The 58,103-nt window shown below is 38.0% G+C and overlaps 1 protein-coding gene across 1 annotated transcript; it reads right to left on the minus strand.

The window, feature by feature from the left end:
* Positions 1 to 731: 731 nt before the first annotated feature.
* BMX (BMX non-receptor tyrosine kinase) lies at positions 732 to 26,975 on the minus strand. Its single transcript, XM_048955647.1, is given in 17 exon segments — positions 732 to 999; positions 1,697 to 1,854; positions 3,826 to 3,944; positions 4,779 to 4,843; positions 6,449 to 6,665; positions 7,564 to 7,735; positions 8,272 to 8,346; positions 8,748 to 8,875; positions 9,480 to 9,559; positions 10,435 to 10,489; positions 11,381 to 11,440; positions 14,513 to 14,691; positions 19,908 to 19,969; positions 21,734 to 21,853; positions 23,610 to 23,691; positions 25,770 to 25,874; positions 26,838 to 26,975. Coding segments are annotated over 17 exon segments (1,890 nt in total). The 3' UTR covers positions 732 to 924.
* Between the last annotated feature and the right edge of the window lie 31,128 nt (positions 26,976 to 58,103).

Below are 58,103 nucleotides of genomic sequence, written 5' to 3' on the forward strand. Positions count from 1 at the left end.
TATTTGGTATATCCAGATGGAATGAAGTTGCCCTTAATTAGCATAGCGCTATGCATGTTTGGATGTTGGGTGTTCTTATTTAACAATTCATTATTAGTATCAGTAGAGAATGTTCTGCTGCTCAGCAGAAAAATATCTAGCTAAGCAACTATGGTGTTTTAAGTTTTGTTCAAATTTTTACTCTTGATGTTTTATACAGATCTGCCAAATTTAACATTATTGCAGTGACTACATAAAAAAAATGAAAAGAAAAAAAAAGTGTGGAAAGAAGCAATAGCTCTCTAAGGATCTTCCTGTATGTAGCATAGTTGCAAATATCTTAGATACATAGCTTAGAATAAATTCAAAATCAGACATACAACCCAAGGGCCAAAATTAAAATCAATACTACTAGTAAACAAACGGATGTAATATTTTACCAATAGCAATTTCTAAGTAATTGAAAGTGAAATGATAACTACTTATGTTGTTGTTACTTGCCACAGTTCTGCATTTGACCTGAAGCATCAGCTTCAGGGAATTACAAAGGAACAGTGCATTCAGATGAGTTGTGATAATCATAAAGCCTAACTAGCATGTATTTTCCTTGTTTACATTTCCAGATAAGGCCAAACAGTGACAGCTTGGAAACATGGAAGGAGTGTATACAGTTGCCATATATCTCAGTGTCTGAGGAGTCCTTTGAGACAAGGTGGACAGAATGAATTACATTCTTTCACAGCATCCTTCTAGGTGCTGTCACCTGCAGACTATCATAAAAGCTTTCCCCATATTCTTCTTGGTCAAATCCCTAACTAAATTAGAAACTAATATACTGTACAACAGAGGTGGCTCATGTCAGGAAGAGTTCAGATTTCACTCTCTCACAGAAGGCAGATGATATGGAACAAGTATGCACAGTCATCTGTATGTGAATCTTCTTTTTCAAGGCCTGCTATCTTCTCTCAGCACCTCAAAAAATGACAGGAGCTGATGAAAGGCAGGACGCTTTTCTGGCAGCTGGATGAGGCAAAGATGATGGATAAAGTTAATTAGTTACAAATGCATACAGAAATTTGGAGAGACAGTGGTGTTAAGGGACAAAGAAATTTTTTTTTTTTATATTTTTCTTCTGTTGCAATAATTTATTCTTCTTTCTTTACATTAATGTTTTTCTCAAATTTCTGCCAATAATACTTAAAAAGTCTGTAATCACTGTCATTTCACGGTATCACCAACAATATGCCAAATGGTTCTTTGCTGTGGGAGAGGGACAAGTCGTGGTCCACAGAAAACAGACTAAAATTTAGTTGAAGAGAAACAATAAATCAGGATAGTTCTTGGCACGGCAGACACATCTCTCAAGATAACATCAGCATGATCAGCATTTGACTCCTGGAAGACTCACAGATGGGATAACCTACTCCTTCCGTTCTAAGGGTGTTTTTTTTTTTCATGCAACTTCAGCTATCTAAAAAGGTAGAGGTCACCTCTAAATTAATTAAGATACTTATATATAAATAGAAATAACACATATTCTATGGTGGCTAAAATAGATGGGAAAAATGGTCATGGGGATGTACAACTAGTCATCCTGTAATCATAGGAATTTAACTCAGAATTCAAATTTTAAACCAATAAATTAGTGAGAAGAATCTTACCCCATGTCTTACATTGACATTGAAATGGATTTTAATGTACCTGCAGATGCACATACCTCATGCCAGCAGTTGTACATTATCTGGTAGGTGATGTCCGAAACCAGTTGCGGCCTATAAAGTCTGTATCCTTGAGAAACTTTCTCAATCACCTGCATGTTATCGTACAGCTCATAGGGCTGCTTTCCCAAAGTGAACACCTCCCACATTAAGATACCTGCAGAAGTATTCATAGCAATGGGAGGAAAGAAACAAAAGACAAGAAACGAAAACCAAGAAATGTAAGAGAATCCTTCTTTCCCAAAACAAGATGCACATGCAATACATAACTGACTCCATGGAGAGTAATGACCAAAAATACAAATATTCCCTTATGTAGGCGTGTACATATACACAGTGTTAGAGAAGGAAAAAGGAAATGACAGTTACAGTTATGCATTTTCTTTATAGAATAAATCATAATGAATATTTTAATGATTGTTTGAAGTGTGTGAGACATAAACTTCTTTGGCATCAGAAAGATTCCCAAATGCTTTGTGGTCTCTACCACACATACATATAACAAGTGGATTTTACTGAAGCAATTGAAACACTGTATGTATAATAATCATTCATTCATAAAGACTCCTTTTCTCGAAACTATTTTTCTTGAAACTAAACAGATTGATAAAGTTAAAAAAAAAAAGTGAAATGTTTATTTATTCACAACATAGAATCATAGAATAATTAAGGTTGGAAAAGATCACAAAGATCATCTAATCCAATCAGCAGCCCATCACACCATGCTGGCTAACCACGTCTCTCAGTGCCACATCCACACGGTTCTTGAAAACCTCCAGGGACAGTGACTCCACCACCTCCTTGGGCAGCCTGTGCTACTGCATTACCACTCTTTCCAAGTGGAAATTTTTTCTAACATCCAAATTTATTATTAATAGTGGAATTATTATTTTTTTCCAAGGAGAAATGTACTGGATCTTGAACTTCCCTCCAGCTTCAAGATCGGAGCTTTTCAGTGTCACAGTGAGATCAGAATAAAACAATACCTGAATCTCACCTTTCCCTGATGAGAACATGAAACACCCAAGATTATTTGTCCTCAGACATCTGCTTTTGGGATGTGAGTACCTTGGTTCAGTTCTGTAGCCCTTCAAAGACTCACTAATTTAAAGCAGTCAAACCAAGACTGACAGATCCAGCTCTCCCCTTGCTTCCACTGCATCAGTGGAGAGTGGTAAAATGAGAGAAGACCCTCTGAGGGAAGATAGTGTTTTCCATTGAAGTTAATGCTGATATTGAAGTTAATGACAATAATGCCTGGAGTCAGGATTTCACCCATAAGAACAAAAAGAAAATCCATCTTTTGATTTAATCGTATATATTATAAAAGCCTTGTGAAGGGCACAATTGAGCTGTTTATCCGCTAGGCACATTAACAATATTGGGAGACACAAAAGTTAAAGATAAAAAAGAAGTATCGCATTTTGGAGGCACTTTCATCTGCTTTATTCACCACTGATCAATGTCAAGAACAATGGGTTGCCAAACTTCCATCAAATCATCTGCTGCTAACATCATCCTACTGATGGAGCAAACCCATGTAAGTGGATTTAAGGCCGCTCACAAATGGCTTCCCTTTCTTTGCTGCTTTTTTCAGACTTTTAAAAACACTGGACAGACCCTGCAGATTTTTAAATCATAGCTTGAAAACCACTGAAATAGAACTTCAAATGTTTGAAATTCCGGCATAGAAAGTGATCTGCAAATGAAGATTTTTTTCCAAGATGCAGCAACCCAGATCCTCTGGCACATCTGGTCCATGCACAGCATCCATTCTGACCTCTTGGAGTAATAAAACAGCTCTTTGATTTGGCAGCTAAGGTTTATGTTCTACAAAGACATTGTTTGATCTCCAGTGCCAACATTTCCCATTAGTGCAGCATATAAAACACACACTCCTCCTGGGGAGGAGTGAACAAGGTTTCTGTATGCCTAGAAGAAAAAACATTGGGCTAAAAATTCCCAAAATTCCTATTTTGATTCATAAAAATATTAGATGAGAGCATAAGCTGTAATTGCTTTTTATATTATTTCAGCATGTGTCTAGTATTTTCATATACTAAGATAAAGAAATTCAAACGTGATAACATATACACATATGCATTTATATGGAAGATTCCATACATACCAAAGGCCCATACATCTGACTTGCTGCTAAATTTGGTGTAATGAAAAACTTCTGGTGCTGACCACTTCACTGGAAACTTGGTTCCTAGAGAACTTACATACAGATCATCCAGGATATACCTAAAATGGAAGAAATGAACTTGGTTGTGGGTAGTTGAAGGAAAATTCTGGCCAGGAAAATCCCAGATGGAATCCCAAACTTCAAAAGCATATGTGATACAGACATCAGCTGTAGTCAATAGATCACATAGTTGTTATCAACATATTAGAGAAATAATCATAGAACCATAGAATGGCTTGGGTTGGAAGGAACCTCAAAGATCATCTAGATCCAACCCCTCTGCTCTGGGGGTTTGTGCTTTGTTGCTTCCTGTTGCTTCCTGTTGCACTGTCACCTTGTGAAATACCTTATGTTCTTCAAGCTTGAACTTTCTGAACTGCAGAATGTGGCCATTTCCCATGGATATAACATCTGACACTGATGAGGTTTACAGCTTTGCAACTGCAAGCAGCCATAGTCAACCTTTAGGCATTTCTTATCCTCCTCATCTTCACCAGACTAAGCAGTGCTTGTCCCCTCAACCTTTCCTCAGAGGACTTGAGGCTGCTCATCCTCTCCCACTTCCTTCTACTGAGGCTGCTGATGCAGGTGTTTAGCCCATGGATCAAGCACATACCTTCTAGAAAAAGTAAACTGAGATTTCCTTAACAAATGTGAGTAGTGAAATCTCTCAGCTGTGCCTAGCCTTTAAGCACTGAGTTTTTGAGACAGAAAAGTGTCTTTATTGTAACTCCATAATAGTTTAGAGACTACTTTATGGATAGGAAACACAAAAAGATGTAGCACACTGTGACTTAACTTTATTAATTGCCTGTTTTTAGCTGATCACTACCAGTAAACTATAAGATATACTAAAACTGTAGCTCCACAAGGCTACCACTTCTCTTTCTTACCTTGTCATCCCAAAGTCAGATAGCTTCACAGTAAGATTGCTGTCAACCAAACAGTTCCTAGCAGCCTTTAGTAGAAAAATTAGAAAATAGATGAGTAGAAGAAGACTGAAGTGGAGGAAATAATGTCACGTCTTAATTTCTATCCACTAACATTTCAAAGAGTAATGAAATTCTTTAACTGAAGCAGCTAAGTTGGAAACTGTAAGGGATTAGTAACTCTCTTATTTTGCTTTCGACTACCAATTGAAAAACATTATTTATCATTACCTCAGCTTTACAAATGAGGATGATGAGAGATGAGTAAACAGAGGTGAGGAACCCACATTCACCTGGACAGACAGCAACAGATCTAGAAACTAAACTCTGTCTTTCAAATTGCATCCTACTACAGGGCCTCAGCATTTACCAAGGAATCAAAAACAAGAAGGAAAACATTGATTTGATTATCCACAATGCATTATAAGCAGAGTAAAACAATAAAAATTGATATAAACAGTCTGGCTTATGAAAGTTTCATTAAGAAAATAGTTCTACATATGGTCACCAGGGAACACTTATCTAAAGTTGTATTTTCTGTCTCTTCATGCTCATTAATTTTTGTGATACACTTTGAGTCTACAGCTTGAAATCAAACTCATATTTAATCTTTGTCTTCCCAGTGTGTACAAACATTTCTCAGAGACTTTGTATTTACTACTTGAACACTGCAACCCACGTTGTCTGTCATTCCTCATTTCTGAAGGGAAGTGTGAAAATTAGGGATGTATGGATTGAACGACTTTGTTTGCAAATAGAAACAAATTTTTGAAAGCATCATCAAGACAGAATTTAAAATAGTACCTGAGGAGATGAGATCCCTATTGGAAAATTAAGCAAGTCTATAACATAAATCATTACCAAATATTCCAATATATTTCTGCCTGGAGTTAGAAGGCAAAATACTGCTACTGACTCTGAGATTTGTGTTTGTTCACTTTTAAAAGGCTCAAAAATAACTGCTTATTTCCCCAAAGACTTATGCTACCATTTTTTATAACTATATTTTGCATAAACTTTGGGTCCAGGACCTTGAAATGACTGACCCTCACATTGAGAGCAACTTGAAGTACTTTCTTGAAAACAGGGACTTATAAATGCATTTAAAAGAGAAGGCAACTGCAAATTTTCAAGTTCTGTTCATGCTTGCAGTGTGCAAGAATAAACTCCCATTTATCCCAATAACATCTGTACTTGTTAAAAGACAAAAGGTTCCCAATTAGATAAATTAGAGATTTATTTAACAGTGCCCACCATTATTATTGCTGCACCTCTATCTTCTGGAGGACTGAACCATCAATTCAAATTGAACTTTTTGCTTTACTGATGCTACAGTTGTGCTGCAAAGTGTTCATAAATCCCTAAGCCTAGAGCCCATACATGCAGGCAGCACAGCATGCAGTGCTGGGGACCTGCTAGCCCAGCTCTGAAACAGAAAGGTTAGCTTGTGGGCAGTACTGTTTACATGTGGCTATAAAGCTCCTAGCCCAGAGGTGCCTTGTACTGATCCAACCAGGTGTCTCTGCTCTGTAGACCATGACACTTTTCAGGGGAGCACCAGTGCAGCTGTCCCTGGATTATGGGACAGAACTGTGTCTGTCTTTCTCATTTCATTTCTGCTGTGAGACACTTACCAAGTTTCTATGTATGAGCTGACAGCTCTCCAGAAAAGCCATAGCATCACAAACGTCATAGCAGATTTCCAGAAGCTGAAGGGGCTGCAATTCCTTCCCTTGAGTCTGTAGGTAGCTGAGCAAACTGCCATTTGGCATATATTCCATCACTAGGTAGATGGGATGCAATTCTGAGCATACTCCATACAGTCTAACAAGTTTGGGATGATTAAGTTTCCTGAAATAAATGCAAATAAAACTGTAAGAGAAAGAATAGGTATGACTGAGCATTTCTGTAAGTTTATTTCTTCAAATACTAATGCAGCATTCTCTGAGAAATTCTTGAGAATGAATGCAGTCTTATCTTAGACTTTAAAGCATTCATTTTCAAGAGGAACTGAGACTCCTGCTCATTACTGTGAAATTCAGTATTGATGACAACCAAAAGAAGTATTGATGAAATGTCAACTTCATAGTCAAAATCTCAAATAGAATTTAGTGGAGAAAATGTGCAGACTTATTTGTGGGAGAAAATGGAACTGAGTGGGTAGGGTAGTTCCTATACCTGTAAGATTTCTACTAAAACCATGTTGCCAAATTTTCGGATTCAGAATGGAGATTGTATCAGCTAGTTGACAGGAAGATAGCACATACCTTCAGGACATGAGATAACAAAAATGTTCTTGAATTCATGTGCTTAATATCATTTAATGGAATTTCACTGGACATTCTAATACAATTATCTCTTTAGATTCAGAAACTACAAATCACATCTTTATATTGTTGATATTTCCCAGTTGTTCACTGCATTCCTATCTGCAGGATGGCAAGAACAGCCTTCTAATCATTCCTGTATATGTGCTGAGGAAAGTAGTTTTAAGTGACATATGTGGAACATCTAATGTTTTGGAAGAGACGCTAGTTGAAACTTTTTGTAGGTTATCCCATCAGTTTGTGTGAAATTATTTTGTTAATACTCCAAATGTTCTACATGGCTACCTATTTAGTCCATGTCTAATGTACTCAACATTATTTAAAGCTATTTTTAAGAGGAAATTATTTTTCCGGTGTCTGCTTTGCATTACTGATTAATGTTTGGAGAAATCATTGTTTCCAAATACGTAAGCAAAGCTTACATCATGGTCTGAGCTTCTGCTGTGAATTCATCTTCTGACATTACTCCCTCTTTAATCATCTTTACAGCCACATCGTATTGTCCCTTCCACTTTCCCAGATGCACTGCTCCAAACTGACCAATTCCCAGCTCTCTCAACGGCACAATTTCCTCTCGCTTCAGCTCCCAGATTCCTAGCAGGACAAAGAAGTTCCCTTAAGCAAAAAAAAAACCAAACAAATGCAAGTATAATGTCTGTCACGTGCAATGCTGTTGTTTTCTCTGAAGGGCTACAAAATCATGGTGCACTGATGTAACATACCTGTCTCTCATCTCAGCTTTGTATTTGAAGGACACTAAACTTCCTACAAGTATTTTTTTGCTACTGCTTAGGTTTAAGCCTTATAAGCACTTTTGAGAAAGATTTATGCATCAAATAATAAATATTCCTGTAGGGGATTGGAAAACAAGCATGATTGTGCCAGTTAATATTGCAGAGGGGAAAAAATAAAAGGGAAACTCACATGACATTTTATGTTCAATATAACATTTGACATAGAGTGTCTTAAAAAGGCATAACATAAATGTTATGTGGGCAAATTAAAATGGCCACAAAATGATGAGTTCAAAGATTCTGCAACTTTCCACAAGCCTGAAAGAAATAAATCACGATTTTCTTGTTTCGATTTTATTGGTGGCCAAGACTGACAGTATAAAATTATTTTCCTACCATTTCCCAATGAAGCTGTGGCTGGGACTTTATTTATTTGTGTTGATACCACGTGACGGAGCCTTGGCACCATACCTACAAACAAAACCCATTAAAGCTCTCAATATATAAATAACTCCTCTGAATCAAGTAATATACAGGAAATTAATTCACAAACACAAACACACCATCCAGGTAAAGACAACAAATTTTAGCAGCTTCATCATTTCACAAGACTAGGCACTTCAGGGTTTTCTAAGCAGTTTTTAAACTTTGTTTTGTTTGTTTAAAAGAGTCAGTAAAATATCAAAACATTCAGTATAGAAAGTAAAGCAACTATTTCCATTATGAATATGATAGCTCAAGTCCCACCCAAATTCTCCCAAAAGATGCCTAAAAATTTGGAATATTCAGCATTGGAAGTTGTTTGTGTTAACTCTGAGAAGCGCAGAAGACAAAGCCAGAGCCAATCAAGTAGAAAGAACACATAGGATTACCTGCTGAGTTGTGCTGGTGGTGGTATATCAGTTTGGGAATTGTTTCAAAACAGTGATTTTCAGTAAGGTAATACTTATTCTCAGGGGTTTTGTGCACATGGTAATGTTTGACTGTTCCTTTTTTTCTTCTGAAAAACACAACAAAGTGCTGTGTGTTTTAGAGCCTTGCAAAGCGCCTTCCAGCCCATGCATTAATAGATTAGTTAGCTGCAGGACAAACTACAACATTCCAACCAAATAACTAAATAAATAGCAGATCTGATCAGGGAGACTGTTATATTTTCCTCCTTCATATTTATCCAGCCTTTACATCAGCTGGCTATTTAGGGCAGACTGAAGCACATTACAGAGTTTTGCTGCATACTACAATGTAGCCTATATTTGTCTCCCAACATTTACATTCAGAGCCAATAGCTTTCATGTACTGCCCTCACAATGGCTCTACATCCAGTTCTGGACACCTATGAACAAAAGGACCACAGTCAGAATTAGTTCTAGTCTGCCCCAGAAGTCAACATTTCCACCTCTTCTTCTGCTTTCCAACTTCTACCAATCGTTCCCTTCCCTCCCCTTCCCTTCCCTTCCCAGAGCCAGTTCGAATAACCAATATGACCTGAAAGTGCTTGGGGCTCAACTTCAACACAACTTAGAGATTTGGTTGGAGACAACTTACACCAATTATAATTTCCCTTGCATGCTCATAGAAAGGATACACATTCTTTGAATACTCACTCATGAAATTTGCTGAGTACAGACATAGTATAAATTCCTGCCTGGCTTGATTTCCTCACCACAAAAGCACCTTCTTTCCCCTAAATGAAAAAAAAAAAAGAAAGGAAAAAAAAAAGATGAAATTACAAGGATCTCTGAGGTTGGGATTCATCTCATTAAACTTCAGAATTTTACACTGGAATATCCATAGATGAGAAAAGATGTGACTCATATGATGTCCTTTAAGAGCTACTTTAAGACAAGACAAACTGTGCCTCAGAATTATTTATTTCTCCCCATAAAAGAGGTCTAGATAACTGGTTGTGGTACCCCAGTGTAGATGTTTAGAGTTAGGTGAGTTGTACTCCATCCCAGACATGAATCAAATAGTGTGCCATTTTGGTTTGATGCAGGCACAGATTTACTGCAAGGTACACAGAAAGTAGTTAAAGCTTCTCCTCCCTCTATCCCTTCCAGAGGCAGTATGTGACCAGACACTGCTCCATGCATTCCTTGTGAATAAGTTCTTTCTCTGCTATACTCAGTAGTCTTCACATAATTCATTAGACCAATGTCATTTTTTCTTGCCGAAGTATTTTTGAATGGTAGAATAACTAAAAAGATTTTCACTGCATATTAATATATTTGGAATATTTATTTATTTTTGGTGGTATTCCAGTCCAAACTTTCACTACCCACTTTTACTTCTTTTAACAGCTTACCACACTAGATTAGATATTCTGTTTTTCAGAGTTTGTTTTTGAATTGTATAATCTGTTCATCTGTACAAGAGAAACAATGCATCCAGACATTTTTTGGAGATCTGTTTATCAATAATAATGGCGTACAAGAGTTTCTAGCAATGTGTTATGCAACAGCTATTTGAAGAGCATCAGCATCCTCTAGCTACGTACTATGGCAAAGACAGAAACTTCTCCTTGGCTGTTCATATACAAGCAGTAAGGATATGTAATACCTTCTGATGGAGCAGCTGCTCAGATTGAGCACGGGAGATACCAGCAGCATACCAACTGCAAGAGAAGTATTAGGCTCGTTACTGACAGGCTGATTTCCAAGTAAGGCACAGCAGACTCATGAAAAATGCCATACATTGTAAATATTTTCAATAGTGCTTTTAAAAGCTAGAGTTGGGACTTGTCCTGCATGTGTAAATTTAGGCTGTGATAAGAGAGAAACCACTAGTTCCATCTGCTTCCAATGGACTTCTATACCTTGAGATATCGGGGCCCATGCTGTGACACTGTTTTTTTATAGTAAATCCTTACAGGAAGATCCTGCAGTCCTGGCGCTCTACCAGAAGTAGCTTGTTTGTCCTGGATCAGGACATGTCCATCTCTTTAAAGCTGTGAATTGCATAATTTCTCCTCTAATCTTCTGTTTTTCACAGTATTTGAGCAAAGTGAGAGGTCCCCCATGGAGGAAACAAGACAAACATACTATGTCAGATCATTCTGGGGAGCTCACGTAAAGCCTTTTTAACAAAAGTTCATTTTAAGAAGGATCCTTTTATTAGTGTAGGAGACTGATTTGTCCAAACGCTTGTCTTTTTCCTGTCCAAAACCAAATTCATTCCTATTGTTGGAAGCCTGTGACCAGCGATGCTACTGATGACCTCAAAGCTGATGGCCCAGAGAGGTGGTGGATGCCCTGTCCTTGGAGACATCCGAGGTCAGGATGACATGGCTCTGAGCACCCTGACCTGGCTATTGGTGTCCCTGTTCAATGCAGGGGAGTCGGACTATGTGATCTTTAATGATTCTACAATTTTATATATCTAATTGTTACTATGAATATAACATAAGTATATGGTATGCCATTATTCTTTGTACATGCAGAGTGGAAATAATACTTCTCTCTAAAGAATCTCTCAGTTCTCATGAAGATATATCCTACATACTCACTCATGCTGAGCCATGCTCTGTTCTTCTGCTGATGTGTGCTCACTGGCACTTGAGTTTTCCCTGCAAAGAAAACAATACACTGAAATGATGAAAAACTGGTAATGTAGATTGTTTTTCTCAGGTTAAATGCCACACTGCATGTATTTTTGAGTAATTGTTTCTATTGTGCCATGTTCCAAGGTGAATATTAAAAAAATTGAGATATATTTACCTCTCTAGATTTTTCTCTGACTTGCTAAACTCTTAAACAATCTTTCCCTACCACTGTACAATGTGTTGGAAAGAGAAATATGCTCTATCTGTGCTGTAGCAAGCAATGAAACTACACGTCTTTACTGAATTTACAAAGAGATTGCATCTACCACTTCAAAATTTACATGGAAGATTTCCAAAACTGTACAACCCTAAACTTTCCAAATAAATATTTTTAGCATGACAGACAATAGAAAGAATTCTAAAACAATTTATTGTGCAAAAATAACAGTGATTATGCTGCCTTTTACAGAATATTAATAAAATATTGGCTTTTTTTTTTTTTTTTTGGTTGGTTGGTTGGTTGGGTTTTTTGTTTGTTTGTTTGTTTTGTTGTTGTTTTTAAAGTCAGCCTCTGGATCCTATCTAGTGTGGTTTACTATAAGAAAATCTGTGAAGCCTCTATAAGGTTTTCATTCAAACACTTTGACATACATTTAATGAAATACCATGTCATCGCATATTGCCATTTTGCCATAAAGAAAATTCGAGACTGATTTATAATAGAGTTGAACTCACTTTGTACTGGAATGCTCACATACATACAAATGCATGAGAATGCTAGCAAGGCTGACATTTTAAAACTGAAATAAAAGTACAAAGACTGAAATCCTAGCATATTGAAGACAGTGGCAAAACCCTATTGATTTAAATGAAAATAGGTGATGGAGGAAAAACTGATGTTTTTTGCATTGATGTATGAGTCAAGAAGACAAATTGCATTTGATTCTACACCTTGCAGTAAATTATATGCTTAGTACTCAGAAGGTTACTTAAGAAGAAAAATATTCCAAAAAATTTGCCCAATCTTTTCTTGAGTGGCAAGGAGAACATTTAAGCAGTGGATGGCTGCATATTGATTCACCTTGGCTCATCCTCATTCAGAAATAACTTTCTCAACTAAGTGCTTGGTACAAAACCTTCATTCCTGAAAAATAAACAGTTCACAGTTCAGCTATCACGTATGATTGCATCTTAAAATTGGTCACTTAAAATAGGAAAAGGGATTAATCAGACAGACGCTTGTTAGAATGCCACTAACAGAAATGCTCATGGTTAAAACATTTCTGCTTTTTTTACATGACATGGAGAAAATGCAGAGGTAATTTGTTTTAGAAGACTATATTTCAACGAGTTACGCTTTTCAGTAGTCACTGAAATGGCTTATATCTCAGTGATTGGCATCATCATATGGGAGATTGGAGCAGCAGTTCAACGATATCATTACATGCCATCTCCATTGCTGTGATGAAGGATGCAAGTGACTAATAGATGCCAGCAAAGTATCCAAGATCAGACACAGAAAGTCAGCAGGTAGGTTCAGCACTCTTTCCCACACAGTGCCAGATGCAGTTGAGAAGCTAAGCTAAGTGAGTATGGGCAGCTGAGCTAGCATATGAAGCAGTTGGCAACATGGCATGTTGGACTAAGTTATGAGGACCCATAGTCAGCTATAGTGGTAAGGGAATGGACTGTATGCTGTGCCCACCAAAAAAAAACAACAGGGGAAGTAAGGTGTATATTTGCATATGAATGGAGACAGAAAGAAAGGGTTTCTTCACCACAGATCTCAGTAGAGCGAGAAGAAATCCAAGAATGCATGAAATCTTAAACAGGTAACTGCCAACTGTTTGTTCCTACTACATTCAAAACTCCAACATCTTTGAAATTTCCAAGCAGAACTTTAAGATTTTGCTATGCTATATATGGAGTTTGTCCTTGCAGAATCAATGCTGCAAAAGCCTCAGTTTCACAAGCCAGAGAAAAAAACTATAAATGATCCCCATTCTCTTGATTTCGTTTCGCTCCTTTATTCATCTCAGAGCCCTCTGTTCAGGCTCTGTTAGCAGAGCTGCCTATATCATATGGTTTTGCATAGCCATCAACTTTCCAGTGATGACATTTAGCAGCGAATCTCAGCTTACTGATTTATCATTGTCTTTGAATCGCTGGGGTTGTATGCTGCTTTCTTAATCCAAACAGCATGCCACTCCTGTCAGCTATAAAATACAGACACTTTAACTGAAGGTTGATTTATTTGTTTGCTCACTTGCAGATGTAAACTTAATCAATGAGTTATGAATGGATCAACTAATTCTATTCTGTTCCAAACCAGTTTGGATATCCCCTTGCTTAAAAATTCTTCCCTTCCACATTTCTGTCATGTACATGAAATCAAATTCAGAGAGTATCCATCATGAGACAGACAAGAAGTCGTATCTCTTCTAGGCAGCTCCTGTTTGTTGTGTTGCCTTTGTCTCCAGCATACTCTGAAAGCTGTTTCTTATTTAATGACTTGGGAAGCAATTTTCTTTTCTGCCCCAGCTGGATGTTAATGAAAAATTTTGTATTTTAAGCAGTCAAAGGGGATTCTTCCAGTTGTGAACCTCAAAGAGAATAATTCAGTGCTTCTGTTCAGTGCTGGATGGAACTGTTTCAACAGTTCTCACTGGTCTCCAGTACAATCACTGCTATTGCAATAGTGATGGTGTTGGTGCAAAGTCTGTGAGGAGAGATGTTCTCTTCTTATTCATGAAGACTAAATAGTTGGAAATAAATGGCCAGCTTCAGAGTGCACAAGCTCTTCCTCAGGCACATGACAGAATTAAAGCCACTGGATAGTATTTTAGCTGGCACACAGGCAATGACTACAGTAAATCTCACCCAGTCTGGCAGCCAAGAATAATAATGAAAGTGGAGTTGTGCAGAACACAACGAGGCTTCTTTAAAAAGGTTTAAAAGCTGCTAACATAGTTCCAAGCTAACGCTAGCCCTATAGATCCTGTAAGACACTGGGACTGCCTGCAATGCTGTCTACGAGGATGAGACACATAGAAGATCATGATCATGGAAAAGAAGTATAGTGCAGTGCATACTTACCCTTCCAAATCTCTTACTTTCCACCAGGCAAAATCTTCCTCTTGCAATACATGGTATTTATTGCTTTTGACAAGACGGATAGCTGAATTTCCTGAGGGTTCATAGTTGCATTGGGCCACTGCCATATTTAGAATTCCCTTGTTTGATGATACAACCTGAGGCAGGCTTCTACGTCTCAGCTTTTGAAGACAGAAGAAATAAAATTATAAAGAGATAGAACACAGAATAAAGTAAGAAAAGAAAAGCTACATACATGATCACATGTATCTTCAAAATGGATAACAATGTAAGAAAATCAATCAAAGCTAAGAATATGGGTACAGGAAAGCACCTTTTTTTCTCATTCATGTAGAAGGACATTACAGAAACTGTTGTCCGTATTTGTGAGATGGGTGAATACAGAGCCAAGTTTCATAATAATGACACCCAAAGCATTACATGGAGTGCAGGCTGACACAGCTGTCATAGTAAGCTCTCATTAACAAGATGACATAATAGACTGTACTCATACCAAAAGCCTGACATCATCTGAAGCTGATAGAGTTTACTGAGCAATTGCAATTCATGTGCATTAGACACCATGTGAGCAAACAATTTTACTGTAACTAAGTGCAATGACATCATATTGTATCAGAAAACTCTAACACAGCAGCACACTATTGTAACTTACGTATATATATTTTAATGACTGTTGAACAATACTAATAATTACCATAAAGCACAAGAGATATTCATCAGTCATTTCTACTAATCCCTGAAAGAACAAGCTACGTGGTTCTAAATTGTCCCCTTTCCTTATAATGTTTTATTGACCATGTTGGATGTTTCTTTGTTAAGCTTATTAGATATAAGGAACCCCACTTGGTTCCTTCTCTATGCAGATTTAAACACGTATAGGTATGAAACTATAGGATTCCTATTTAACCCACATCTTCAGGTGAAATGTGCCTTCCTACAAAATTTCTACCTATCACCACTGTTTGTTTAGGAGGTCTACAAAAATAGCTTGGGTGAGAAGCCCGATTTTTTAGTTAGTTTACATGAATCTAACCATAAGCAAAAAGGCATCTTAGATTTAGGCATTAAAATGTATTTAGAAATTGGTGAAATCTCGTAACTGAGAAAATCAAGGCATTCCAATTCTGTAATAGGGAAAACTACATGTGAAAAACACTGACAGCAAAAGATGGGGAGAAATAACAAAGACTTGAGATAAGAGGCTCCAAGTGCCAACTATTTATTTTATGTAATCATTTTATATTGAAAAGCACTGTAATGCAATACTGGGTAAGAATGCCAAGTGTTCTCAAGCAGGCTGTGATTCCTTTAAGTCAAATCTTAGCAACCACAGTATTGTGTGCTTGCTTGTTTCATCTTCATTGATATTTCTTTACTTAATTTAAGCAAAGAGAAACCAAGATGCCAATTGATTGACACCGTGGAGCCAGAAGACATGCAGGATCTTTTCCAGTAAACACAATGAGCCTCAATCTGATCTCACTGAGTTCCCATGGCAATGCTCGTCTGTAAAGATCAGAATTCTCACTTGCCTAGACTTTGACCTGTTATTCATCAAGCATTATTGCTTCAGCACATGAAGTCTATTTCCAGTTGGCCATGGCCGACTTCAATGGAAGGGAGTTTTAGCTTGTAGACCTTTGTTAAGCATGATCCAAGTCTTGGGCTGTCTGTTTTGTGAATAATGACAGAAATAGAGTGGCCTGAAGGTATCAGAAAGATGGAGAAAATTATAATGCATTTTCATAAAAGCATCCAGTAATATTAAAGCAAGTAAATCTTTAGTGAATGTATTTATGGGCTGATTTGTACCTCTGAGATATGGCTTTGGTAATTTTTTGAGATTGAACTGTTCTTTCTTAATCCCCTGTTTTGTTTATGGAATAATCAGTGTCATGCTTTGAGGAAGCTTTCATCTTTTTGTGAAACAGGAGAAAGTGCAAAGTGTTGGCCAAAGTAAATGGCAGAAATAATTATGATCAAATAAAGGAGTTTCCTTTTGTTAACCAGACAGGGGAAAGATCCAGCCAAAGATGAGCACATCAGATTTGCATCTCTTTGGGTTTTACTGCTGGATTTGTACTTGTCTTTTGCAATATTTCTGGATGGACTTCTGCGCAACCTGGTACAGATTAATGTTTTGGTTTGTGTCCTTACATAATGCTTTCCATATCCAGCACTGGTTGAAAGCCCTAAAGCCTATACTTTCCTAATAGTAATTGAATACACCTTGTTACTTCCCTTATGCTAGCAATGATATTATTGTGATTTCCACATTGATGACTTTACCACCACCATCTAGAAATGAGCTTTAGGTGACAAGCTGAGATTTAGGTGTGATGGGCAAATGTGGTATGCCTACTATCTGCAAAACCATGTTCCCATGGTACAACTGGAGGTATGTGTTGCTTCTTTTACTCTTTCAAAAAAACTTGTCAAAAAATTAGCACGAGGAGATATGTGTGTGTGCACTCAGTGGACTTCTACCTGACCTACAGACAGTATTTGATATTGCAAAGACAGTGCCTGACAGGCACCAGCAGAGATGAAGGTGTTTGTAAGACAGGAAGATCCTGCTTATCAAAGCACAGAGGAAATGCCTACTGGTCCCTCTGAAGGCATGGTTGTCACTTGTATTCTCTGTAATAGCATCACTCTTTAGGAACTAGCTCTTCGGTGGAAATGGTGTAATGTTCAACTGATGAAAGGGATGGAGACATCAAAGGTGTAAGCTGTAAAGAGAAGAACTAGTGCTTCTGGGGGAGGAAAAAAGAAACAAGACTTGCCAGGACTGGAGAGGTGAGGGATATGAAATGGGAGGTAGATGGAAGGAAGACTGGCAGTTCAGTTGTACCTTTGATGACCAGTCTGAGTAGTTGAAATGATAAAGTAGAATGTGCTGAAAGCTTCTAGAAGTAGCTCTAGAGCTAAATATAGATTGCTGACTGCTCCTCGCCATGAAAACTCAATATTAGCCTTATAAGTCTGATCTGTATGATACAGCTTGGGGAAATGAAGTCAAGTTGTTCTAACCAGATGTGGTACTTATTATATCTGCATTTGCTGAAACTGTTTTAGAAGTATCAACCTTAAAACTGTCACGCTCCTGCATTTTAAACTCCCCTTCCAAAATAACACCTTTGAAATCAAGCAGATAATGAAAATAAATCATAAAGACCTAGCAGAAGCCAGCATGTTCAGCAGAACATTTGCATGACTGATGATCTCTCCAGATAGACAAAGCATCTCCTGACGGAAGCCAGGCAAGCAGACCGCAGAATTCAAAACAAGTTATGCTGCTGCATGTTCACAATGCCATTACTTTCAAGTATTATTAACAGAAAAAAAATATCAAAAGCTTCTTTGATCATAGCCTGTTTTCAAAGCTTTATTATTATTTTTGGAGCTCCATTTTATACCTCACGGTTTTGTCTTGTTTCTTGATATTCTGTGCAGTTCTTAAATCCTTAGTTGTTATGTCAATTGTATACATAAGAATTCAAGCTTTTCTTCTTCTTTTTTTTTTTAGTTTCTTTCTGATCAACAGAAAGAAGCAAGGAAATGGGCCCAGAATGCATTCTAAAGATATAAACCACAAACCAGAAGACAAATGAAAAGAAGGCAGGAGACATAATTTTAAAAAAAATCTCACGATTTTAAACCCAATCTAGTTTACTTTTGGAGGAGGCTAGACTAGTGATCTGAGAATACACAGACCATTCTGCTAGCCATTTTTTAAATACATGAAGATCAAACAACACTGTTCTCTTCTATTTCCTTGTCAGTTTTACCTTCACCTCACAAAACTTAGTAACTTGGCTGGGCAGTGAAATTAAGGTAAAAAATAGTAAAATAGCCCTTACTTTTGTATAGAAGGAGAAACATAGGTTATTCTGAAAGTAATACCTCCTATTTATTGTCATGGAAACTACAACAGTTACAAAGAACACAATAACACTGTTTGATAGTGATACTTCCGCGCCATTTTGTCAGACTGCCCCTCTGCTGCCATCTGTCATAGAATATTGGCAAGAAGGTTCAACCTCTACTGCCATACCACCCACAACTGCCTCTAACATCATGAGTCAACATAATAAAACAGGAGGCATAATTTTCAGTACATCACTCATAGAAGAGGAAATAAACATAGAAACAGATCCTCCAGTCTCTGCTTTATTCTTATTCCTTCCAGCTTTTCCCTTTTTCATCAAGCACCTTGCTAAACTGCAGCATGCAGTGTCTGTTTGTTTGTCTGTTTTTTGGCATTCTGGTGTCTTGTTTGCCTTCTGAGTCTGTTTGCTTAGTTTTCACAGATGGACAGAGAGCACTTCTGTCATACGTCAGAGGGCATACACTTCTGGTTTACTGTCTGGTATAAAGTCAAGACATAGGTAGGAGTACATATATCTCTTAGAAGCACTTCTCAATTCATGAACTTACAGTATGTTTCTGTTAAGTTGAGCTAAACAGATGTTCCTAAAGTGGCACTTGTACTCCTGACCCAGCCTGCTGGAGCAGTGTAACTTGGGAATTGCCTGAGAAAGTGCTGTTTATCCACCATTTCTCATTAAAATTAAGTCATAGAATCGTAAAATCACTAAGGTTGGAGTCCAGCCATTGACCCATCACCATCATGGCCACAAATCTCAATATAATCGTCCACTTCAGTTACTATGTTTTCTCCAAGTACTAGAAACACCATTTTCACTGGGAAGTGTGGGAGAGTGGAGTTTGGGACATGTGTAAGAATGGGGACTTCCTATTCTCTAGAGAACTAATTTTGATGGCATTCACTAAAAGATGTCACTATAAAGGCTGTAGTGTCTACTACCACCAGCTTGTTAAGTGAACTGGAAGTGGCTGAGGCTTCCTCAGTTTGCCTTTTTCAGCACACTGAAGACAGACTTGTGTCCCTCCTCCTGATATGCTGTTGGACATCAGATTGCAGTACCTTGATCAACAACTGCTTGCATATGTTGATAATGATATGAGGAGGGGAATGGTTTTAAACTGAGACAGGGGAGGTTTAGGTTAGATGTTAGGAGGAAGTTTTTCACACAGAGGGTGGCAACGCACTGGAACAGGTTGCCCAAGGAGGTTGTGGATGCCCCATCCTTGGAAGCATTCAAGGCCAGGCTGGATGTGGCTCTGGGCAGCCTGGTCTGGTGGTTGGCGACCCTGCACATAGCAGGGGGTTGAAATTCGATGATCTTTGAAGTTCTTTTCAACCCAGGCCATTCTATGATTCTATGATGACCATATATTAGAGATTGAGACCAACTTCCAGGGATAGCCTGCAATTCTCCCATCTTATTCGACCCCCTGTCATCAGTACCAAGTCTTTCTGTACAGGATGATACTCAGAAGTTTGACCTACCAGTGTTTGAGGGACTGGAGGCAATGGTTTCACAGACCAGGTTGTGCAACATAGAGTCACATCTGAAAGACAGGGATTAAAAAGCATACTGTGAATTTCAGCAAGAATTTATCACTTGATGCTTTCTCACTTGTAGAACTACATAGTGGCAGCAACAACACTGACATTTCTTTTCCCTGTGATATAGAACTGCTTTAATTCTGTACTTTCCAACTTTCTCTTAATTCATCTCAGTATCTTTTAGAAGTCCATTAGCCTTTGTTCTCACCTATGCCAAGTTTCTGAAAAAGGCCCTTATATAATAATAAATAGGCTATGAAGGGGTGATTAAGAATACTGCTTTCCATTACCCAGCAGCCAGAAGACTCAGGCTGTCTGGAGTTTCCCCTACACAGGCAATCTTTCCCTGTGCTCTGCATGTCTCCAACAACCTCAGGAACTCATTTAGGAACAAATATAAAGTAGACACAGCATAATATCTTGCACGCATTATTATCTCTGGCAGAAATGAAGCGTTCAATGTACCAAAACGCTCTTTGTAATTCTTCTCATGGATAAGTCATCCATGGCTGACAGTGAGGTATTTCCTTGTCCTTACAACAGACTGGGGGTTTCACGGCCCTCTTGGCTCATGTAACAAATGGTTTGGAAGCTATATGAAGCTATTCAAATTACTGTTACAAAACAGCTGACAACTCTTTACATTAGCCAATGTTCCATAAACTGTATTAAGAGCAGATAAGACTATGTTTTCAAAAGCAAATGCTTCAGTGTTACTGGGAGTATAACAGATACAAATCAGGTTGCAAACTATGCACACCTACAGTTTTTAATTTGTCTTTTAATTTTGGGTACATACATTTTTGATTGTAACATTAAATGCTCAAGACCAAGTTTTGATAATGATTGAAATTAGTAAATCTATTAGTGCTCTAAATTCCAAATAATCCAGCTTTACAAAGCTGAAACCTAAATATTCATAATTCACCATTGGGTTTTCATAACATGAGTTGGATTTCCATTAAGCATGTATATAAGCACAAGGGAATTCCCTTTTGACAATGTGAAATCTGGGAGTGTACTATTCTATAGATTATCCTATCTCAGTATTCATAGATAAAACATAGAAAAACTCAATAATAACAACTGTGTTTAATGAGAATACTTTACAAAAGGATATTAAAAGAAAATACATATATATACATATACATATATATATATTGCAAGTTAAATCACATTGTTTCTACCTGTCTGGTTGTGGGAACCTCATCAACTGAGGAGTCTTTGAGCATAATGCTACAATTTACCTAGAGATTTTAAGCATAAAGGAGAAAATATTTCCATTTTGACTATTTTGTGGGTAAAAATGTCACCATCTTCTTAGATCAAACAAAACAGATATCATTTTCGTAGAATCATAGAATATTTGAGTTGGAAGGCCATCTAGTCCAATTCTTCTGCAATGAACAGGAACACCTACAGCTTGATAAGGGTACTCAGAGCCCTGTCCAGCTTCACCTTGAATGGCTCCAGGGACGGGGTACCAAACACCTTACTGAGCAAACTGTTCCTTAACACCCTTATTATAAAAATCTTCTTCCTTATATCCAATCTAAATCTCCTCTTTTTTAGTTTGAAACCATTTCCCCTTGTCCTATCACAACAGACACTGCTGAAGAGTCTGACCTCTTCTTTCTTGTAGCCCCTTTTCAGAAAGAAGGGGAGAAACTCTTTAGCAGGGTCAGCATTAGTGTTCCCATTTGGATTTGGCATACAGTGAAAAGCATCACTGAGACTAGATAAATAGAAACAAAAGAAGACATTACATTTCTCCCAAGTTGTACATCCAGGGGCCGTTTTACAAGTCTGATTGCAACAGAGAAACCTCCCATTGGTGAAGAATCTTTTATGATATTTGCTTAGTAAATTGGTATTTTCTTTAATTTCTGGAAAACATAAAGAGAACACAGTAAACACAAAAAGCTGCAACACTGAAATCTTCCTTTTGCTTAATAGAACCTGCTGCACTCAACTGTGGGACCTCCTAATGCTTATTAACTCCTAGCTCTAGACACACATCCTCATATTTCATTTTCCATCCTATTTTGTTCTCTATTCTATATTTCTTCATATATGCACAAGTCTGAATTCCACACCCACCAGCTACCTCCTTTTTTGACATCTGGGTGTCAAGACGCAGTGCAGTCCTATGAAACAATCAATAGACAAAGTAGGACCCAACAGCTATGATTCCAAATCATGTATCTTACAAATATTTCACAATCAATAATAAAAATAATATATTTTTAAATATCAAAATATACTGAATATTTTCCTGGAACTATCTACTGTAAGAAAACGATACTCCGTGATACTCAGTATCAGATACCCAGTACCTGAAATGGCAAATCCAATCTGTTTATCTGCTAAAATATATCTAACATTTAAGCATACCAAAGGGAAATGCTATCAAAGAAACATTTAATTTACAATCCAAACATTGCTTTACCCTACAAAACTAGCCCCGGTGAAATTACTGTGCTGGTGATATATTAGTTCTGCAAGTCATAACAGCATTTTTGGCTTCAGAAGACAGCTAAAAGAAATGTAGGATGTGAGACTTTAAAAAGTGATTGCTTCTGGACAGGGTTTCAAAGCTCCTAAGATGACCTATTTTTAACCCTAAATTTTTGAACATGCAATAGAGGACAGAAAGGATCAGCACATCTTTGGTGACCAGTATTTTCATACACTTATTAAAAGGCTTGTAGGCAGCTGAAATGCTTTTGCTATTATTTGCCTTACGATCATTACAAATGTAACACTCACACAATCTTATACTTTGCAAATTTTATCTTAAAAGATTTTACTTCAGAACCATAGAATCATAGAACCATAGAATCGCAAGGTTAGAAATGACCTACAAGATCATCTAGTCCAACCGTCTCCTCATCACCACTGCCACCACAAGCACTAAACCATATCACGCAGCACGTCATCCAGACGCCTCTTGAACACTGCCAGGGACGGCGACTCCACCATCTCTCTGGGCAGCCATTCCAGTGCCTGACCACTCCCTGAGAGAAAAAGTTCTTCCTTATGTCTAATTTAAACCTCCTCTGATACAACTTGCGGCCATTACCCCATGTCCTGCTCATTGCATGGGAGAAGAGGCCAAATCCCTCATCACCACAACCTCCCTTCAGGAAGTTGTACAGTGCAATGAGGTCTCTCCTGAGCCTCCTCTTCTCCAGACTGAACAATCCCAGCTCCCTCAGCTGATCCTCATAAGACTTGTGCTCCAGACCCCTCACCAGTTTCGTTGCCCTTCTCTGGACACGCTCCAGGACCTCAACATCTTTCCTGTAGTGAGGAGCCCAAAACTGAACACAGTAAGTATACCAAAACTGGTATACTGAAACAGTTTCAGTATAACAAAACTCTCTATTAACTTGCATTGGTTGGAAGATATGACAAAAATTGGGAAATTTTAAAATGTTCAAAAATAATACCAAAATAAGCTTTCATCTTTTAAAATTTCTAACTCATTCTTGAAAATACCAATGCATTTCAACCAAGTATGAGTAAGACTTAAAAAAGGTGAGAATGAGTGGCATAAAATGATAGAGCAGAGTATTTTCCTATCTCCCCTAAGTTATTTGGTTATTTGGATACAGTGGCATACAAAGGGCTAGTGTTTACCTCTATGCAAAGCTGCGAGCCACTTGTTCCGTCTCTCTTCATCAGGTGCATAGACATAGAGCAGGCCATCTTTGTACACGATCTGGAAGAGGTTGCCAGCATGGTGAGAGCGTGCGACCCAAAATCCAAAATGCCAGAACTTGGAAACCAAAATTAGGCTTTGAAGATTCGTTGATAGCAAACTTCTATAACTTAGCAATGTTTTTTGGAGGTCATATATAGTACTGTCATCACATAAGCCTTGCGTATACTGCCTTAACCACCATGGATCATATCCAAAAGAACCACTGAAGAAAAAAGGGGTATCATAGAATATTTATAGATAGACCTGTCTTCTATGTATAAAAGACCTTACAATTCACAACGAAACTCATTTTTTCCACTTCAATTTTTCCAGACTCCTCTTCAAGCTTCTGGCTGTTGTTACACAGGCCAGCACCTGTCTTCAAGTACTCAGAAATAAACACTGAGGCAGAGCAAAAGCTTGAGGCAGTTTTGGATCAGGGAATTCTAATCCAAAGGTTATGCATTCATACTCTCTTGCCTTGGATATATGTTTTTCTTCTGCAAATTAGCTCAACTGCCTTTGAAAGCAAGTAGCTAGTATCTACAACCTCCCATAGTAAGTAGTCCAGTAATTTAGCTATACAATATGAAAAATCAGCTTATTTTTCTTGTGTTCAGCGTACTTTCTGCTAGCCTCATTTGATGCCTATCTAATAATTACTAACATCTGCTTTGCTGTTTGGGTGATGCTTAGTATAGGCAGTGTGTATGTGTTAAGTCCAGGGCTTCCTTTCCCTTGTATACATTGCTTTTCAGTCATCTGCAATGAATTTCAAGTATCGCTTTATTGCTTTGTTCCTACACTGGAGAGCACTTGTTATTAAATGTGTACTCCCTCTCGTAAGCATACCAGACTGATCAATCTATTTTCTGTCTCTTTATTTAGTTAAATGGTGGATCTCTGTGAGCTTTTCTTTTTAAGGCATGTTAGCCAATCCATTAGACACTCTCCTCTGACCTCCCTTCAGTTTACAACATCTTTCTTGAATTAGAGTCACCAGAACTAGATTCAATATTCTCCTGCAGATCACTGTAGTGTCAAAACAAAGGCAGTATAGCCTTCCTGCTTTTATTCAGTGTGTGCCTCTGTCAATGTCCAAAGATGCCATTAGCTCCTTTGGCCACAGCATCACACCGGAACTGATGAGAATCAGCTATCAGGATCCTAACCCCCCTCTTCAGTGATACATTTTCCCAGAATGGAGTCCCCCATCCTGTGACTGTAGCGTGTATTCTTCTTCCCACTTATCTGAGTAGTGAATTCCAGAGATATACACAGTAATTTAACACCAGTGCACCATTTGCTGCACAAAAGTAGTGAGGGAAAAGGGAAAGGAAGAAAGGAATGACACTTAGGAGCAAGTAGGAAGTGAAAAACTAAGCATTTCTCAAGAGGATGCCCTTGGCCATGGCAATTTTTGCAGGGTCATGGATTAAGACGCTATCAAGCAGCCTGCTGTTGGTGGTTGTGCTGCTCCAGGTGGCACTCCAAGGGGATCTACTGCCTGCCTGTGCTCACAGAACTGATACTGATGGAGGCTCTGGGGAGAACGTGCTGGGGAAAGAGATAAAAAGCAGCAAATCTGAAGTTACAGTTTCCTTATTTAATTCTTGAACAGTGCTTTGTGCAGCTACATCTTCTGGTACATGCACAAAGCATAGCCTTGAATTTGCTGACTGAGGTCTAATAAAAGAATAGTAATCAGGCAGTCTTGAGTCAAAACCTCTACTTGGCATTGGGCAAAAAGATGGGAGTGGAGATAGTGGGAATTAAAATGAGATTTTTTAAGTCCCTAATTATGCTTTACAGATATCATAATCACATAAGTGTATTGATCTTTGTATTAAAGCAAATATGATAGAAATTTGAACATAAGAGAAAAAATTCTAGACCCAAATTTTGTCCCAGTCAAGTAAGAACATTTTAACAAGGTCACAACTTCAGTAACAAGGACAGATTTTCTATTTTTTGGAAATATCTATGGCACTCAGCTGTAGCAGGTATCGGCAATTGGGACAGGAGTGATCAGTGTAATCCTAGGATGATTTGAATATTTCACATGGAATGAACATGAAACAAATTTCATGACTAACCTGAAAAGGATATTGTCTCACAGGAGGTGTTGATTCCTCAAGATTCACTGTCTCAACACATCGGATTTTCTCAATCTCAATGGACCCCTTCTTTCTTCCTCTTTTCTAAGGGAAAATAAAGCAGACTGTAAACTAATGTTAACTCAGTATGGAGTATTCTAGATTTACTGTTCTGTGCAATTTCATGTCTCAAGCTGGATAAGCCATGGCTTCATGGTTGTTAAATTTTAAAAGTAATAAAAAACATTTTTGGTGACCTAACCACATTTATATATCAATCAAATTCCTTTTAAAGTCAATTACAAATTATAGGACATGGCTTTACATCTGAGAAAACATCTGCTGCAACTGTAAGAGTACAGCTGTGAAAGGGGAATGAGGGGAGAAAGAAGGAAGAAAGAAATGAAAGACACCTTAACTGCAAACCAGAAGCCTAGTTGTGGCATTTGTATTTTTTTGCTAAGGTGCAGGAGCATATTCTCAACGGGCTTCCATGCAGGATCCCAATGAATTATAACTCACTGGAGGGACCCAAATGTACTAAGAAAGCAAAAACTTTGAAATAAGTTGCCAGGGTAATGTATTTGCATTCCCAACAGGAGATTTGCTGAGTGAAATCTACCCTCGTGTGATGCACAGTCAGTCTCTAAAAATCGATAGCTTAACCATCTGCTTTATACGAATGAGGGATAAGATTGGGAACCAATTATACCTCACACAAGTAATTTCTGAAGCCACTTATTTATATCACTTCAGAGGGAGGCCTGCATGAGGAAAACATCCCAATTCAAGACAATATGTAAACATATGCCACTGTTAATTACTTGCTTAAGTTTTGTTGTCTTGCAAAGGATGCAAACAGATGCTCAATGGCAAACATAGCTGTAAGCAGCCAAGTGATTTCCTGAACTGAAAATAGAATATGTTGCCCTCTAGTTTTTCAATTTTACTCAAGACAAAGTACACCTGCTATTCTAATGCATCGCTCCTAATCAATTTTTGCACCAGAAGAATGAGGTGATGGTAGGAATGTCTTTGAATAGTTTACTTAAGAAAATGACTTTTTACCTCTTTGCCATATTCGTAATAAGCAAGGCTTGTTTTTGTCAGAACAAACAACCTTTTCTTGTAATTAGCTGGTGACATTTTTCTCTTCTGTTGCGACTTCTTTAAAAGAAGTTCTTATAGAATTGTCTTTTTCTCCATTTTACTTCCCTAAAAGAATATCATAGAAATTTTTATTATCGCTATTAATAAATATGACAACACCAACTGTAGAAACAGCAATAAAGAATATATTGAGTCATTGTCTTCTATATGTGTTTTCAAATTCAATGGTAATACATGATTACAAAGCATGTGTTTAAAGCTGCATAAACAAACGAAGTTGATTTACTTATTCTTCAAGGGATTCAATCACATAGGAAAATGAAGATAAATATATACTGTATTTCTAAATAAGGCACTTCTGTTACTTCATTGTCTGAGCATCTCTCCTTCTACAGCCATGCACGCTTTCTGGCAAAGAGCACAGTCTACTTTATGCACAAATGTATTACATCTGCAGCATATTACAGAAGTCATTACAGCAGCAAAGAGAACAACAACAACAAAGAATACCCTTCTATTTACAGACTAGAAAAACAGACCTAGTGCTGACAAGTTTGTTCCCTGAACTGGAAATTTCCCATTTCTTTCTTTCAACTGTAACAAATGCACGTTTATGGAATGGTGACAGGTAGAAAAGATCAGGAAGCAAAAATCTTGCACCACATGTAAGTACATGCATGAGTGTATTTTTCTTAACCTAAATAATCACACAATAGCAAATACTAGGAAGGATGAAATCTATATTATTTCTATAAGCTTAGTACGGTTTCAGGTTATCTTACCCAAGTATAAAGGCCAAATGTCCTTTGCCACGTATGCTCTGGTGCTCCAAAGGAAAGTGTTCTACTAAGCTATGCACTTCATTATGCCCTTGTTCACCTTGTTCACAGAGAACACAGCAGAAAGAGAATATTTGCATGACGTTCATCACACCCACATGATTTATCCACTGAAACCTAACTAAGCCCAACAATCAGCAATTATCTACCAGGAACAGTCTGAAGAGGAAAACTGGGGCTTTATGAGGTGTCCCTCCGTGTGGACAGAATGCCTACAAACACTTACTATCAACTCCCTTTTGGATAGGCAATGCATATTAGTGCTCCTGGTGGGTCAGTATAAAGTCAGTCTGACAGATGGCATCAGAAGGAGCTATGAGGTTGGGGTAGATTAAAAGGCATTGGAAAAGGAGAGGAGTACCCACCCTCACTTTGGGAATTTTTGCAGTATTCGGGGGAGGGATTTGCTCTGACTGCAGAAGTAGTAAAAAGCTACATGCTAGATCAGAGTAGCTTAGGGAAACTGTCTTTGCAATGAAAATATTAGGTTGGATAGAAGGCATAAAATCATTGTCATTTCTACAGTAAGAACTGCTTTTTTAACTTCATGCCATCTTGTTTCCTTATTCTGGGAAGCATCTAGTTTTGAGCTCCAACCCACTGAAGTTCATGGATCTCACAAAAATACTTAAGGCCAGAAAAAAAAACGGATGAGTTAGATGGAATTTTAGATCATTTATTTAAAAGCATTATTTACAGATCATTTTTTGTGGAATTGTCAACGTACGATCTTTATAAAATTTCTTAATTGCTACTGCTTGAATTAATCTGAACAATTTCCTGAACTCCCAGGACTCAAAACATTGTTTATGTGGGATAAGTCTAATTCACTTAGTTACAACACTTGGTTACAACACTGTGACCTTTGGAAGCCCCAAGAATGTCACACAAAGCCATATGAAGAATGTCACTACAGCCACATGAAGCAAGTTGGTGTGGCTTAGCAAAAAGGTCAAACACTTCCTTTGCTACTTGTAGAAGTGCTAACAAAACTACCTCTGGTTTTGAAAAATCTGTGCCATGACTGCACACCAAGAAATGAGTAGAGACAAAAGGATTTATCACAACATGTAATTCTGCTGCAATAGTAGAATTTTGGATTCTGTAAACTGTACTTTGCTATACCTATTTGAAAGTAAACAGTACTAAAAATACAATAATATTAAATATATGTAATATAGTGTGTATACACATTAATATATAAATATATGTATATATATAACTAGTGTGATGTTAAATATATATAAAATACAAACTATTAAATAGTAAAAGTTTGTTAATGATTCAGTAAACACAAATATTTATAATAGCAACAGTTTTGTTTTCTTGTTATGGAAAAAAAAAGAGCAACTTTTTTCTAGACTTATCAGCTGAAATTAACAATCTGTTAAATTCAGGAACTCAAAGGCCTTGGACATTTCCAGCAAGATAAGTAGGACTTTCATCTTCTTGTCTGCAGATGTGTAGCAAGCTGATGACGTAGTTCTAAGAATGCAATTAAAAGTAAAAAGTGTAGTTGAAGAAAAACAGTTATAAGACCTGAAAAATCCTACAGAAATTGTTACATTCTTTGGTTTCTTTAACCTGGAATATTGAGTAATCAATTTTTGAGGAGACAGCTGCTTATATTAAAATATTTACAAATCATTTCCTTACCAGAGTGCTTTGGCTGTACTTAAAAAAAAAAATTATTTTTTCCAGATTCTGACTTTTCATTACAATCTGAGATAGGAAACAGTTTCAAACTCTAAAAGGAGGACTTGACAGCTAAATGACTTCCTGTCTGGATCCACTGCACAATGCCCTTCTCTTTCTACTTGTGGAAGAGAAATCACAATAACTGAAATTATGCCAAATAAAACATTCAATATATTTTTAAACAAGATTATTGCTGCAGGAATAAAACATGTTGCTCTGCCTTTTCCCTGCCCAGGCTGCCCCTCCTCTGTGAGAAGACTCTTTTGCTGAGCTACAACTTGCACCAAGCACTCCGTCATGCCAAAGGGGGAATGCTTTGGGGAATGCTTTAGGGAAGAAGGACAACAGAGTGGTCTTTGCTGTGTGCAAGTGTCTGCCTGCTGAGAGAACTGTGAGGTGTGGTGTCATCCTTGTTTGATGGATGGAGCTCATTTCCTTCAGCTATGAAATCTAATATCTCTGGAAGAAAAATCTGTATGGAATTAGACACAGACATTTGTTCAGTATAGTTTCAAGAGATATGAAGGATTTGTGAATCTCTGATTATATTTTCATGCTTGAAATTTGCTGCTTTGTGTTAAAAGAGTTGTGCTTGTGCATTTTAAAGCTGGAAAAGACCACAAAGATCATCTGGTACAACCATGAACCTATCACATCATGCCCGCTAACCATGTCCCTCATGGCACTCTGCTCTAGATGTCCTGCTGGGGCAGGGGCTGGGTCTGATGGACACAGCCTTAACCACGAGGTCCATGTGATTCTGTGAACAGGAATACGTGCTGTATGGAGCTGCAAGTCACTAAGGAACCTGGTGTCTGCACTCCCACACAATCACTGCTGAGCCCCACCATGGGGCAGCAAGCTTTGCTGGGATCCACTCTGTAAAAAGTGGAAAAATACCATCTCACTTTGCAGAAATACTGTAACCTCTTACAGGCATTCTGTAGGTTCAGAGGGAGTGCCTCCTTCATATTAGCTACTTCAGCTGAGTAAACTGCTCGTTTGGAGCTCTGAAACAACAAAGAATTTGAATAATACCAAATTTCCTCTTCCAAATAAAGTAGATGTAGAGAGTGATAACTACTAAACCCAAATTTACAATGTGTATGTATGACATGCAAAAACAGTCATCTCTTATAATTTGTATCAGTTCTTGTGACTCATTGTTTTTAAATTTGAATGTTTTTATAAACTGACCTTTTTCCAATCTGCTACATTTGAAAGATATTATAGTTAATTAAACCAGTTGGAAAACACTACTTTGGTGTTGACTATTTATGATTAAGGTGACTCTAACATAAGCAGTGAAGAAAATTGCAGTGAGACAAGCAATTTATTTTTAATAAGAATGTAAACATAAAAAACAGAAAAGAATTGAATGAAGACATGGTGTTATGTAAATTTAAATATTTATGATGCATCCTCTGGGCACTTATTTTAGCAAGTTATATTTAGGCTAAAGGATGGAACTGTTTCCTGGTCCTGGTGTAATGAAAATCAGTAAAGGCAGTAACTCAAATGCATATGGAAATTAGTTCTAAGTATCAGACCTTTCTGTCTTCTCATTTTAAAAGCTTATTTAAAATGATGGTTTAAATTATCGTGCGTATATTCTTTACTTTTCAATAAAAGTGATCTGTGTGATTTTGAATGTTTTCCTCATATTAAAGGAGATGTGAAATATCTGTGTTATTACATTTACTCTTTTGTATTGTAAGTAAATTCCTATCATACAGCAAACCTATGTGCCCCAATGCTGAATGCTTTTGCTGTACAGTTGAAAATGACTAAAGTTCAGAATCATGTGTATACAAGATATATAAACAAAACTACCTTGGGGGAAGCATGTCACAGCTATTCGATGTTTATAAAAGTGTATTAGTGAGCTACAGCTCAAGTCCTGCAACATATTCACTGAATTTAAAAATACACATTTCATTTACTTTTAGTATTAGTTGCTTGTTTATAAGGCACCAGCTGACTTGTATTTGATATGATATATTCACAGAGTCACGTCATGGTTGACACTGTCAGGGCACACTGGTCCTACCCCTGTGCCACCAGGGACAAGCACGGCAGAGCACCAGGCCCACATCAGGTGGCTTCTGGAGATCTCCAAGGAGGAGACTGCACAGCTTGTGCCAGTGCTTCCTGATGCTTGGGGGAACTTCATGTATTCCAGTTTGTGCCCACTGCCTGTTGCTCTGGCAATGGGCACCACTGAAAAGTGCCTGGCTCTATCCAACCTGACCAGGTTGATCAAGCATTATTTCTCATTGGTGAATCCATGCTGATTACTCCTGATAATTTTCATGTCCTTCATATGAGTGGAAATGGCTTTCAGAATTTCGATGCCCCATCACCTTTCCCAGGTTTTGGGGTGAGGCTGATTAACCTGTAATTCCCTGGGTCATGTTCTGTCCTTATTGAAGACAGAAGTGACATTTGCTTTACTCCCATCTTCAGACACTTTTAGAAGTGGTCTTGCGATGACATGAACCTCAGTACTCATGAATACATCCTATTAGGGCCCTTTAAGTAATTGCTAACTACCGAGCATACATCTTTCTTGCTTAATATTATCCATAGAGGGATAAATAGTACTCTTACTTGTTCATATTATGTTGTCACACATTACCTATGTTTTGAGTTGGTGGTTGAATTAAATCACTCCCTAAAGGTCCTTTTCAAAATGAATTATTCTGTTTCTGATTATTGTTAACATCATGCAAACAGCACACACTGCAGGAAAAGGAGTTGTTGGAATGGGTCCAGAGGAGGCCATGAAGATGGCTGGAGCACTGTTGTCAGCAACTGCGAAACTGCGAGACCCCCCCGCGGGGTCTGATGTGTTAAGCTCCCTCCCTGCTCTAATGATTGATGTGTGAGCACCTTTATGACAAAGAAAGGTTGAGAGAGCTGTGCTGATCAACCTGGAGAAGAGAAGGCTTTGGAGACATTGCTGTGCAGCTTTTCAATATTTGAGGGGAGCTTATAAACAGGGTGAGTGACTTTTTACATGGCAGATGATGACAGAACAATGAGGAACAACTTTAAACTAAAAGGGGATATTTAGGTTGGATGTTAGGAAGAAATCCTTTGCTCAGAGGGTGGTAAGGTGCTGGCACAGCTGCCCAGAGAAGCTGTGGTGCCCCATCCCTGGAGGCACTCAAGGCCAGGTTGGATGGGGCCCTGGGCAGCTGAGCTGGTAGGGAGCAGCCCTGCCCATGGCAGGGGTTGGGGCTGGGTGGGCTTTCAGGTCTCTTCCAACCCAAACCATTCTGTGATTCTGTGATGGAATCTCCTTACCGGGAGATAATCAGTGTTTAGTCAGAATATGTAGGGCTTTAGGTTACCCAATCTAAGGCCAACATTTTCCCCAGGACGGTGGACAGAATGATCTCTAGAGGTCCCTGTCAACGTCTGAAGCACACCGTGCTTTTTGAACCCTCACTGTTCTCTGGAGAGCCAGCAGATGGCACCGTACAACAGCAGAAGAAAGCCATCAGTAAACGGCGGTAAGATGCGTTTCTTCCTGGGTTAAATACTAAAATTTATGTCAAGTTAGGATAGAGAGTTTATAAAGAACCACTGCAGCTTCAGTCAGGAGTCTTTATTATAGTAAACAAGCAACAAAAAAAAAATTAGTGCTCATTTTTGTACTAGTAATGTGGTTTGTGTGTTCAGACAGTGTATGGGCTGGCTTACTCTGCTACGCTTTCCTGGTGTAAAGTCTGTCACCTGGCTCTGCCCTTCTGACAGAAAGACCACTGATCTGCTAAAGGCACATCTTACAGGAGCCTTGTAGGTAGGGTCGTCTCATTACCTCATGTACATTCATGAGTTTGTTAGAATTTGGCCTCCAAAAGACACGTTACCTGTCAGCAGTGAGACCAGGACATGGCCTTTAGGAAGAGGCATTCAGGACCCAGCTGTTTACAAGTTTAGCCTTCATTGCATTCCTCATGAGTGCCTGCATCCTTGGGAAATACAGCTGCAGGGAGCATTCTGCACTGTCTTTGCGATCACCTTCATGTGAACAGAAATGGCTCTTAGAGATGATTAGGCTCCGTCTCATTTCACTGTTGATGTATTAAGCTGTTGGTGATACAAGCCATGAATATATTGCAACAAATACAAGCTTAACTATTCCTGTTGATGCAAAAGACCTCTGGTTAAGAAGGATTTGCATTGGTAAACAGATGAGAAAGTTAGCAATTGTAATGGACTGTGCTCAGATGCACCTGGTACAAGTGAATGTGCAGCTGAAAGTTTTTCACAGCTCTTGTCAGATTTTATATATGCATTACCTTAATCTTAGGGAGGAGCTCAAGGAAATTAGAGGATATGTAAAATAAACAGTTTTTATAAGCTGATTACTGTTTGTACCTGAAAGTTTTATGAATACTCTCAGCTTGGAAATTTTAGTCGAGTGCTTGGAATGAAAATTTGCTTATAGAATCATAGAGTCATGGAATCATTACAGTTGGAAAAGATCTTTAAGATCACCAAGTTGAACCACCAACCCATCACACCCACTAACCACATCCCTCAGTGCCACTTCCCTATGTTTCTTTAACACTTCCAGGGATGTTGATTGCACCACTTCCCTTGACAGACTGTGCCACTCTTTCCAAGAAGAAATTTTTCGTAGTATACAGCCTGAAATTGTTTTAATGTTGAACTTCTTAACACTGAAATGCCATTTCTCTCCTAGTTAAGGCCAAAGATGCTGATTACACTGAATGGTTTGTAGGTGCTTAGTGTGGTGAATTAGCAACATATTTGTGTAATTGTTCTAGGGGGACAAACTGAGTTACCAGAAATGGGCGTTTGATGAAAATTGTTTAAAATACATTCAAAACAATATTTGCAGGACTTAGTGCTATTCTCAGAAGCCTTTCCTTTATAGCAGATTGGCCAGAGATCAATTCTAAAGGGGAGGAAGAGAATGAACACCTTTCCTCAAGTAGTGTCTTTGCTTTGCTGGGGTAGGAATTTGAACCACAGCCCTTTGTTTCCCATGGAATTTGTTTTGCTATAGGCTGCAGGGGAGTTGCTGTGGTTTGCTCTTGTCTTTGAAACTGCTCCTCTGCAATATTTACTGGATTAAGAGGTGAAACCAAAACCTCTCAAAAAAATTCCTTAATCACCATCACAGGTTCAGTCTCTTTCTCTGCAGCCAGTGATCAGCATGTTCATGGCTACTGGAACTGGTTGAAGAGGATGGATGTAACTTTTGCTTAGAGAAGGACCCAAAACCTCTAACTTAAACTTTTACTCATGGCACAACAGAGAAGAAAATGATAAACTATGCTCTTCCACAAGTGTGCTAAGATTGTGCTGTGAAGGACAGGACAGAGGGGCTGTTTCTCCACACTTATGAGCTTCCCCGTATGTGTTACATAAATGACCACAATGAATGAGTTAAACAGATTATTTTCTTTCGAATGTTATTTTGCCAAAAGTGCTCTTTTTCAATGTTTTGTATTTACACAAACGAGTTTGTATTTCAATAAACCCACAAAACCATGGATCTTGAGTCTTGGCAACACTGTAATAGCATTAATGTGGTGCTTCTCAGCAAGACTAAACAACTCACAAATGATGTGATGCTAGAGTAATTACATTGCTGCTTATTCTGGAGCTCATTTCTTGCAGGTTACTGTGCTATACTAGATATCTGTGCCATACTCCATTCCACAGTGAAAGGGTGCACTTGATCATCTTAATTTCTTCCTCATATGTCACACGTGCTTACATTCTGAAGAAGAAAAAAACCAAAAACAAACAAACAAAAAAACAATGAAAAAAACATTGCTTCTTTTCCTCTCAGTGTTGAGCACTTCCTGAAGTTAGCAGACAAGGTGGAGTTTCAAAATAGAGACAGTTGAATGTGATGTACAGCCTCAGAGGTGGTATAGCAGCCAGAATTTAAGGCCAAAAGGACAGAGTATTTCAGTAGAGCTTCATCAGGGTAGAGTCGGGTCAGTTGCAAGCAGATGATGAGCTATGGAGCTCTTTGCCCCAGAAGTGTTGGAATTTTTGGAGGTATGTTTGTCTCAATCTGATAATCAAGTACTCTTGACACTAGAATCCAGTCAGAGCAAAGAGTCATGCAGAATAGCATATGGTTATTTTCAGTCTAATTCCCTTTCATATTACAATAGTGCCATTGAATACATCCCAGAGTGAGGACAGAAAAGGAGGAGGAAAAAAAGCATTCATCCTTAGAAATGTGATACAGTGCACAGGAGACACACTGATTGTAGACACATGCATTCTTCCTGTAGTCCTTCCACTCTCATGTGAGTATAGCAGTGTGTGTAAAGCAGCGGCTCTTTCTAGAAGAAGAATTAAAATTGTCATCTGTCCTTTCACTTACCTACGGTTGTTGATCTTTAAAACGTGACACAAAAAAAATTAGTTAAAAGAGCTTGGATTTTTTTCCTGTTTTCTCAAGTGAACCTCTACATTTGAGTTTAGAAAAGTCAGAATATTGATATTATCTGTATAATAACTGCAATAATTATCTGTATGATTATCTACAATAAATAATTGAATGCTGACTTCATCTTAGTAAAAATGCCCAAGAAGCTCAGGATGGGGTTTACTGAGTGCTACTGAGTGTATGACCACAGAGTCAGGTTAACAGAACTTTTACTCCTAAAACCACAGTCAATTCAACAACATTTAAGGAACTCTGCTATTGTTTTGTAAAATGTGCTGTCTTCTTATTGGAGCGATTCTGCTGGTTTTGCTCTATTCCTTTATGAAACATCATTCAAAAAGTTTTAAACCTTCAATTTCATTTCGTGGTATTCATGTTTCCCAGTCTTTCTGTGCATGTCAACCATCAAATTTTATCATTCTTGTTTACTGTCTCTGGACTACATCAATGTCCTTTCTCTAAAATACTGCCAGATGTCAAGCAAAGTGCTATAAATGTTTTAAACAAACTACATTTACTTTTGCAATGATATTGGACTTAAGCAATCTCTTCACAAGCATAACATACTGATAAGTTTTTAAATTGCAATTCTTACAGAACAAAAATACTCTTTGATATTTCTATCTAAAGTTTACAGATTCCACTTCAAAGGAAATTTTTTCACTTAGGAGATGAAAAGTAGAGTCTATGGAATGATGAGTCTTCATTTTGGGTGGATCTCAACAACTCCTGATGCTTATCCCTCCTGGGAACATTTACAATGTCTTTGCAGAAAGGGAATATCCTTAGTCATAGCTACCAGGGATTCTTATACTACTTTGTAAAGTTTGAAAAGCTTTGTATTTTTCAGTATTTTTTTAATTGAGGCTTTTCTTATTGTATCAGGCTTTCAATTTAAGCAAGGCCAAGATCTGGATTCTTCTCCCATACTTAACCCATCTCCGCTCGTATTATTTCTGATATGAAGCAGTGCTGTGCTCAAATCTTTTTTGTGTTTCCACAGCAAAGGAGTAACTGTCTTGGAAGAGCTGCAGTCGGCTGTGCTGAAGCTGAAATGCCTTTGGAGCATGTGGCTATACAATAACAGCTAGAACCTTGCACACTGGAGGAACTTGCTGCTAGTCATGGACAGTGAGCATACTGCTGGGGAGAAGCTGATAAACATATTTCTGTGTTTATCCTCCAGTTGCCACATAATTGGCTTCTGGTTAACTACAGGACAACTCAAAATCAAGGAAAATAGAAAGAAGTTAGGCTGAAAAAACTGGATGAAGTTCGTGAATACTAGGAAGAACAGCACCATTTCCAATGACATGCCTTTTACTGCATGAGTCTCTTTTACAAGAAAGGAGTTAAGGTAAAGGAGAAAATGATCAGAGTCACTAAGAATGCTTTCTCCTTGACTGAGGCAGCTGGTCCACAGTTTCACTTCTTCCCTCTAACACGTTTCAGGCCATGTCATCTGCTTCCTCCTTTGTGTCAGTTCTGGTGCTCACTGAACCTCCTGCCAAACTGCATTGACTCACTAAAGCAGCAGAAATATCTTCATGTTTTTCCAGGTAGTTAATGCAAAAGTTACACTGGCTTGTGGAGAAATTTGATGAGCAACGAACATATAAGCTGACACATCAAGCCAACAGGCAGTGTGCAGCTGGTGAAAGCAAGCTCTTAGTTCACCAAGTTTTGTGAAACTGCTTTATCAACAGTGCTGGTACCAGAACATGGGAAAGAATAGCAGATGTTCTTGAAACTTCATTGGTATGGTTGTCACCATCAGTGGTTCTTTATTCTGTGTTCTGCTGTACTTCTTGTATGACTTCACTTGCAAAAAATCCAGGACCCCAAAGACATTATCACCTTATCTTCTTGTTACTTGTCTCGTGCCAAGCAAAAAGAGGTGCAGCCATTGCCATCCCCAATCTGCTCTGCCTCATAAGGAGATCTCACCTCTTTTTGGCCCCTGTACCTCATCTGACTTCATGTCTATGCAGTGAGCCAGAGCAGGTCATAATAGAAGCACCTGTACCTTAAGCAGAGCAGGCTTGGGTGCTGCTGAAGATCCCTCGTATGGGGAAGGGTATCTGCCTTCCAACTTGGATTTGGGTGCTTCTAAGGCCAATGGAAACTGCTACTCCATGCCATATCAAAGTGGTTCTATATGCCTCTGGTTGTATGTGTATCATTGCATGTAAACCTTGGCAACAAAGTTTTGTGTTGTCTGAGGAAGAATTAGAAAGGTCCTGTCTTTGTTCAAGAATAAAGGAAATATACTCTACTAAGTATATGCTCAACTAAATCTCTCATTACACCAATTGAGAGAAGTAAATGGAGAGAGCAAACAAATACAAATCTATCTTCTGGAAAATAAGAATATATTATTATGAGAAGTGTGTGTATGATAATTATATATCTACAAAAAGCCTAAACTTTATTTGGAATTTTCTTTCTTTCTCTCTTCCCTTTCTCTCTCTCTTCCTAAGTAATCAATTCCACATTTTGATTGTGTATTCCATCTGGGCATGGATAAAGCCAGTGACTTCTCTCTGAATTTTGTAATCTTCTGCTTTATTGTTGTTATTTGTGTATGCGTATAGAGAGAAGCACCTCTGTTTTTGAGATCCATTCGTATTATATAGGCGTAGGAAAGTTGATTTGGTAGGGAGAAACCATGGAAAAAATGAGGGAAAGTAACCCAATGTCCAACCTAGCCAAATGCAGATAGGAGTGCTATGTTGCACATGTTAAGCCTTACACTCATGAGGCTGGCCAAGCAGTCATGAAATCAAAGTATTAATAAATAATTTATTTCATTCAGTTATTTTCTTTCTAGATATGTTGTGTCATTGTTGTTAACATTAGAAAATTTGCCTTTCAAATAAGTGCTTTGTTTGTTTTAACGTAAGTGAAATTCTCTTGATTCCATAGCAGAAGGGCTACCAGAAAATGCCTAGTATTATGAAATTCTCATTATTGTGGCAAATGCAGCTGATGTGCAGAGGGAGCAGATGTGCTGGGCCAAGGCCTTGGGAGTATTTCTGGAGAGCCAGAAGCCTGGCTGAAGCTGGCTGAGCTTTTGGGAGGCTGTTCTGTAGTGTGTTTTCTTTGGAGACAAGAAGTTCTTGCCCTTTCCGTTGTCCTGGCTGCTCTTTCCCATTCCTGCAGCCCTCTCAGTTGTGCTAACATAATTGTTTGTCGTCTGTGCTATAAACTCATTGATATGTGCTAAGAAGAAAGCACATTTGATGCAGGCAAGGAATTGGGATGCAGGGTCAGGAGTAAGGAGCTGAGAAGGGAGGAGATGGGAATGAGATCAGATCTTCGTATGCCAGAATTGCCACTAAAGAAAACAAATAAGTCAACTACACCCACCAAAGATTGAGAGATAGAAAAAATACTTTTGGAGGGAACTGAAATAGACCTTTGTAGCTAGTTGCTGCCTGCCTGCCTCCTTCTTCCATTCTATTCAAAGGAAGCACAAGGAGCAGGCAGGCTGGGAATGAAGATCATGGCCTTATAGAACACCATGCCTGCCAGGTGCTGGCCGGCTTCATTGCTTGTGTTTGATTTCTGACTTCAATTACTCTTCTCAGCCAAAGTTTTGATTATTTTGAATCAGTAATTTTGTTAAAGTATTGCAAATTAGTAAATAAAATATTACATTTATTGTACTATATCATTATAGTTGAGCTTCATGTTCACCTCCTGCTCCTCCATTTTCAGGAGATGGAGATGTAATGCTTCCAGCTTTTGCTTATTAGCTGTTATCAGAGCAGTCTCTCTAATCCTGCTGGCTCCTGCTCTTTGTTTCCACTCCCCAACCAGGCTTTCTGTAAGGAAAATAATGTCGAAGAAGCATTATTGTTATATGCATTTGCTGGATTCCCCTACACAAAAGTAATTCTAACAAAGCACTCTAATTTCCTTTGTATCCTGAGCCCTGTGCTGCTTTGGAGTAGCACTGTGCATCGGTGGGAGGGTGGCTGTGGGGGCAGTGACCTTTTGCCAGAAATGTTGCAGTGTGCCTTCATCCCTGATCTCGAGACAACAAACAGCTTTTATTCTTTCCGTTCCTGTGGGGAGAGTCTGGTTTCAAATTATATTGAAAGACTTAGGGCTTTTTTCTTTCCTTAACATAGCCCCAAATAAATATGTTCCATTGGCATAAGCACTCTTTATTCATTCGTTACTATTAAAGTGATTTTTGTTCTCCCTTCCTTCCCTTTTTACTTTGGCAGAATCTCCTAAACCAAAAATGATAATGCATTTGAATCTATGAATGCTGTTGTAGGGAGACCTCTCTGTCCCTGAGTTACTGGAGACACTGTTATCATATCTGTGTCAGATTTGGCTATAATAAAACAAATTAGTATACAAAACTTTCTTCAGCTACTTCTGTGTGATAAACTCCCTTTTGATATAAAACTCTCGTTCACTGCATTTACTGTTAAAATTAAAAACAAGTACACTTTCTAGAAGAAGAATTAGCTCTATGTGATGAACTTTATGTGGCACTTGCCTTAAAAATGGAAGATGCTTTACACATACTTCACTAAAGAAATCTGTAAATTGTTCTACTTGTGCACTGCATTTTAGATGACCTGAGCACTGCCAATAGAAATGCTCCTATGGAGATAGTAATTGTGGAGGAGCAGTGGTTGCTTGATGTCTTCCTCATCAAAAAAACTGTTTTGAGGGTCTGTGCTAAATCACAGGCAGCTTGCTTCTCACTGTTAGTCATCTTCACCAGTGTTTTATCTCAGCAGTATTTCATTTCAGCAAGAGATCCACAGTCGTCTGTACAGAGGCATGATACTTTTCTGCACTTCTGGTAGCTTTCACACTCAGATGGGAGGTCGCTCTGTCAGTGGCAGCTCTTTGAATGTCACCTGAAAGAGCTCATGTTAGGTCTTCCCATAGCTGAGACACCTGATGGTTGCTTTCTTTCAAATTTATGCACGGTATCTGTGAATGGATGCCTAGGTTTAGCAAAATCCAGGCTAGGTCTTTTAAAGAAAAGGCTATGTGAAGGTTTTATAAAACAGTCTGAAGCAGCTTGTAATGTATTGGGTTTTTTCATAATGTAATGGAATGAGAGGATAAAACAACCTGTACGAAAGAACTCAGTGCGTATTTATCTGTAAAACTTTTATAGGTTTCAGTTCAATGGCTTGATACAATAACAGTTTTGTAGCCCTGCTGACTTTTACTCTCTGTGAAGTTTCAGTGGAATAAAACTAAGCATGGCAGCATTTGTTCTGCTCTTCTTTATAAAATAGCAACTCTTCTCATGTCTTAAAGGAAATAAGTAGATGTAGGCATTAGCTACTGATAATTAAGCCATCCAAACATCAGAGGAAGAATATATTAACTTAAAGTGGCAGGAAATTTAAGGGCAGACAGGTTTTTTTATGGAGGGAAGTAGACAAGGCATCTAAAGTTGTCTGAATGAAGAGTTGGAATATAGTGGAGAAATGTTGCCGTTAGATTACTAGGATAACACTGAATAAAGATGCAGTGTTTCAGATTATAATTCCTGTTGGAAATCATTGTTATTCGAAGTTTTAACTGGAAAATGATAACCATACATTTTTGTTTTATAATACTTTTAGGTCTTAATATGTAATTCCAGAAGTTCAAAATGAAGGACTGCAGTGTATGAAAAACAGCAGGAGGATTAGATGTAAATCACCAGGTTCTCTGTAAAATAACAAATGTACTCCAGAAGCTGCACTTCATTTGACACATTGCTTAGTACAAACATCATAAACCACAAAAATCTAACTTTAGAAAGATATAAATGTTAGCAGAGCTCCTGTAATTGAGTTATACATCCAAGTAGCTTGTTATATGTCTAGGATAAATGTTAGAAGTAATGCAGTTTGAAGCTCTTTGATGAAAAAGGAAGAGCTTTTAACTTCATACATGAGTTGAGTTAGAATATTAATGTGGTATAATTCTGGAGATTGATTAGCTGTCCTTACAATTTGATTTTCAGCAATCTTTTTATGCAAATCTTGAAATGAAGTCATAGGTTTATAAAATACCGTCTCACTGTAGCATGTAAAGGAATCCATGGCTGCAAAGCAATAGAGATGTTTTTGTCAAAGTGGTGCTAATTTGTGCAGAAATCCTGAAAAAAAAAAAAGAACAAAAAAAGGCTTTTTAACATTTTGAAAACTTTTTTTTTCTTCATCTCCACAGATATAAAACGTGAACCAAATTCACTCACAGCATAAGTGAGCATATCAATAATATCAATATTCTTTGTAATGTTTGGCTGTGAATTTCATCTTGTGATACTGAGATTCATCCCCAACTTTCATTTTGTTTCCTTATTCCCGCTGTCCATCTCCTGGGATTTTAATTCATCATTCTGCTTTCTGTCTGTAGAGCCAGAAGGAAGCAAAATGATTGCCATTTTATTTTCTCTTACAGACAACTTCAACTTGTATTCTTAAAATAAAATAAAATAAAATAAAATAAAATAAAATAAAATAAAATAAAGTAAAATAAAATAAAATAAAATAAAATAAAACATAAAGAAGTTTTCTGCAGTTATTGATGGGCCTGGATGAGTGTAATCTGACTGCGTAGACAGAATGAGGAAACAAAGGAGATGGTCTAGAAAGAGGCATATAGGGATAGACAGTACAGAAGAGACCAGCTAGGAGGTGGTGGCTAACAATCCACCTGTCTTGTGCAGGGAACTTTAATACAATGAGAGAAAGAAGATGCTATTTGCTTACATACTGAATTTAGGAGGTGTCTTTGCTGGGCGAGGGAACAGATGTAGTAGACAATCTTTAAAAATACCTATATATTTATAAAGCAGCATGTTTATGGAGGCCTGACTTATCATTTCTAAATGCTTAAAAAAGGGAGCTGTATTTGGACCTTCATGGAGAGTAGAGTGATAGACACTTCTGGGCAATGACTGTCTCAGTCAGTCCCTGTGTGGGAGATATTTATGATTTAATTGGCTGTTTATTCTAGATACCCACACATTGGTTTCTATTTGACTTCTAGCCCTCTCTCATGTAATTAGCTTGGCTGAAGCTCTGCTCAAACTGCAATTCTTTTTGGTGATGCTAAGCAACAGCATCATGGTAAGCAAAAGCAGGTAGGGAAGCATTCTAGCCTACACCCTGCTGGCAGCTGACAGTAGTTGAGACACAGAGGTGCTGAGCCAGTGGAAGATATTCCTTCTGGCCTCAGCAGTTACATGCAGCCAGCCAGGCAGTTCAGCAGCTGCTTCACTCAGATTTAATTTGCAGTTCTTTGAAAACCTCAAAGCAAGCATTATGGGCTTACAGAAATAGCCGGGTCTGCACAAGACATCTGCAGGTTTCCTGGCAATGCTTTCTTTCATGTGTTGTTGTTGTAGAAAAAATTGTTTGCACTGTGGTGTTTTCTTCTGATTTCCTCATTTATGGTAGTCTTAGTGAAATGTGTTTATTTGCATTAACCATTGCAGCAAAACTTGTGGTGTATAGCTTTGTCTTAGTTTATTTCTTCTGCTCTTTTTGCTGCTTTAGAAAAAGAAGAAACAAACAAAAAAAAATTGTAGGAGGCAGGAAAAGTAGAAAGATTCAATAAAAAGAAAAATGAGGCAAGGAGAGGAATAAATAAAACAAAGAAAAAGATGTGTAAGTTTCACAGCAGGTGTGGAAGCCACACATCAGTTGTTTGCTGGAGTGTATTCTCTTATTAGAGTGTGTATTTTTATTTTTAGTGTAAAGATTTTAGGTTTGTATTTACTTCAAATGTAGCTAGCATTTGTTGCATTATTCTGTATCCCCTGTTCTTCGTGATAAAATATCCAGAAAATAGAAGTTTTGTGATTCATGATGATTTCTTGATCATGTAAGTAAATCGAAGCCAGGCTATTTACAGCTAAGACAATCTTCACAGACAGGAGTACTTCATATCTAGGAATCTCTTTCTACCTGCTTGTGTGAACTGGGGAAGACTGCATCCCAGAATTGCTGCATTATTGCTCCATCTCTTGGTTATGTTGCAACCAGCTGTTGAAGTCAGCCAAAGTATTGTACTCTGCCTTTACAAATGTAGCACGTTTACATTCCAGATAAATTCTCAACATGCCATGCTTTACTGAGAATCTTTAGATTTGTGCTGCTTAAGTTTCCACCAGCAGTGAATGGTCGTGCTTTCGTGATCTGCTAAAGCTGATTAACATTTGAGTGGCATTTTTCCACGCAACATTTCAACATAGAAAAATCAACAGATAGAACAGATGCTAAGTGGTGGTTTACCTAATTTATCTTCAGATCAGATTAAAGCTTCTGCCATATTAGTTCATCCTTTAGATTACAATTCTGCCATTTATTTTTCCCTATCCATGCTTTATCTAATACGATCTCTCCTGTTGAAGGAGCACAGGGTATTTAAGATGCCCTTCACACTGTATGTATTCCATCTCTGTCACTTGGTACTTTGTCTTTTAGACTTTTGCTGTGATTCTTTCTTACACTTGGAAATGTTTTGTGGGATTACTCTGTTTCTATGATCCTGGGTTTGAAAATTCTGTGGCTGACTTTTGATTTTTCTTTCATGTCATCTGTCAGATTTCTTTCCTGGATGAGATGGACAGGTCCTCAAGCAGAGGTCTCTTTCTTAGAGAAACTAGACTACAGCCTGCAAATCTAAATCAATTTGAGAAAACTAAAGAAAACAGTAAGGCCTAACATCATGAAATGAAACCAAAACAATGTCAAAGCCCTGCAAGAACAATGGAGTCCCATCCATCACTTAGGAGAGAAGCTGAGAGCAAAGTAAAGCCTTCAGAACACTGGAACAGCTGGTAAGTACATGCATGTAATTTGTGTGCTTTGGAGCTTTATCTTTAGATAAGTTCTGACATAACTCTTTTCTCAGCTTCCTTATACTTTAAGAATCAAGATTCTCTGAATTTTATAAATAAATTCTGTTGTTTGCATGTGTGCAGTAAATGTTCCCTCTTGTCACTTCTAATTAGCAAGATATATTTCTTGTAATGTTTCATTTCATTGCAATCATTCCTTCATATGATACACAATAAATCATGTTTGTGACACAGTTCTCCACTCGGAATGAAAATAAGTGTTATGTGTGTGTGTGTTGTTATGGGAAGAATATCACCAATGTTTCATTGTACAGGGCTTGTCTGTACAACTGTGACTTCCATGAATCTGTAGATGTCTGTCTGTGGTCTAGTTAATATCAGATTGGAGATCCTAACAATAATATTTTATTATTAAAAAGACTACCAGCACGTCTTTGAAACAACCCATACTGTTGAGGGGTACAATCTTGCTGATAAAGGGTCCTGCTTGTGTAGCTTTTTATGGGATGGGCTTTGCAGTTTGGGGGAAGAGCAGTAGGGACAACCAAGTCAGGGTAGTAGGCTGTATGAAAAAGCTTCAAATCTGCCATTGTTCCTAGAAACCTAATTTCTCCATCATGTAGTTTTGATCCTAGAGTATCCGTGCTTTATCTGTCTGTTGTTTATGCTTTTTTATCTTTGCTTTGTTGTCACTGTTGTGGCTTAACCCACCGGATGGCTGAGCACCACTGAGTTATTTATTCACTCCCCCATTTCCTAGTGGGATGGGGGAGAGAACTGAAAAAAATAACCACAAAATAGATCTTGTGGATTGAGATAAAACTATTTACTAAGATAAAGAAAAGAAAAAAGATGGACTATCCCTTTGGCCAGTTTAAGTCAGCTGTCCTAATTCTGTTCCCTCTCAGCTCCTTGGGCCCTTCACTGATAGTGTCCTTGGCTCTGTACAAAACTGCATAGTGTCACAATATGTATATATAAATACATATGAATGTACATAGCAAGTGATGCACAAGCAATTGCTCACCACCCTCTGACTAAAGCCCAGCTAGTCCCCAGGAAATGGAAGAGAGTGAAATGACCTCATACACCTTTCAAAACACCATCTGCATGATATCATATGGTATGGAATATCCCTTTGGCCAGTTTATAAACATCAGTGTGTTATCAGCATTTTTTGTTCTCCTAGAAACAAAACACAGCATCATACCAGATGCTCTGAAGAAAATCCCAGATAAAACTCAGACACTTAGACCTAAGCAAAAGAGGGCAGAATTACGGCCTTTTGGTCCTTTTCCATGTGTGAGACCTGATGGCACAGGCCATAAGGAGGGGCTGAAGAAGCTTGCTGGTAGTGTCACAGTGGTTTCTGGCCCACTGGCAAAGATGTGTAAAGAGAAATATTGTGGTCAATCTGCTATAAGGCATGCTGCCCTTAATTACTTCAGCTTGGCACATGTATTTTTTTCCCTCTGGTAGGCAAATTATTCCTACTGCCTGTGAAGACAAAATCGATCACCTCACTTTTACACTAATGAAAATCCAGTGGTGTGTGACTTCGTATTTGATATTTTGTGGCATGGTATTCTGCCCCTTACAGAATTAGAGAATGGTTCATGTAGGAAGGCTCCACTGGAGGGGCACTGTTCAGCCAACCCACTGCTCAGAGCAGGGTCATGTTCAGCACTCTGCTTGGGCTGTGCTTGGTCAAGGCACCCAAGGGCACATTAATAGCTCACAGTCAGCCTAGCATCCACTAGGATCCACACATCTGCCTCTGCAAAGCTGCCTTTCCTCCTAGGGAAGTTGTTCACAAGCTTCATGAGATTCCTGCCAGCACGTTGATGTTTGGACTTGATAGTCTTAGAGGTCTTTTCCAACCTTAATAATTCTATGGTTCTTTGATTTCTCCAGTCTGTCCAGGTCCCTATGAATAGCAGTGTGACCCTCTGCTGTCCAATATTTTCTCACATTTCTTTATGTGGCTTCCCTTTCCTTAGAAAGTATAAAGGTATTCTGTAGACAGTCTGAAGATTCATATTAGTAAAAATAGAAAAGAAAATTAAAAAAAAAAACAAAAAACAGCACATATTTTTCCAAATGTCTGGTCAAATAAGATCTTGTTTTGGAACAATTTATATGGAGTACTAGTTTAGTATGAAGTGGTGAAATTCAAGTGGCAGAAAAATAATACTCCGTAACTTCTCCCACATGTAATTTCCTATACTACCAATTCTTTTGTAGCAAAGTGTGCCTTGCTTTCAAAGAAAGAAAAGAAAATGAAAACTGTTTTGTGTTTAACATTCTGTTTCAATACTATTAAAACTGAGAAATAATTCAATCTTTTCCTGTCTTTGTAGCAACTGAACATGTATGAGAAGAGCTGCTTCTTTTCACTCATAATTTTGGTGTTGTAATGTAAATTTTTATTAGGATTTGATTCCAAACAGGTGGAAGAAGTGGTCAGTTTTTTTCAGATGCTATGTTTAGGTAAGAGTGCCTTTGTGATCTATAGGAATGTAGTTTGTCAGAGAAAATGGAGCTTTTGTCTGTGCTGTGAACCAACAGGATATTTTCATCAGAAAGATTAGAAAGGAAAAATAAGCAGCACAGCAAGCGAGACAGGTTCCCAGTATGCACACAAGGATCTGGGGAGACCACTACCCTGTTCTCAGCTTCAGCTTCACCTCTACATCCACCTCCTCCTTCCAGCCTAACAGCCCTCTCTGTAGCAAATTAAGAGCCTGTAAGTGTTTCTGTTAGAAGTGCATGACTATTTGGCTATCCTCAATGCAAAGTGGGTTCAGCCACCTTTCCAGTCAAGGAATGGCTTTAGAGGAAGGAGCCTGCAGGGTAACAATGATAAATGATGTCTCCAGGCTGTGCCTTTTTTTAGTCAGAAAGTATTTTTGTACTTGCAGTTTTATACATTTCCTGTAAAGCATGTAGGGATCTGTAGAAATTAGCTGAACATCTGGGGACTGAAGGAAATCAGTGGAAAAAGAAGCACCACCCTCTGCTTTATGCATGTTCTTCAGGGAGAATAAACTAATCATCCAGATGCTTCTTTTCACTGCCTTTTCAGAAATGTGTGCAGCAAAACTAAATTAAAAGCAAGCTTTAGACCTGACATGTAGTTTTAGGAGGCTCATGGCGAGCTGGATGGATTCCATTGTAAACAATGCAGTGTCAAAGGAAGTAAACTATGCACATATAAATAACACGGCCATGTAACCATCTCTTCTAGCAAGTTTCTGCCTACAAGTGAATGATATAGAGGGCAAGGTCTATACAGTAGTATCCAGGATAGATGAAACAGGTCTGGAGCAGAGTAGCCTCCCTGTGCGGCACGGTGCTGTGCTGAGGCTCAGGTAAGCTGCTTTTCACCAGTCTTACATGCTGGTATTCATGACTTTGTCTATACAGTATCTGGTCCCTCGTTTGCTTGCTTCCTTGCAGTGGGGACAGAATTCATTTGTTGCTGGCTGCGTAAGTGTGCCCAGAGTGTCTGAGCAGCAGTACAACACGTACAGGAGAACCATTTCCTAACTGAGGAAGTGGAAGATAATGGGTTCCATCTGGAATTGAGGAAAGATAGATGAAGAGAATAAAAAACATCAACAGTTTCAAGCATGTTTATTTTTATTTTTTTTATGTTTTGGCTGTTTTAATCTGTTTCTGATAGACGGACATGAAAAAGAATGCTGGAGACTGCAGATCAGAAGGAATCCAAGCCTTGCAAGCTGTAGCATGGCACAGGAAATCTTTCCAAGCTGTCCATGAGGCATAATAAGAAGATACACAAAATAAAAACAAAACAAAACTAAGAAATCCCAATCTTGAAACAAGGCAAGCAAAGCAATATAAAACAAGTAAACTAAAACCCACAGGCTTTTGGGTTTTATTTCCAAAATGGGTTGTTTTGGAATAGCTTTAAAGAAGTGCTAGGAATCTCATCAGAGGCATTCATCTTATGACTGAGATGTCTCCTGGGCTGTCCCTCACAAATTTATGTATTTTTTTCTTTTATTTCTTTGTTCTGTAGTCTTCTTTCTATTTGCTAGTGGATGCTGTCCCAACAGCACACCTTTATCTTCAAGTTCAGTTGTTACATACCAACTGAACAACATGTAAGTACAATCACTAAAAACAGAAACTCAGAATTATAAAGCATTGCTTCAGAGCACAGAGCTCATGTTATTCAACAGCCTCCACCTGTAGCAAGGCTGGCCTAATCTGAGAAAATTATTCTTAAGACTGATGTGCATCATTCTACAACTATAAAAACAATAAAAACAATGAAGCTAGAAATTCCCCCAGGTACAGAATTGCTAGATACAGAAGTACTTGTGATATAATTTCCAGACAAAATTTGGTTTACCATGACTAGATGTTTTTCTTTTCTTTTTTTTTTTTTTTTCAGTTCCAGACAGAATATTTACCTGACTGGAGCATATTCAGAAATACTAGGGATAACAAAAATAGTCTGGTATCTGCTTCAAATTTGGACACGTTTGCATCTAGTAGTATAACAAAAATGATCTTGTAAGATTAGTCCATCAAAATAGCAGAATAAGGTCTTTGGACTGGTGCTCTTCAACATCCTTAAGTCTGTGACTTGCATGTATGCAAGCTGTATGAAATGCTATAATTGATTTCTTTTTCTTTTTTTCTTTTTTTCCAGAAATGATGCTTTTGGAAATAAGTAAGCTAAATTAGGGAACTATTTTATGTCTTCTGTTCTGCTGGTAGGTAATTGGAATGGATTCATTTCCACAGACGATTCAATCAGAGAAATATTAAAAACATTCAGAAAGGATTGAGATTTTTAGAATGGACAGTCGCCAAAGAAGTGCTGCCAAACCACATCTATATTTTTTCTGCAAAACAAGTATTGCTGTTGATGGCATCATACTTAATGACACATATTTAATTACACCCTTTCTGAAGCAGCAGTTTCAGTGGAAGAGGTATTGAATAGACTGGGCAGGTAAATGATACAAGCAGTTGGTGATAACCAAAGCAGGGCAAATGCGTAGCACATTTTTTGCTGACATAATGTGTGAAAGTATTTTTAAGTTCTAAAGCTATGTAAGAAAAGCTAAAGAGACCATTGTATGAGGGCTGCTCTGAAAGTAATGCCTCCTATTTCATTATGGTGGCCCATGATGTTAGAGATGGATGTTCGTGGCATGGCAGTAGAGGTTGAGTCTTACCACCAGTATAAATGCTTTGGTAAACCTTGGTGTCTCGACTGTTTTAGCTGCATAATCATTGTACCAAATAATCAGTAAGTCCAGCAGACTGCTGTTGTTGCCTTGTAGAAGGATGTGAATCAAAGGGCTGGTAGTATTAAAGCTCATAAATGGTAACCTTCAAATGTAGTTTACAAAATATAACCTATTGATTTTCATAATGACATCTCCCTTTAAAAGAACAGTAACAAGTTGTCAGACTTAAAATTCTTCGCAGTTAAATGAATTTTACAGAGATGCAGAGAGTATGTAAAGGACATTAAAGTAGTTGAGACAGTAGAAAAATGATAGCTAGAATGGCAAATTACAGGATCTAGGTCTATTGCTACATTCAGAGTGCTGGACAGAGAGATGATTGCTTGCCAAAATCTGTTTTTTGACAAAAGAGAAATTCCAGCTGTTGGGCATGTCCCTGATTGAGAGCACCATCTTGGGACACAAAAACCCACTGTGTTTAAACTGTAATTTAACTTATGGTGATTTTTAAGGTTTTTTTTGTTTGTTTGTTTGTTTTGTTTTGTTTTGTAAAGGGAATAGCTCAGGTGCAGTTTTGGTTGTTGTTTAATACCAGTGGCATGTCCCAGTTATCACACTACGTGTCTCATTCCATTTCAACAAAAAGGAGTTAGTGAAAGATAAAACGAATTTTGAATATTTTTTTTTTCTCATATACAGAGGCTTAATAAACCATGTACAGAACTATTCAAAGAGGGCAAACTTTTGTTTTCCAAAACAGAATAGAGGCACTTGAACAGATTCAGGAGCAATTACTTTTCTGATGTTAAGAGACAAGAAGGGGACACTCAAGTGCAAATGAAAAGTTTGCAGTTTGATGAAAGCTGATGCTTTCTCTACCAAAATATAGTTAGTCTTTGGAACTCATTGCCACTGGCAGTTGTTGTTGCTGGGAATATAATAAGATTCATAAGTCATATGACAGAATTACAAGGTTAATAAGAATATTCAGGGTTGTAGTGCTATTGGTTTAAAATGCCGTGGTTCAGAATGCTATTAAAATGCATTATTCTGTGTATCAGACAGTCTCTGTTATAAAGCAGAAAGACAATTCCTCTGTCTGATGTGGGATTTCTCACTCTTCCTCTGAAGTAGATAAAGCTTGTTGCTTGTTGTAAAAAAAAAATAAAAATGATACTGTTCAGTTGGATAGATGCTGGACTGATTTATTTAATAATTGTTTTTCCCCGTGTCTCAATACCTTGTATAATTACCACATGTGTCTATTTAAAATGATTCTCAAAACAGTTCGAGGCAAAAGCTTCAAGTCCTTTTCCTTTAGTGGACACGTATGTAATGTCTAGCATGTCATGTTCCTGTTAGCATGCTGATCTTTGCCATATGCTGACAGGAAAAGAAAAAGCAGAGCTTATCCCAAATTCAAAGCCTAGAGCAGGGCAAAATCAAGATGTCTGCCTGAATTTTCTTCCGCCTCTTATTTTTTCCTCACAAATTCCCAAGGAGTGTTTGACTGTATGCATTTGGTTATCTCATAGATCTCCAACTGCCTTTTTGAAGCAGTTTCTTAGTAATAATAATAAAGATGAGAACAATTTAATGTGGAGCATAAAAGGCTTTAATAATTAACTTGATCTCTCAGACCGCAGATTTCAGATAGAAGATTCAGGTGCTAACTTACTCTTGAAGCTGTTCTTAGCATTTTTGTGGCTTTTAAATCCTATGAATTGCAGTGTATGCATTCATGCGGTTGAAACAGGCTTCCCTTCTGTTGACTCTAATAACCCATCTCTGCCTCCACATCAGCTGTGTCTGTGGGCAGTTAATTGCATCCTCTGTAGCTGTGAACCATTACGGCCTGTGCCCTGTATCTCTCAGAAGAGCAAAGGCCTGTAAGGCTGTGATAGACCTGCCAGTATCTACACAGCCACCCTCCTGTTTCAGGAGACCAGAGATGGAAAATTAGGCTGACGAGCCCAGGCAGTGTGGGATATACTGCAACATGTTTTCATGTCTTCTGTGCTATGGAATCTCTAATGTTGCATGATTCCTATCTTTGTGCATGATTCCATCTTCTTAGAGGCTACAGATTCCAAGTTGGCCTTTTCCAAAACTGTGCCTCCAGTTTCTTAATGGCCCATCAATTAACAACTAGATACTTCTGGTCTTTGGCATTGCTTTTGTTATCCCATCCCTATCACCCTTTTTTTTTTTTTTTGGAACTTAACAGCATTTCCAAAAGGAATTTAGCAGCAGGTCTTCAGGAAGATTTTTTTAAAGTTAATAAATGTTATGATTTGCATACAAACATTTCTCCAGAAGTGTGTTGAAAGTTACTTAAAGAAAACAAAGCAAAGCAACACAGATTGTATGATCTCCATGGTGTGGTTTCACCAAGCTCTCATCCTTTGCTTTTGATCAGAGGCAAATCGCATGAATCTTATATCCTCCTACTTTCCCTGATCCTAAATGTGTACTTTAAATAAAACCAGATTTACATTAATCCCTAAATCCTCCATTATCTGTCTCCCATGGCCTCTTTACTTAGCCATTTATCACTGTCCTAGGTTTGTGTTCATGTCATTTTTCAGTCTCTGTGACATTTTTAATGCTCACCAGTTCACATTAATTTTGCAAGTGAGATTTTGTAAGATAGAGGATGAAGGATTTTCTATAACTCAAGGGTGGTATTAGCTGCATTCTTTTCATCCACGCATCCTGCACTTCTGACAGAAAGCAGTCAAGAAGAAACAATGTGCATAGTGCTGGAGGATAGAAGGTGCAGCCAAGTTCAAGATGTACAGAATCAGGAACTCAGAGTAATACAGTGGAAACGCTATTCATAGCTGATGCTTCCACTTAATGCATCCACAACTGTTTTTTTTCTGCCATTGGTACAAATTTGCTGTCTGTGTGAGCAAATATACCAAAATATCTGGGAGAATCTGAGGTGATTTATGGTTCCTCACGCCAGATGTAGCATGTATATGTTCACATAAAGGAGAAGAATGTTTCAAGGATCACAGATGGGTGTTTTCTAGGATAGTTATGGGCTTGATGCTATATGAAAGTTTTTTGGAAATTTTCACTCCATTTTAAAGGTCTCAATTGTCAGTCAAGCTGAATTAGATCTGTCAACCTCAGGAATCAGGTTGGATGCAGATGTCTGCTTTTGATCAAGTGAAGCTGGTTTCTGGTGCCATTAGAGAGAAGAGGTTTAGTTGCCTTTTTTTTACCCTATGCTATGACAGAACAGGCTGAGAGAACAGGCAGGCTCTCAGTTCTTAGGACCAAGACCTAGTTTTACACAGATCACTTTCCACAATTGTATTTCTGTTGATGCTGTTATTGAAGCTACTTCAAAGTACTGTCCAAACCAATTCATCCTGTCACATTTCACACGAGAGATGAACTACAGCCAAATGTATCTTCCTGTGCTAAGGAGCAGTGCCTGGCCTGGGGGGGCCTGTGCCATCCTCCTTCACATCTAAGTGTCAGATAAGGCTGGAGCCTATTTTCCCACACACTTTCAGAGGCACTGGCATGGAACTGGAGCTGCAGTTGCCCCTACAATGAATATAGTTAAAAATATTTCCCATGAGGATTACACATAAGCTTAAGAGCTCCCATTCTTTATGTTAATTTGGAGGATGTTACTAAAAATGTGTTTGAGGACAGCATCATCGTGAAGAAGAAGATTGCTGCCTTCTTCAGCTCCTTCCCTTCTGAAAACAGTAGGTCTTGTAGGCTTAGCAGAACATGAAAACTACCTGATTTTTCCTTTAAAGCCAAACTTCTGATACCATTTTTTTTCCACTTATGGTTTTCTGACTATCTGCCAATTTTATTGAGGACCACAGAGAAGTGTTCTAGAGCTTATATAAATTTAAGCAAGTCAAGAGTCCACTATTTGTTTCCAACTTAAGGCAGCCACTACTTTCAGCTCAAGTGTCATGGGAGTGCCAGAAAGTAATTGTTTCTTTGACTCTCTTTATAAAACGCACATGGCTTTTTGCATTTTTCATACTTGATAAGGCCATTGCAATTTGTTCTGCCAATTCAGTAGGAGTACTGAATTAATGTTTATTAATTTGTCATCAATAGTTAATAACTCCCTAAAATTGAGCATTGCATTGCCACTGATGTAAACCCTTTCCCAGCACCCTTGCTGCATGACAAAAGGTAGTTATAGACAGTTCCTTCATATTCACCTTGCTTATTTACTTTGCAGAGATACACAACTTTGTGGCTTCATTCTCTTTATTAAGAATAACCTCTACGGAGGGAGGGAGGGAGGGGAAGATGAATGCATACTGAAATAACATGTTTACCACTAACGTTAATTAAATGACTATCACTTTTCCGTGAGTTCTCTTACATGCGACAGTTAAACACAAAGCTTCTCATTGCACTGCAGCTGTGATGCTTCCCTCGTCTATGGGGAAAACATATAAGGTATGGGAAGAGCTGAGGCCTCTTAATGTTTTTGTTCAAGCTAGCACTCCCAGATTTGATGGTGGCTGGATGATACTGGTAACTTTTCTGCTGCAACTGAGAGTTTTGACTACCCATAATGTTCTATTTTATGAACTACTTGAAACATTTTATGACCAAGGTGATAGATCGTTGGCAGTTATTCTCTATTATTTTTAAATGGATTTCTGCAGAGAAACCTCAGAGAGATTTTGCTATTTGTAAGACAAGTATTATATAGAAAGAGTTTCCTGCTCTTTAAAGATTTCTGTAAAGAATTCTTTAAAAACATTCAATATTTTAGAATATTTTAAAAATATGTTATTCAGAAGCTGTGCAACAAAGGTAACATGAATTTATTTGCATTACATTTGCCATAGCTATTATTTATAGCCCTTTATTTCTTGTCAAGATGGGGATAAGGTACATTTTGTCTTAGCAGATGAAAGCCCCTATGTGCAGATTCAGTATGTTGAACCCTTGGTGACTGTCTTCTGTACTCTTTATTAGGTTGCTTTAACTTAGGTGAAGAGCATTTTGGCTGCCTACCTCTCTAGGCAGACATGATCTACCCAACTTCATCTATTTCTTTATATAATACATTAGAGAATAAGACCATGATTTTGCACCAAGTTCTTATATAGATGACTCTCTGCTGTCTTGTTTCCTGATACTGATGAGCAGGGTACAATAGAAAGTAGGAGCCTTCACTAATATCTTAATTCATGTGTTTGTTGAATAAAAGCTTTAGTGGTTGGCAGCTGTAGCTACAAATATAGCTACGTTTTCAATATGGATTTTATGGTCTCCCCTGTTACAGAATCTATAGCTAGATTAAAAAAAAAAAAATCCTCAGGCTCAGATCTTCTCATACTGCTCAGATTTTGTGTGTCCTTGCTCTTTCTCTAAGATCAGATGCTTGTTCTCAGTGCATGTCTTTGAACCAACACAAGGAATACAGCAGCTGCCCAGCCTACAAGCAGAGCATGAATTGTGGTATGGCCTTGATCATCTTTGGCAAATGGCCATTGGAGGGTGGTTACTTATACCAGGTTTGTTTGTTTGATGATCTCGGTTAAAGATCAAATAAATGAACATTTGGGCAGGATATATTTTTTATTAGTTTCATTCATCCTGTAGGTAAAGGAAGGCTCTGATCAAAGCGTAGCCTTACTGCAGATACCTAAGTGCAAGGCTAGTTTCATTGGTCGAGGATTCGGTCTCTAGCATGCAGGAGAGCTGAATAATTTAAGAGACTGACCCAAAGGAAAGATAACACACAGGAAGGGGTTACCAATGCTGTGAAGTTTAATAGATCTGAATTAAAAGCAGTTCATTTTTGAAACAGGAAGTTTATGACTTTGGAAGTGTAGACATTTACTGCCCTCTGGGCAGGAATGTAGTAAGTCCATGTGATGGGTTTGAGTGTGGTTTTTTTTCCTCCTTCCTAACAAGAAAATAAAAGATTACCTTTTTTTTTTCTTTTTTTTTTAAACCACTTTTTTATCTATAACAGACCAGTAGTGGGGAAAGATGCTTGAAAAGTATCACAAGATAGGGGGAAAATAAGGAACGCTCCACACATTACGAACTCTTTGTAGAAAAAAAGCCCAATCTCCCAGTTTGTTCTCCACAGTGCTCTCTTCAGCACCACTCTTTTATTGCAATAGCACTGCAGATTGTTGCTTTGTAAAATATCTTCACATGGGTTTCCTTATATGAATACTCAGTCACACAGCAAAAATATACACAAGACTATGTTTATGTTACTGTCAATAAAATTAACTGTGAAAATATCATTGTCAGGTTTTCCCCTATTAGTATTCCTAAGTATATATACCTGAAAAACATTGGAGTGAAATTATGGCCATACTGAAGACAGTAGATATTTTGCCATCACCAGATGAAGAAAGAGAATATTCTCTATGTACTGTCTGCCCGAGGCAGGTGAGATTCAGATATAGCTTGATTACATTATGTCTGAATTGTTCAAAGTTGGAACTAAGTCATGGCTCCTCATTATAAAAATAAAGTTTCTGGCATTTCTCCTGCCTGTGCACAGAGGAGCATTTTCTACCTCTTTGGCATTAATCTCTGTAAGACATCTGCACCCCATAATTGGCAGGGACTCTTGTTTGCTAAAAAAGGGATGAGGTAATCAAGCTTTGAGTAAACCAGCTGATTGCTCACCAGAGCAGGCCTAGCGGGGAATATAAAGAACAAATACTTAGAAATCATTAGAACAAGTAACTAGATGAAAAATTGGAAAGTATTTCTGGGTGGGATAAGTTGTTGCTATATACTACAATAAGAAGCCTGTTTTGAGCTTCTGATATATGAAATTACTCTCATGTTAGCACATCAATGCAGAGTGCACGGATTAAAAGGAGTCCTGCCTTCTCCAACTGTGGCATTTTGCCCTCTGCATATCATCCAGGGTCTTCTCTCACGCACCTAGGAGCAGCCCTCTGTGTACAGAAGAGGCAGTCTGGATCCTTCATCACAGATGGGTAAGTGTCAGCTGAGGGCTGAACTGTGTCAGTAGAACACTGATCTGTGATAGTGTGCTGTGCTGTGGGTTTATCACGTCTGTGAAGATAGGCAGCATGACAGAAGTGATATTAAGGTGTTTGGATTATATTTCCTGGCTACTCAGTCTGTTGCCAGCTTTAGTTGTTTGTGTGCACCGTGAATAGCCCTCCCCATTCATTGCTGGATCAATTTAATAGCCCACAGTAGCTGTGTATTGAATTGCTAATTTTTTTCATGTTGACATTACTAAGAATTCCTTCTTCTGTCCTTTATAAATCATCTGTTTTCAGACACTGCTAGAATGATTCCTTTTGGGACCTGGATTTCTCTGTGCTTTTCTGCTTTTCAGAAAGCATCACAGAATCTCGGGCAGTTTTTGAGTTACTCATTTCACCACTATAAACAACGACAAAAAAATAAACTGTCTTATTTTAAATTGCATCTCCCTGCTATGAAGACCTCAGCAAACATGTTAAAGATATAATCTACTGTAGTAATGTAACACAGAAAATAAAAAGGAAGAAAGTAATAAGAAAATCCTCCCTTTCAAGAGAACAACATTGCCCTGGTGTGAACGAGACCTCTCCACAAATTTAACACATCTGCAGCATGTGATGGAAACTAGTTTTGGCATATTCAGGACACAAAGCTCAGGAAAATGAAATATGTAGTGTGTGAGAGCTTGTCAAGAAGGCCTTGCCGGAACCGAGGAATAAAGAGAGCCTGAGTGTTCTAGTAACTTTAGCTCCTATAGTGTTATGTAGCAGATTTCTCAAAGCAAGTAAGCTTTGGTTCAGCTTCAGACTTGTGTGTTACAATGGGATACCCTTGAGGGTATCTGATGTTTAATTTTGCAGAAAATCTTCTGAGCTCTTCACTAGCTTTATCTTCTGTAAATAACATTAACAGATTTTTTCCCCTGTTTTACCTATAACTTCACAAGCAGTTCACTTTTCGCTTCATAGATGTTACGATGTTTGTTAGCATGTATGTTTTTAAGGAGAATCAGATAAATATTTTCAAAGATAGATTAACGATCTATCTACAACTTTGGAGACTTTATGACAAATCAAGCTAGATTAATTATGGGTTGGCCAGTTAGTCTTACTACAGAATTTTTTCATCAATAGTAATTGAAGTTGAAGTATTTATATGTACATG

This window comes from Lagopus muta, chromosome 1 (genome assembly GCF_023343835.1).
Source record: "Lagopus muta isolate bLagMut1 chromosome 1, bLagMut1 primary, whole genome shotgun sequence".
In the NCBI taxonomy this organism is placed as follows: Eukaryota; Metazoa; Chordata; class Aves; order Galliformes; family Phasianidae; genus Lagopus; species Lagopus muta.